This window comes from Nannobrachium achirus (genome assembly GCF_963921795.1).
Source record: "Nannobrachium achirus genome assembly, chromosome: 5".
Taxonomy (NCBI): domain Eukaryota; kingdom Metazoa; phylum Chordata; class Actinopteri; order Myctophiformes; family Myctophidae; genus Nannobrachium; species Nannobrachium achirus.
In genome coordinates this window covers 52,362,121-52,434,209 of record NC_137814.1, presented here as the reverse complement: position 1 = coordinate 52,434,209, position 72,089 = coordinate 52,362,121, and the positions used below count along the sequence as shown (strand labels likewise).

At 42.1% G+C, this 72,089-nt stretch overlaps 1 protein-coding gene across 1 annotated transcript; it reads left to right on the top strand.

The window, feature by feature from the left end:
• Positions 1 to 57,103: 57,103 nt before the first annotated feature.
• LOC308285158 (P2X purinoceptor 5-like) lies at positions 57,104 to 69,922 on the top strand (the record flags this gene model as incomplete). Its single annotated transcript, XM_080725875.1, has 11 exons — positions 57,104 to 57,210; positions 57,684 to 57,834; positions 62,026 to 62,097; positions 65,150 to 65,225; positions 65,529 to 65,625; positions 65,833 to 65,910; positions 66,160 to 66,295; positions 67,339 to 67,478; positions 68,902 to 68,995; positions 69,190 to 69,255; positions 69,917 to 69,922. 11 exons carry the CDS (start codon positions 57,104 to 57,106, stop codon positions 69,920 to 69,922), a joined length of 1,023 nt encoding a protein of 340 aa, XP_080582001.1.
• Positions 69,923 to 72,089: the final 2,167 nt, after the last annotated feature.

Genomic DNA, 72,089 nt, shown 5'->3' with positions numbered 1-72,089 from the left:
AAGCTCGCAGCGCGGCACCGTTAAAGTATAAAATAATGATACACAATAATGTGTACCCGTTTTAAGGTACTGCGGCCGCAATTTTTACACTACAGATATTCTTTTTACACCACCACGTTCGCACAGGTCTGCTTTCCGTTTTACTCCAAAGATCTAAGCTGTGCGATGTATATTGTCACGGGGCAGCAGTGCCCAATACATGCACATTGCACACACACCTCACAGCTGAGTCAACCTGATCAATTGACAACAAGCTGGATTGGAGGTGACTGTTCAATTGTGTTGCATATATTTGTTCAAAGGACATTTTTAAGTAATGAGTTTAAATATGTGTATGTGGGTTCATTGTCACTTAAGTTAAATTACGTATTGGTCACCGGTCTCTCCTCTGCAGTGCTGGCAATCCTGTTGATTGGAATGGGCCAAGCACTGTAGAGGAGGAGGGGTGTCTGTTCCGGTTATTTTTTGTTCATTTATTGTTTGTGTTTGGCGCCTGAAATATTTATTGAAGGATATTTATTGAAAATGTGTTGAAGAAGCACCGGTAATTGTAAATCAAATCATGGGCCGTTGTTTGCCTTGTTTGAGCTAATTGATTCAATTATTTGTGCTTGGTTGGCCCCACCTGTTTAAGAGCAGGCATGCTGCAGGTTAGAGAAGTCCAGTCTGGCTTGAGACTTGTAAGAGACAGCATCAGGGGAAAGCTGCTAGGGGCCTCATGGAGGCATAGTCTTGTAGCAGTATCTTAAGTTCCTGTTTGTTGTTTTTCTTAAGTTTAGTTTCCTAATTTTGGAATATTTACTTTTGGCCAGTGTTATTTATGTTTGTACCTGTCGCTGGCTGTTCACTGTCTGTGTGTTGGAGAGGTAAATAAAATGCCTAAAATGTACTCATGAACCCGCTGCTTTATGGAGCCTCGAACCGTTGACCAGCCTTTCCACATAATACATTTTGAGTTAAGACCACTGAAATCAACCCGTGTCCCTCTGCACTCTAGCAATAATATAATATAGGCCCCATGCCTTGGGGTGTTTTTTTGTCAAAGTACATTTGCACATACGTGAAATGTGTCCTCTGCGTTTTACCCACCCTATAACAACTAGGAGCAGTGAGCGTTCGGGGAGCAATTAGGGCTTAAGAGTCTTGCTCAGGGACACATAGCTGACCTGGCCGGGAATCGTACAAGGGACAACCAGGGGCTCTGGCTCCCCAGGCAGGCTCACTAACCACTCAGCTACAGCTGCCCCAAGCAATTAAATGTACCTGGTGATTCCAAACTTACCACAAGATCTCTGATAAAGCCAACAGCGCCAGGATGCGGAGGACAGCCGTCGCGATGCTCCCGATGGGGACGTGAGTCTGTAACCCGTCCAGTAACCCGGACAGGAAGCCCCAGTCAACCATGATCCTAGAGAAGGCACAAGAACCAGGAGACATGAACCAGTATGAACCAGTATGAAGTGTATCTGTCTGGGTCCCAGAACCTGCTGCAGTGACCTGGAAAACATACACAATGCCTTTGCTTGAGTAAAAGTAAGCAATGTAGAAATACTCTGTTACAAGTAAAAGTCTGAAATTCATGTACTTAAGTACAAAAGTATTGGCATCAAAATGTACTTACAGTATAAAAAGCAGGGGCATAGTCCCGCCGATTTAAAATGATTCCAATGCGGAACTAAAACTTCCTATGATTAGCCGCTAGTTGCGCTGTTTTTTTCCCCCCCGGCCGATCGCAAAAAGAATTGTTCTCCATTGGACCCCATTTATTTCCCCCTTTCCTTTTCTAACCTTAATTAACATTTTCATGAATACTTTATGGTTCCTATCGCTAGTTAAAAATTGCCTTTCAATCACGATGATATGCGTTTTGTGAAAATAAGGTCCCATTTATGTTAAAATTGATGATAAAGTTGCGGAGGGCGTGGCCAACTAAACTGATACCAGCCGGCTGTGTTCTTCTTCGTGTGCTGTATTTCGGGAGGCTCCGACCACATTCTCCCATGTATCTCTGCAGTTGCACGTGACCTCTGGTGCTTTTACAATCTATGATGGCGACACTCATGCCAAGGAAGGACCCAAAATGCGTCATTTGCGCTGCATAGAAACCAATGGCTTCACTTTGTCCATATATTTTACAGCAAGTACTCTTTATGCAGAATGTCCCAATTTTTGTTTTCAAATGTATACAAATATTTTGAAAATAGCAGATCGACAAGCTCACAATGTGTGGCATCGCGACACATTGTGAGCTTGCATAGATGGACCGTGTTTTCGTTTCATACTTTTACTCAAGTACATATTGAATTCCGGACTTTAATTGTAACAGGGTACGTCTACAATACATTGCAGTATTGATACTTTTACTTAAGTAAAACATTTTATGACTTTTTCCACCACTGGTGAAAATAGAGAACATAGCTCCTGCAATTTAACCACTTGAACACACCTATTCAGGGGGGAACATTTGCTAAAAATTGCAGATCTAAAAGCCCACAGTGAGCTGCAATGTGACGTGTTGAGAACCTATAAGTGCTATTTTTAGCAAAGAAAATTGGGGTAGATGGAGGAAAAGCCCACAGTGAGCTGCAATGTGACGTGTTGAGAACCTATAAGTGCTATTTTTAGCAAAGAAAATTGGGGTAGATGGAGGAAAGCGGCCCATGTAGAGAAGTCTAGGGTTTAAGAGGTTAAACCTTTACACATTTCTGCCAGGAAGAGTCACAGAGGGAACTGAATCACTGTTAATTGAGACAGACTGAATCAGCATGGCACTGCTGGTCTAGATACTCACTGATCTCTGAGAATATCCCCATCCTGGTTGGGGTAAAAGGCCAGTTTGAAGATGTGGTTCATAATGCTGTGTTCGATAGCCCATCTGGACATCTTGCAACTGGTCCTCGCTAGTATACTGCCAGATGGCATCAGGGACCATGGCACCATACAGGTAGTGCAGAAAACCCTCCACTGCTGCCTGCAGTCTTGTCATCAGCCGCTGTGCACCCCTGGAAGGCTGTGGCGGGAGGCAGAGAGCAATGCAGTGTGCATTCAGTCTGTCTGTTGATTACCGTTTTAAAAAAGAATATAAAATAGAGAGAAAATAGCCAATCTACAAGCTCACAATGTGCCATATTGTGAGTTTGTAGATCATCTATTTTCACTACTTTTGTGCAACACTTGTATGATGAAGTAAGGGCATTAATTTATGAAAACATAACACGTTGAATACAAGGTTTCTGCCTGAGAGCAAGAATAGTGAGGGTAGTGTGTACAAAAGAGAGAGGTCAGCATCAGATCAGCCTGTGTCGCCTCCACATAAGAATGTGAATGATGGCTGCAGAGATGCTGTGTTATGAATCAATCCACTGTTAGCCATTTGAAATGTGATGTAATTTTTTCTGTTCTGCTTGTCCTGCTTCCAAATGTGTAGGAGAAATCCTTAAAGATGGGGTGCCATGACCCCCCTTCCAGGAAGAAACCCAAATTACTAAGGGAATTGCTCATAACAACCACACCAGGGGTTCTAATGAAGTACTGTCAACCTCCAATAGACACATGAAAACCAGAAAAAGTACAAAACTATGGCACTGGAAAACAGTAAAAGGTTTTCTATACACTATAAAGTACATAATATAGCCAGCATCAGATCAGCCTGTGTCGCCTCCACATAAGAATGTGAATGATGGCTGCAGAGATGCTGTGTTATGAATCAATCCACTGTTAGCCATTTGAAATGTGATGTCATTTTTTCTGTTCTGCTTGTCCTGCTTCCAAATGTGTAGGAGAAATCCTTAAAGATGGGGTGCCATGACCCCCCTTCCAGGAAGAAACCCAAATTACTAAGGGAATTGCTCATAACAACCACACCAGGGGTTCTAATGAAGTACTGTCAACCTCCAATAGACACATGAAAACCAGAAAAAGTACAAAACTATGGCACTGGAAAACAGTAAAAGGTTTTCTATACACTATAAAGTACATAATATAGCCTACCTCCTTTTGGAGTCTTGTTTGATCCAACAGATGTTTTGTATACATCTAAAATACTTTGCAGCACTGCAGATGAGAGAGAGAGAGGTGAACAACAATAAATTCAATATCCTCGCACAGTGATAAATAAACGTCATTAAAACCATCTACGAGTTTTTACCTAAAAATGTTGTCAGATGATGTAGACTACACAAACATGATGCGACACAAACACTAGGCTACTAAACACACACTTCCCCGGCTTGGTGGTGGTGATTGCTGTGTAGCATACGTGCATAGCATGCAAAATCGACTTACAAACTCAATTCACTGAAAGTTTCTTCAGAAAGTCATAGATTACATTCATGGTCTGTTTCCTATTATGTCCTGTGTGTTGTCCACATGGACTGCTCAGTGGACATAAGGTGCTCTTTTCCCCATAGTAGAACAATACAATTGGTAACGGCTAACTAATTAATACGGCTTAAAAAGCCTCTCCTACCCCTAATCCTGAAACAAAACCATCTCAACATAATGTAGGCTATTAATATTAGGCATTTCCGACTAATATCCCAAAGTATTCGCCAAAAGTTATTCCCAACCTACCTGTTGTTATGAAGGAGGAAAGTACCTTATGTAAGTTCCAAAGCATTCACCATTCAAGCTTCTAGCACCCTCTACTGTTGACTTGTGGTCACTACTCTGGAATAAGCAAAATGATTAGCGCAGTCTGCGCTGAATCCTAAAAAAATATATTACCGGTATTCATTATTAATTATAATTATTAATTAGTTATTTTTTTGGAAAATAGTAGATCTACGAGGACATTCGTAAATCCACGCCCCCCCCCGCCCCCCCCCCCCCCCCCCAAATAATAATAATAATAATAATAATATTAATACATTTCTGATTTATTCTTTTTTCTTTTTCTTTTTTTTTTAAATAGTTTTCAATGCGTTTTAATATTCATACTAATAAGTAATCCCACGTTTGGGAAACAGTGGAGCAGTGCGAGGAAAAATTGTTTACCAATGAAAACGCCTCAGCGTCGAGCAGCGCTCCTATTGGTCCACTGCTCAGCAGCGGGCGAGCAGCGCTCCTATTGGTCCGCTGCGCCACTGCGCGGCAGCGGACCAATAGGGACAGCGCGCTCGAGCATCTTTCCGGTTTAAACAGGTGTTCTAACGTTAGTGCTGCTCACTGCTCTTCTGGACTTCATTGAAATCAGATCTGCGTTTTTGCTGCTCTACCAGAGAACCGTTACTGACCAATCACTGCTGACTGCTGCTTTTCATCGACGTCTGTCATACTTCTGTTGCTGTTGTTTCACCGTTTACACTTTTCATTTGATATTTTTTTGACATTTGATAACACTTTTTGGATCCCGACTCCCGAGTCTTCAGGTTAACCAACCGAGGTAAGCTTTTCTCTTAACGGGACACACACACACACACACACACACACACACACACACACACACACACACACACACACACACACACACACACGTTCATTTACACCGCTTGTTTTGTGGGTCATTTTCAACCATATTTAGTTTACAGTTTGTAGTACAGTAGTAGCTAGCAGGTTGTTTGTTTACATTTGATTGAAAGACGGGAAGCGAGCCGTTGTAGTTTAATACCTCACAGCAGAAACCCTTTGGTCAGGTCATCAAGGAGAAGGTCACGGAGATGTATAACGGTATCAACATGTTTGAGAATATGAGATCTACTGCAGTTAGGACCGGAGGATTCTTCTCACAGTTGAAGCCCTTTGGTCAGGTTGTCAAGGGAAAGGACCCTGTGCTTCGTTTTGGTGTCAAAATGTTACCAAAACCATTACCTCCAAAACAATGCCAGCCCCCTCTTGATCCGGTAGGTGTCAATGTGTCAAGTGAGTGGGACGATCTGGTGTATAGATCTGGTGGTATTAAACTGTACAAAAAAGGGTTGTTAGATAAACTTATGTCTGATCTGTAACTTTTGTTTTCAACCATATTTAGTTTACAGTTTGTAGTACAGTAGTAGCTAGCTGGTTGTTTGTTTACATTTGACTGAAAGACGGGAAGCCGTTGTAGTTTAAATCACAGACTCGGTCGCTTGTTAGAATTAACTGATTTAATCTTGGTAGAACAGTTAAGTGCTTTTGGGTGAGTTTTGTTTGTTTTCTAAACGTTAACGCAACACACACGCACACGGACGTGTTTGTAGTTAATTTACACCTCGTGTTTAACCATTGTGGGTAATTTTCAGCCATATTTAGTTTACTGTTTTTAGTACAGTAGCTGCTAGCTGGTTGTTTGTTTACATTTGTTGTGGTGGTTAACGGTTTGACTGAAAGACAGGAAGCCGTTGTCGTTTAAATCAGACTCGGTCATACTGTCGCTTGTTGTTAAAATTAACTGATCTACTATATGAGATACTTAAAGTGTGGTTCCTGTGGAAATAAGCCTCGGCTTTCTAGGATCTCCTTTTAGTTGACCTTGTACCAGTGATTTGTACTGTCATGAAACTGTACTTTTTTCTATTGCAAACTTCTAATAAATTCTTCAATCAATCAATCAAAACTCTTTGTAGAACTGTTAGTTGCTTTTGGGTGAGTTTTTGTTTATTTAAAGTTAACGGAACACACTCTCTAGACTAGAGGTTTCAGAGCATATTCTAGCCATGCTGCCTCTCCAGTATGTTAACTGGCTGTGGCCCAAGAAGGTGGATGATAGTCTGACAAGCCTTAACTGGCTCCAGGACATCTCTGCCCTTGGTGCCAACAGCAGAGTCCCCCAGCCAGGAGGAGGTCTCAGCAGGGAGCCTCTCTCCGTCCCCACCCAGCAGCCATTGGTTTTGTCTGTGGTTGCTTTGTCCCCTCTGGCCGGGGACATTGTCTTTCCCTTGACCCCGGTCATGCCCACACCAGCGGCTTGCAGCCAGGCCCAGCAGAGCTCAGGCGTTGTGACGCACAGCCCCTGCCCCGGTGTAGTGGGCTACAACACCAACGCCCATGAGAAGCCACACTACTCCTGTGCCACGCTGATCTTCATGGCCATACAGGCCAACGAGAAGAGAAAGCTCAGACTGACCTCTATTTACGAGTGGTTCAGAGAGAACTTCTCTTTCTACCGCTGTGCCAAAACAAACTCCTGGCAGAGCACCATCCGGCACACCCTGTCCGTCAACGAGGGCTTCATCCAGCTCTCAAAGGAGAAAGGCGAGTCGGGAAAGGGGCGCTTCTGGACAGTTGACGCGCAGCATGTTGAGCGCCTCAGCAGCGGCGTTTACAAAGTCCAAATCGACCCCAGGCCCGGCTCGCAGCAGCTCCCCGGGCACTGTGAAGAGGTCACTTGCACGGAACAGAACGTGCCGAGCCAGGGGGTTGGCGGGCGTAAGAGGAAGCCCCCAAGCCTCTGTAACTAGCCAGGCCAAAGTCCCCCGCACACTCCCTCCTGTCCAGCACCAGCTTACGGAGCTCTGCAGTGTGGCAAGCTCCGCTGTCTCTGTGCCTCCTCCTCCTCCTAGCTGTGACTTGGATTGGCCCCCAGACAGTCAGTTTACCATCCCCGTACAGGAGGGCCTGGTGGCTGACTATGACTGGGGCGCCTTCCTTGATCAAACCGTGAGCGAGGATTTGAGCCAGGACAGTGGGGAGCCACATAGCTCCGCTGTCTCTGTGCCTCCTCCTCCTCCTAGCTGTGACTTGGATAGGCTCCCAGACAGTCAGTTTACCACCCCTGTACTGGAGGAGCTGGTGGCTGACTATGACTGGGAAGCCTTCCTTGATCAAGCCGTGAGCGAGGATTTGAGCCAGGACCGTGGGGAGCCACATAGCTCCATCCCCGCAGAGGAGGATCAGATGATCGACTTCTACATGACGTTTTTCCTCGATTCTGCCTTCGGCGGGGAGCTGAGTCTGGACAGTGGGAGCTGCTGAGACCTGTTTAGTTGAGGCTTGCTGGAGTTTCCTCCTTGATGTCCATGTAGGGTCAGAGGTCAGTGTGTGGCCATAGGATCAGGTTGTTGTTCACCAGGGCTTGTCCCCACACCGGTGGGCCTGTGCAGTGTGCACCTCAGTTAAAGTTAGTTAGTTAGTTAGTTAATTAATCTGTTTCATACTGTATGTGCAGTAGGTCTAGATGTCATTGTCAATCCATGGTTTGTAGTCTTTAGGGTGGTTGTGTTACTAGCCTTCTTTTGTTGCAACAGTTCACAAATCTTGCTGCTGTGTTCACACATTGTTGTATTTCTCCCAGTTGGGAGTTTTTCCATCAATGGTCAAGTTTTCAAACTCATTCACCTCTACATAAATCCATCAGTGTGTCTGTCCTGTCCTGTCCTGTCCTGTCCTGTCTTGTCAGTCGTGTATCACACAGGAGGTTCCCCAGACTGGAGGTTGAGGTCCCCCCCAGTCAGAGTTGGTCAGTCGAGCCTCTCTCCTGATCACTCCTGGTGCGAGTGGACGCGCTTCCAGAAAGGGGAACGACTGTTGGCATAGATGGGCTGTGTAACCTGAGCTGAGGTAAGGTCATTTACTTTTTTCTTTTACCTTATATGGTTTAAAGTTTAACATGAAGTAGTAATAGTCATATAAGGGAAGATAAGGGGAAAGAATTCAACAAAAATCTGTCTGTTTGTTGTGGACTGTGCTGGAGTTTCCCCGGACTGGAGGTGGAGGTCCCCCCCAGTTGATGTTGGTCAGTCGAGCCTCTCTCCTGATCGCTCCTGGTGCACGTGGGCGTGCTTCCAGAAAGGGGAACGACTCTGAGGTAAGTATATTTACTTTTTGTCTGTTACTTTACATTGTTTAGACTTTAGAGTTTTAACATCAAGTTTTAGGAATAGTTGTTAAGTGGTAAAATTATAAAAAACAACAAAAAAAAGCACAAAATAAAATTCAAAAAAATAAATATGTATTTATCTCTGTCTGTCTATATCTATATTGTGTTTGTATGTACTGTATTATACGGTATATCCCACAAACACACAATCTAAACATTCTGGGGCGTCTGGGTGTGGTAGAGTAGATCAACACTCTTCCAACACCGCAGTTACCTGGGTTCAATATCCAGGTATCTCCAGCTGAGCTGGGCGCTTCAACAAACACAATTGGCCATGTTGGGTGGGAAGCTAGTGAGGAACAAGTGATCATGTCCTTTTTGCTGCACTGCAGGATGTACATCAAGATTATTATAGTTCTGAATACTTCATTAGTTTGTATTTAGTTTATTTTTTTATTTTTTGGGGGGTGGGGGGCTGTTATGCCTTAATTGGATAGGACAGTAGACTGACAGGAAATGGGGGGGGGAGACGGGGAGTGACATGCGGCAAAGGTCATACGGATCGGGAATTGAACCGGTGATGCCGTCAGGATCAATGCCTAAGTGGTACGCTCCTGGACCAGTAGGCCAGCTGGTGCCCCCAGTTTGTATTTAGTCTTGACTCCATATTTTTTACCTCAGTTTAGTTGTAATTCGTTTTTAATGCAGGAATGTTGGTTTATTTATATTTTTTGTTAAAAAGCTGACAGGATAATGCTGCCTTGTTGATGACTAGCTGCCTTTGCTAGTCACCCTTACTGAAGGGCAGAACGTGACGGTAGACACGTTTTTATTGTAATATGGGATCTTTGTCAGGGGTTGAGATATTAAAAGCTTCTAGTTTTTGTTATTTAGCTAATTTAATTTACCTATAATAACCTTGATGTACATAGTAGTTATACCTCCACATGTGAGGGTAGGTTGCAGCAACAGGGACTCCAAGATACTTGGGGAAAAATGGGAATTGGCAATGACTAAATCGGTCTTCTCCCTGGGTTGTCACGTTGCCGTTCGTGGAGAAGCTTCTCACTAAGGACAATCCATAGTCCTCCATATTGGGGGTTGGGCATGAGGTTAACAGCTTCATCCCTTAAAACAAACATGTTACAAAAATCATTACAAAATCAGATCATTCCAGACTTCCAAGCAGATGCCAGCCACAACAACAACACATGTGCACAGTAGTGTGTGTGTGTGTGTGTGTGTGTCCCCTCCTGGGAAGCCTTGAGCATTAAATGGAATCTCCTGGACCCAGAAGAAGCTACCAAAGACTTTAATGTAAGAACTATTATATAAACCCATGGTATGCACATGCATAAAGTGAATGGCAAATCGAGTGGCAAAGTGAGTTTAATGTTGTTTAATGTAATTTAATGCAATCAGATAGGACTTTTCTGTTTGGATTTATCGGCCATCAAGCCCAGAAAGCAGTTCTTTGCCACTCAGTAGGCGTTCCCGCATAACTTCCAGGTATGATGATGATGGCATGCCGCATGCGCATACCCTCCATTGTTGCTGTCGGGCAGAAACCTTGTATCTCCATATTATAACATTTAGTTTTACTTCATCATACACTATTACAAGAGTGTCGCACAAACGTAGTGAAAATATCCTATCAAAGCTTACAACAAGCTGCGTTGCGTTGTGAGCTTGTTGGTAGGATATTTTCACTACATTTGTGCGACACTGTTGTAATATTGTATGATGTTGATAAACTGTTAAGATATTACATTTTGGACATACAAGGTTTCCACCCGACTGCAGCAAAATGTTTCAATACACACATACACTCTTATGCTCAACGAAAGGAGGAAGTCCTGGACTGACGAAGGAATCACTGCACTGAGGGAGGAAGAGTCAGATGATGGAGACGATTGAGGGTCTGAACAGAGACATCAACCCTTTCAAACACAGTCCGAACCATGGTGGAGACCTGAACACATCTCGCAAGCTCAGCCAGGCCAAAGCCCTCAACGGTAAACAATGTTCTTTTCTTTTTTCATGCAATAGAAGTCCCTTGGTAATGCATCCCATAAGCCTGGAATTGTTCGTGCCTTGCTCAACATACTGAGCATGCAGCTACACAGTAGCACTATCCACTTAACCATAGTCTTTCCTAACCATAGTCTTTCCTTCCTCTCTATCTGTTGTGCTACAGGCTCCAGATCCTCTCCGTTCTCTCAAGGCGATGGCTGAAAGTGCAGGTTTCATCTGGATGGAGAGATCCCACGCCTACCACCAGAGATCATCATAACCGGCTACATTCTGTATAGTCCTACTATAGCAGACAGGTCAGCATGCATCATCATCATCGTCACACACTGGGTACATTCTGTAGAGCAGGGATACTCAAACTTCTGAACCAGTGGGCCACATTACAAAAATGTCAAGGGGCCATGGGCCAGTTGATAAAATTACATTACTCGATAACTTCTCTTTTATTTTTGCTTTATTTCCACATAACTTAAGACAAGTGCAATGTGCATTATTTTATGGCTTGGAATTCCATTTATATTTTGTCAATGATACAATTTGTAATGTAATTTGCTAAATGTTCTCTCTTTTTAATAATGGCATATTCCACACAAACACAAAAACTTTGTCTGGGTTGATATCGGTCTGCCTGCTAGGATAACATTAAAGATAGCTGAGCACATCTCTCTTTCAATTGTGTGAAAATGGATAGTTATGACTAAGGAAAATCTAATCAAATCAAACAATCTAATTAAAATAGATTACCCAGACTCTTTAGCTACCATGTGGCTGATGCAATTGTTATTTAGCGCTACAGTAAATCTCTTTAATTTGATTTGTACAGTATTAGGCCTACAATGACGTTATGGGTATGCTAATTAGTCGGGCAGAGCCACTGGTAAAAAAATCAATCTGCAATTTCAATGGCCGCTTTTCAAGATGTTTTCAGATCTTTGGACAGCAAGGTCCAATCTGCTCAGTTTAAAGCTTGTTGGATGTGTGAACTTTCAGGACATTAACCCATTTAGAACGGGTACACAATTTGTGTATCATTATTTTACGCTTTAACTATTGAAAAATAGCAGATATACAAGCTCACAGCGCGCAGATATACAAGCTCACAGCGCGGCACGAGCTTGTAGGTTTTCCATTTTTTTTAAATCGTGAAAATTAGATTTTTGACCCGATTCTATAAGTGTCTTTTGAATCCTAAGATATTTTGAAAAACCTACGTTTCTATGTCAGCAGTCTGGCCAGCCATTGTCAAAGAAAAGGTCCTTATCACTTAACTGGAGCTCAGTTAGTCTGTTCTTGAGAGACTACTATGTCAGTGTTTCTCAAACCTTTTCATGTCTAGGACCCCCAAACTGATATTTATTTGGCCACGGACCCCATTTCAAAATGTTTAGTTCCAGGGACCACCCAGAAGCAAAATTTGAGTTACAAACGTTCGCTTTAAAAATACATATATTCAAAGATTTGCACACATTTTCACGACTGTCAAAAATAGCAGATCTACAAACTTGCAGCGCTGCACTCGTTGCCACGCTGTGAGCTTGTATATCTGCTATTTTTTACTGGTTAAAGCATTCAATAATCCTGGGCCTAAATGGGTTAAGCTGGTGGGCCAGTTAAAATTGCCGTAGTTGGATTATCATGTTAATGTTTAATCTTTGGCCAGGTACAGTACAACACAGTGTGGTCAAAATGTAAACAGTCTATGATATTTTTAATATGCTGCTTTATAAGATATTGTTTTATTCTTAATTTTATGGAGTGATGTGTGATTTGCATTTTTGAGTCCTAATTTGTATTGTGTGTTAAACCCTGGGTACAATGTTTATTATTGATGTAAAAGAAGACTAAATGGGTTCAGATGGTTTTTGCCTTTCTGTCAGAGACATGTTGTCCTGCATTCATTCATCTAACATCACTTTTCTGTGTGACTCTTCTCTTTAAAGTGGACATAGTGAGGAAAGAGGACTGCTCATCATGACTGGAGAACCCACTGCTTAACCTGCCTGTTTCCTTAGGAGAACTCACCACTGCTCCGACTGCACACTTGGGTACTTCTATGCTCCTTTTTACTTTTTGGACTCAGAATGACCCTTTATTTTTTGTGAGGGCTGTTCAGTCTTAATTTTCTTTGCTTTTTTTGGTTCAAAGGCAATAGGCTACATTTCAGGTTGGATCTTTTGAAGGTTGAATAATCTGAAGGTTCATGGGTCAATGTCATTTTGTGTAGACATAGAGTATAAAGTTTCCTTTTCATTTAATGCTTAACAATTCAGTTCTGAATTTGATTGTATGTATGTATCTCTGTCACGCCTGACACTGTTTCTATGGGTTTGTCGCTCTGGCGTCACGCTCTGGCTTCACTGTGATGTCACACTAACAGAATCCCTTTTATGCCCATATATGGAGTTCCCTGGTGTCATCAATATTATGCCCATATCTAACAGGACTTCATATGGGAATGCCCATAGATGGAGGCCACATACCACACTAACGGCTGGTTCTACAGACGGGTCTCCATGTATGTGCATAAAAGGTTATGATGTCAGAAGAATTGGTTACTAGTTCATTAGACTTAATGATATATTATTGGCATAAGTACTTCATACATAGTGGCAGTGAGAAGCATGACCCTAGATCTGATCTCCCATCTCCCAGTTGTGTAAAGTTACTAAGTACATTTACTCAAGTATTGTCCTTAAATATATTTTTTAGGTATTTCTACTTTAGTGGAGTATTTTCAATACTTTTACTTCTACTCCTCTACATCTCTGAGGAAAGTATCATACTTTGACTCCACTACTACTTAACTACTTTAAAACATAAGTTAATAGTTACTTTTTAGATTTGCATTACTAAATAACCATTTAAGCTCTATATTTCAGCTGTTTGAAAACAGCTGATCTACAAGCTCACAATGCTTCACAACACATGCGTTGTGAGCGTATAATAATCTGCTATTTTTATACATTTTGAAAACTTGAAATGGGACATTCTGAGTACTTTTACTTTTGGTACTTTAAGTATGTTTTGATGCCAATACTTTTGCACTTAAATTGAATACTAGACTTACTTGTAACAGTATTTCTACATTGTGATACATCCTAGTTGTGACTTGTCTAGTTGCAATGTTTTTTGACTCTGTATATCAGCTATTGTAGCTATTTTAGAACATTCTTTAAAAGGTTTGCCTACAATGATATGCCCAAAATAGGAAGGCCAAGTTGAAGGCGTTTAGAATAGAATATACTATTGACCACATACTCGTATTGGCTCTAAGATTATCCGACTTCCCACACCCACACTTTCTGATAGTCTTTGGAACAGACTGTAAAGTATTGCTATTAAACTTATGAGCGTTGACCTTTTTGACACTATATATTCCTCTCTTTTTTTGATGTACCCTGCTAATTTTTCTTTTCATACTTCCCTGTAACTTTGTAAATAACTTTAAACTGCTGTGTTGCCTCTAGCTCTGGTCCAGAGCGTCAGCGATTCTCACTGACACTCTGACAGGTGGGTGACTCAAAGACTAGACCAGGATTTCTCAGCCCCTACGAGGTCTCAACTTCAGTCAAAATAAACTAAACTACTTAGCTACTTGCCTAACCAAAGGTAGCTCTGCGTCATTGAAAGTCTATTCTCCACGGTGGGAAATCTCTCAGCACCCCACCCACTCTGTAAAATACATTATTTTTGTCATGAAATAAAATGCACCCACTTAGAGCCACCGCAGACAACCTTGGACACAACCAGGAAATAAGCGGCGGTCGAGTTGGATGCGTCTTATTTTACAGAGTGGGTGGGGTCACTGGGGTGCTGAGATGTTTCCCACCACTGAGAATAGACTTTCAACTACGCAAAACTACCTTTGGTTAGGTGAGTAGCAAAGTAGTTTAATTTATTTTGTCTTAAGTTGAGCCTACGTAGGGGCTGAGAAAATCTGGGTCTAGTCTTAAATGTCAGCCGCCTGTCAGAGTGTCAGTGAGAATGGCTGACACTCTAGACCAGAGCTATGCTGCCTCGGGGCGACTGATTTCCCCCCTTGGGATAATAAAGGTATCTATCTATCTGTGGGACGATAAAGACTTGCTATTAACCAGTAGTTCAAGTCGTTTGCCTTGTATTGATTTGATCATTATTCATGTTACAGTATTACAATCAGACTGTTGACATAATGATCTCAATTGTATTGTGTAAGACAGGGGTCTTCAACAGGGGGTCCGGGACCCCTAGGGGGTCCTCAGAGTTACTACAGGGGGTCCTCTAAATCTTTGTGTGATAGAAACTTTTTTTAATTTTTTATATTAACCACTTGAACCCTAGCATCCATATTCTGAGAACTATAGCCAAAAATAGCCAATCTACAAGCTCACAACGCCTCGCAGCGCGAGGCATTGTGAGCTTGTAGATCGGCTATTTTTGACAAAGAGCTTTGGAGGGGGAAAAGAGCAGATTAAGTACCGAGTGAAAGGTCAAGTTAAGTATTGACTGTTAAATATCTGAACACACATTAACATGAATCCAAAATATACTGATGATCGTGCTGTCAAACAATGAAACTACGGTATATGGAATCTATGAACAGGTTGTGGGGGTCCCTGCTTCATCTCTCAACTAAGGGGTCCCTGGCCTGAAAATGTTGAAGACCCCTGGTGTAAGATATATGTTTATGATATGTGCTCACATATTGTATGAATCATTTTGAAGTGCATGTCTGGAATTGCTTGTTACAATGACATTATGTGACTTTTGTATTTAATGAGTGAATAAACCTGCCTCAGTTAACATTTTTGACTGAGTTCCAACAGCAGCTGAAGCCTTCCTGTGAATTCTTTATTCTACATTATATTCCTCAGTCAGTTTTATATTATTTCACTTTAGTATTTCTGGTCTACACGTATTAACTCTGTCAACAACAGAGACAATAGTACTCTACATGTGTCGTATAATATTCATGCCTTACAGACATCTTTTACAATATATTGTTGTATATTAAAGCAGGGCCCAGAAGGGGTCCTGCTCTTGGAGTTGGGGGAGGTGGTTCTGGGCTGTGATGGCGGCGTTCAGGTCACACATGATCCTCTTCTAACGCTGCTCCAGGCCCTCAGAGGGTGATCAGGGAGGATGATTTTTGCCGCTGGGAAAGATGTTTTGGGCATCGCCACTGCCATTTCCATGGCCTTCTGTGCTGCTGTTGTTGTACGCCGGGAGCGCTCGTTGATTCCGAATGATGGCACGACTGTTTCAACCTGGGGGGTGCAATGCACTATGGGCATTGCACCCCCCAGGTCTGACATTATTTGTTTATGTTGCTATGGGAACCTGTTTGCTCTGGATGCATTATGCCTTTGTTTATACCCATTTCTTTACCATAGCAACCACCGGTGTACCATAGCAACCACCCATTTAGCCTAGCAACCGCCTCTCTGACCCCAGGAACTGTTACTTGGGCCCTATTAATAACTAGCTGTTTTACCCTAACAACCGCCTATTAGACCCTAGAAAACACTGTTTACCCCAGCAACCACCTGGTTTACCTTTTTAACTGCCTATTAAGAAATTAGACAAGATATAAAGCTGTAGCTGTAGAGAGCTGTACAAGATTTGATGGTGAACTAAACTATTTACAAAATAAGCATTTTGTAGAAAATAGCCAATCTATAAGCTCACAACATGTCGCATCGTGACACATTTTGAGCTTGAAGATCTGCTATTTCAAATTATATATATCTTTTGTACATATACATTTGAAAGCTGTGAAACAGCACATTGTGCATAATGGGTACTTTTACTTTTGGTATATTTAATGGCCTGCCAATGTTTACCCTTACTCAGGTAAAGGTAGACTTCTGGACTTCTACTGTAGTAATCTACATTGCAATATTCTAAGTAAAAAGTGAGTACTTTTTACCACCACTTCATCTTATAATAATCATGATAGTAATAATCATTATAATGATTCAAACAGGGCCTAATATGTTAAATGCACAAAAGGTATTTGGTCTGCCTTTGTTTAAGTGCCCAGCCCTTTGATAAGCCACCTTTGTAAAATATACAGTGAGAAATTGAGTCAGAGTTGCAATTAGTGCCTCCTGATGAACACATTCATTTTAAATTGTGGTTTAAACTAAATAACTAGTTATCAATATCAAAGTGATTATGTATAGGCCTACAATAAAACGCTAAAAACCCCAGGACAAAAATCCACTGTCCTACATTGGCCCTCCTGGCCCCCAAACTGTAGAATAAACTCCCTGTCGCACTTAGAACTACAGACTTGCTCCCTAGGTTCCGCCGTGGACTGAAGACTCACCTCTTCAGACTCCACCTAAACCCATAGCACTACTGTAACACTCCCCTTCCCTCGATGACCACACATGAAGCTAGATAGCTTCTTTTTTTTCTGATTAGGTGCGTGGTCTACCATGTTATTGTTTTTCTAGATTGATATTCCAATGCATTTGTTGTTGTTGATTTACTAACATATTATCTTGCTCATTATATTGATGTATTACCTGCTTATTGTAAGTCGCTTTGGATTAAAAGCGTCTGCTAAATGCCTAAATTGTAAATTGTAAAACAAACAGCATAATAGAAATTAAGTATTGCTTTCACAGTAACAGTTAAAATAGCAGTTGCTGCTAATCATGCTATTTCGTTTAGATCATTATAAGATCAATAATTGGGGTTAATGGCGTGTCTTAGTTTAAATGGGCTAGTTTAAGTACAGCAACTTGCAATGGGCCTGGTGTACAAGATACACTACACCACTATGATACCCAAGTACCTGTCAAAATACTTTATAAACGTTAAGGATGTCCATAATTACAACACCAGAGGCAGTGCCACAGATCACGTTCAACCCAGAGTCAACTCAAAGAAAGGGTCGAACTCGTTCTTCTGCTATACCACAAAAATGTGGAATGCCTTACCGAAGGCCATAAAGGAGTGTGGATCACTAGCATCCTTTAAAATTGCCCTGAAAAACCACTTACAGGCAGCAGCCGTTCGCAACTGGTAAAAAACCTAGCCCAACCCTACCCTCCCTGCCCCTTCCTTGTATACTTGTATACTTGTATATTCCTTGTATATACTTACTGTTTGTTTAGATTTACTGTTTTCTTTTCTTTTTTTCCCCCTTTTTCTTTACATATCTACTGCATAGTAGGCTACTGTGTTCTATTTGTCTGTCATTCAATGTTATATGAGATACTTAAATGGTTTCCTGTTGAAATAAGCTTAGTCTTTTCATGGATCTCCTTTTAGTAGACCTTGTACCAGTGAACTGTACCGTCATGAATCTGTACATTTTCCTATGCAAACTTCTAATAAAGCCTTCAATCAATCAATCAATCAAACCGATTGGTGGATGACCTTCTCTGCATCTGCCCCGTGGCGGCGCACGGAACGTTAGGAAAGTGCCCCATCTTGTGGCAAAACAGAGCTATTACACACGCCTCACAGTGTATTAACTGGATATGTTATCAGTTTAATTCAACAAATCAGAGTAACCTCGCCTCAAGTGAGTGTTTAAACCAACAAGACATAATGGTGCATTGTTTAGCATTCTCGATGTTGTTAGTAGAGCTATAAAATATATTGTTTAAAAGAAGAGTTGTAGGCCTAATTTACGTTACGCCAGAGGTTTGTGTATGTTGTTGTTGTCATAGCTACTGCATTGCATTGTGGGATAAGTACTGGTAGTTTCAGAACGTCGTAAATCTTTTTCACGTAGCATTGAGTAAATGTAATGAGTAGCTATGTTTCTGACATACTTTAAAAGTCTCAATATTGTTTGTCAATAACTAGTAGTGTATGTTGTTATGGAATTTCGGGCACCGGTGACGTTTATCGGCCGCCGCTTGGGATTGGCTGAAGGCTGAAGCGGAGGCAGCTGCCACGTCACGTGAAGTTTGTTTACATTTGTGTTGAACTCGGAAACAGCTGTTGCGTCGCGCCGCGCGTTGCTACTACGGTTGCTATGGCTACGCGTGTAACCAAACACCATGTATGGTCATCATCAACAAATCAGAACTTGTCACATTGATTGATTGATTGAAGAATTTATTAGAAGTTTGCAATAGAAAAAAGTACAGTTTCATGACAGTACAAATCACTGGTACAAGGTCAACTAAAAGGAGATCCTAGAAAGCCGAGGCTTATTTCCACAGGAACCACACTTTAAGTATCTCATATAACATTGAAAGACAGACGGATAGAACATAGTACTTTATCTAGGATAATATCAGTTTCAAAAGCATAACATCAAATACAAAAGGCAGAATACAAAGAAAAAGGGGGGGGGAGCATGGGGGCTTAGTCTATTTACAAGTCACGGGTAGCTGCTGTCTGAAGGTGACTTTTCATACCTATTTTGAAGGAGGCTAGGGATTTGCTCTCCTTTAGGGCTTGTGGAAGGGCGTTCCACATGTTGATGGTATAGCAGGAGAACGAGTTAGCGCCTTGTTTAGTGTTAAATCTACGCTGATGATGATTAGTGGAGCTGCCTCTGGTGTTATGATCGTGAACATCCTTGACCTTTAAGAAGTAGTTTGTCAGGTACATGGGAATCTTGGAGGTGTAGTGTATCTTGTACACCAGGCCCATTGCAAGATGCTGTACTCTGTCAGCTACTTTGAGCCACCCCACGCTTTCGTGGTGATGCTCGGTAAGGTGGGTCAGAGGAGGGAGACCAAGCACAACCCTAATTAGTTTGTTTTGGGCTGTTTGGAGCTTTAGCTTTAAGGCAGCTGGGGCGTCGCGATACCAGACAAGGACTCCGTAATCAATGAGGGGCCCAATAAGAGCACCTCCTAGTGTCTTTCGGGATTTAATATTGATCAGTGGGGCAACTCTTTGCAAGAAGCGAATTCGTTGATTGACTTTATTAATTACCTTGGTGGTCATTTTTTCACTGGATAGGTTAGCCTCCAGGATGCAACCCAGGTAGCAGATGTGGTTTTTTCTTTCTATCACAGTGTCACCTACTTTAATTGTGAAGTTCTCAACTAGGCTAAGTTTCTGACTAGATCCAAAGAGGATACATTCAGTTTTGCCTAGGTGAATTGAGAGTCTGTTGTCATTGAGCCAGGTGCAGATTTTGTTAAGTTCACAGTTAAGGGCCTTTTCAACCTGCAAAATGTCTCTGCCTGAGACTAGGAGAGCCGAGTCATCCGCGAACAGAAACAGATTGCAGTCACAAGCAGATGACATGTCGTTTACGTATATTAAGAACAACAGTGGTCCTAGTATACTCCCTTGAGGTACTCCACAGTTTACTGGGAGGGGGGGGGACAGGGTTCCGTTGACTTCCACCATCTGTTCCCTCCCCACCAAGTAAGAGTGCATCCATCTCACTGCTGTGCTATCAAGACCAATAGCTTTGAGTTTTTCGATCAGAATAGAATGATCGACGGTGTCAAATGCCTTCTGGAGGTCCAGCATGACCATGCCACAATATTTGCCATCGTGAATTTCACGTTTGATGTAATCATTCAAATAGATGAGGCATGTATCTGTGGAATGGGACTCTCTGAAGCCAGACTGGAACTCGTAGATCAGTTTATTCTCTTCAAGATATCTAGCCACCTGTTCATAGACAATTTTTTCCATTACCTTAGAGATGGAACTAAGGATTGAGATTAGCCTGTAGTTGCCAGGGTCAAGTTTACTGCCTTTTTTGTGCAGGGGGGTTACCTTGGCTAATTTGAAGTCCTGGGGGACATAACCCTGCTTGATAGATAGATTAATAATATGGGTAATGATTGGGGCAATGGTGGCAGCTGAGTCTATGAGAAATTTGGGGGCAATTTTATCATGGCCAGCGGCCTTGAATTGAGGTAGGGTGCGCAGTTTTTTAAACACTTCATCAGTTGACACCGTGGCAAGTTTAAAGTTGTCTTTGCATACCCCAAGGTTCCTGTAGAATTTCAAGATGTGCCTAACACCAAACAGCCCAGATGGAGCGGGCAGTTTATTGACCAGATTTTTGGCCATGGAGGTGAAGTAGATGTTGAGATTTTTGGCTACATCAAGACTATCCGTGAGGAGGGTTATGGGAGTTTGGATGGATATGTTGCTGGCTATGGATCTGAGTTTAGCACCACAGCCTAGCTGGGTTTTAAATAGCTTCCATAGGTCTCGTGGTTTGTGGATGTTTTCCTCAACTTTCTCATCCAAGTAGTTTTTTTTGGCAGAAAGGATTAAGGAGGTTGTCCGATTTCTCAGTTTATTAGCCTCTAAACTGACTATTTCTAATTTGGCTTTAAGGTGTTTATTGGGGCCTTTTTTGAGTTTGTGATTATATTTGCGTTTCTCAGAGTATTTTTTGTCTCTGAGTTTCATTGATTCACAGATTTCCGAATTCCACCATGGCTGTGAGCGGGCTTTAACCCTGACCCTACGCAAAGGAGCCACTTCGTCTAGGGTAGTGTTGAAAATGGATTTAAAGCCTAGCCAGGCTTCATCGACCTGAGTGCTAGCTAGTACTGGGGACCAGTCAGAATTCTCCAGTTTGTGGTTAAAGGCTTCGCTAGAGTAGGTTTTGAGGTTTCTAGCTTCAACTGTTTTGTGGCCGTCAGCTTTGGACTTATGTATTTTGCGGGTGCAGTAAATGATATCATGGTCGCTTAGACCACCACATTCAATAGTCCCACTCGCGGAGACTTTAGATTTGTCTGTGGTTACAATGAGATCTATGGTGGTTTGAGAGTTATCTGTAACCCTAGTTGGCTTGGTGATGAGCTGAGTGAAACCCTGTTGATTACATAGCTTATTGAACTTTTTGAATAGAGGAGCTTCTTTACGAAGCATGTCTGTGTTCCAATCGCCAATAATGTATTTTTCAACATTGTCCACCGGTGCAAGGCTCTCCTCCAGTAACTCATAGAAATCATTTTGGTCGGGCGGTCTATAGATGGCACCGATTAGTATGTTTTTAGCTTTCTTAAGAATCACTTCCACCCATACAGTTTCTAAAGAGCTGTGTTGTAGGTCAGGGCGGGGGATATACTTAATACAGTTATGAACATACATGCATACACCACCACCAAATCTGTTTCTATCATTTCGGATGACCGAGTAGTTGTCAATTTCGATCTGAGAGTCAGTGATAGAGTCATCAAGTTTGGTCTCTGAGAAGGTTAGAAAATGGACCTTACCTTCGTGAACCATATGCTTGATTTGTTCAAATTTAGCAAACAAACTGTTAATGTTTAAGTGCATAATATGAATACCTCTTTTCACAAAGCGGCTGGCAAAGTCCATGGCGAGGTCTATGGAAGTGTTCGCAACGGCGTCGGTGGGGGAGGGGGGGTTGGTTGCAGTCTCTGGGGGCTTCAGAGGGGGACAAAGGGACAAAGGGGTCTCCATGAAAAGTTGGGGGATGGGGTGGTGAGGGCCCGTGGTCACCGATTTAACCCAGGTAGAAAACAGCGCTCTGGCCTTCTCCGTTAGCCAGCGTGGAGCAGAGTTAATGTAGACTCTGTTCTGGGGTGCTGGGTCCATGAGGGGGTCCACCGGGTCCATGAAGGGGTCCGCCGGGTGCGTCTGCAGGTCGGGTGGGTCGGTGGGGCCGCCGGGGTCCGGTGTTGTGTGACTTGCGTTGATGATGCTGGTCTCGTGCTGAGCTAGTCATGCGGGGGCGATCGCCGAGGGTTCACCGGGGGTCCGTGAGCCAGGGGGTCCTTCGACGATCCGTGAGTCCGCGGAGGCGACTGCCGTGTGATCGTCGGAGGTCGGCTGGTCAGGACATCTGGAGTAGCCCGTTGTTAGTCCCTCAGGATTCATCAGTGAGGAGCTAGCTAAGTTAGCATCGTTAGCTTCGCTGATCACAGACAAAGAAGGATCTGCCGTCGTCAATCCAGCTGCAGTAGCGAGAGCAGCTAGTCTTCGGGTCATCTGTCTGGTAGCTACAGGCCCTGGATTCGATTCTATATCTCCTGATTGCAGTAATAATAAGAAGATCAAAGATCGACTCATACAACCATTCAGGGGTTTGTCCCTTTTGTTCCGGTTAGCAGCCAGCAAAGATTGAATAACATGAGATCCAAAGCTCGGGTGCTTAGCTACCGTTTTGGCAAGAAGATATAACTCACTGTGTTTTTCGTCCGTTTTGTCCATTTCCCATAAAAGATTCTCGTATTCCATTGGTGTTAGGATCTGTGGTGATTTATAGCATAAATCCGTGATCCATAGTAGAAATAGGAGAAAATGTGGGATGAACCAAGCCTTTGGTGTTTTGGTTCCGGAGCGTGAGCGAAAAACACGTCCTGCCATGGTGATGTCCGGAAGCACGTCACAGATTGTGACGTGGCAGAATTCGGCCCTATAAAAGGAGATCCCAGCCACACAGGTAACAGTGATCACTTGTGTCACATTGGTGTGTCTTTGTGCATTTCTTATGAACACAGTCAAGATGTCCAAACTCAGAGATAGACCTTCATGCAGCGAATCAGACAACAAATCCACCTGTACAGCAGATGAATATGACTCCATGGGTTCACCTGGAGACGGCAGCAGCAAGAGGAGGATGAGAGGAGGGGTGAAGAAGCGTGAGGCAGGGCAGAAAAAGACTGTCCCACTGCAAAAACCCAAGGAGAAGAAGTCACGTGGCCGCGTGAAGATAGACATTGAATTCATCAAGGACACGGTGAGGCGACGCCAGACCTTCTGCAAGCGTAGGATCAATATGATGAAAAAGGTCAAGGAGCTCTCCATGCTGACGGGAGCCCAGGTCCTCTTGCTGGTGGCCAGCGAAACGGGATTCGTCTACGAGTTTGCCTCTGACAAGTTCCAGCCCGTGATCTCTGGTGAGGCGGGCAAAGCCCTGATTCAGTCATGTCTCAACACTCAACTGCGACCCCCACGGCAAACTCGTGGCTGTCCACGAGAAAATGATGATGAAGACCTGCCCACAGATGTGAGCGCCTGTCCGCGAGATAATGATGATGAAGACCTGCCCACGGATGTGAGCGCCTGTCCACAAGAAAATGATGATGAAGACCTGCCCACGGATGTGAGCGCCTGTCCACGAGATAATGATGATGAAGACATGCCCACGGATGTGAACGCCTGTCCACGAGATGATGTTGATGATGATGATGATGAAGTCGCACCAACGGATTGGAGCGCCTGTCCTGGCTGTCCAGATGAAGACGAGCCCGCGGATGTGACCACCTGTCCACGAGATGATGATGATGATAAAGTCACACCCACGGATGTGAGCGCCTTTCCCCAAGATAATGATGATGAAGTCGCACCAACGGATTGGAGCGCCTTTCCTGGCTGTCCAGATGAAGACGAGCCCACGGATATGAGCACCTGTCCACGAGATGATGATGATGATGAAATGACGTACAACATGTCCGAGTGGGCGCAGACCTGTTCCCAGTTCGATCACATCAAAGAGGAATTGATGGAATTTGCGCTGAGCATCTGCGCTGCTGACTGAAAAGTTTAAGTTCACAGGTCACAGCCACATGTATCAGTGTACATTGTGCAAGCGACGGAACATCAAGCATCTTGTGTGACAACCTTTGTTGTCATTGGCTTCTCTCAACATGGAGATAACAAAATTAAAAAAAAAATCTGAAAAAAGTAGGTCCTCTTAAACCAACGGCCCTTTTAAGGGCCACTTCCTCTCCTCTTGCTGTGACCTTGCCGTGGTGGAGAGGCTTGAGTGATTCAGTGATCCTGGGTCCTATTATGCCAGTGGGAGTTCAAACTCTGGACATGCAGGGTTGTTGAACTACACCGGATTGGTCACAGGTGAAGAGTCCAGACAAACAGCAGCAAAGTGTCTCTTTCTTTCTTTAATTAACCGAGGGTGTCTTCTTGCTACTGCTACACGTTGCTTGAAAGATTAGAAGCAGTCTCCTGGTCCGAGCCGATGGTTAACCCTAACCCGCAGTGGTTAGTTTAAGGACACAAACCACATGGGCTCAAATGAATGACATTGAACCCAGTTCGATCCCGTTCAGGTTGAACCATTAAGCCTATGTCACTCCCCTTACACACTGTTTATTTATATTTTTATTATTACTTAATTTTATAGGTAATACAAAATATTCTTTTCTCAGTTGCCACAACTTGGATTGTTATTACAAAACATACATTAACCACTTCAGCCCTATTTGGTAACCATATAGAATGTACAGCCCTATTTGGTAACCATATAGAATGTACAGAGACAGTGTACTAGACTAGAGTAAAGTGTAGTGCCCCAATATGTCATACATATTCTGAAGAAAATCGGGAGACTTGTATTGTATTTATAATATCTAATTATTTCTTATAATTAATTAAAACAATTAGTTGGATTATCTGTTGCAGTCCTAGCACAGATCAATGAGTTATTAATGAGTGGTGTTGTGCTCCTGACTCCTCAGACGTTTGGGAATGCTGTGCTGGATCCATTCAAGTGGATCATTCCTGTATCAGTAGCCATGTCCTGCTATGGGTGGACTCAATGCTTCCATCATTGCTGCCTCAAGGTACACACAATACAATCACTATGCAGTAGTAGAAGAAAGTACTCACATTTTGTCCTTAAGTAAAAGCAGCAATACCACAAGGTAGAAATACTCTATTGCAAATAAAAGTCCGGTATTTAAAATGTACTTGAGTAAAAGTACAAAAAGTACCGGTATTCACAAAAGAATATACTTAAAGTAAACGTATTCATTCAACAGAATGTCCCATTTCACAAGTTTCCAAGTGTATCCACCTGTTTCCGCAGGAATTTACTGCAGAATTATGTGTGGAACACATCCGGAGAACAGCTGACATACAAGCTCACGTTGCGTCGCAGTTGCAACGATTGTGAGCTTGTAGATCACGCTTGGCTGCGACGCCGGAACTGCCGCACACCTTGGGTGGGACGTTGGAAACTTGTGGATAAAAATGCTTTGAAAATAACAGATCTAAAAGCTCACTGTGAGCTTGTAGATCGTCTATTTTCGAATGGCCGAAATGTACTGTATATAGCGCTGAAGTGGTGACAATGAACTGATGATCATTGATTCTTCCTAAAATCCATCCTTGATTGTTTGAACCACGTTGTGCTCCCAGACTGTTTTTCGTTGGAGCCAGAGAAGGCCAGCTCCCAAACAGCCTGAGTCTAATCCACTTGGAACGTTACACACCCATTCCAGCTCTGCTGTTCAATGTAAGAACCATCATCACAGTATTACACACCCATAACCATATCATTGCTGTAAGCCAGAAACCTCTTATCTGCATATTTTAACTTTTAGTTTTTTCTTTCTCGTAAATTTACACTGTACTTGATCATACTACAGTGTCACACAAACGCATTAAAAGTGGCAAATCTGCAAGCTCGAAAGCTTATCGATCTGCCACAATCTGGACAATTGAGGTAAACTTTCCATCCAACAGAGACAATATCACTAGTAAGACGCCAATTCTTGGCCATCTGGCCAGTGATGTAGTATATCGGACCAGTTACCCATATATGGAGGCCACATTGGCCACATACCACACTAACATAATCCATATATGGCCAAGACACATGGCCAAGATAGCCCATATCTGTGTGTGGCTGGTTCTACAGACAGGGATCTGTTAGGCTTTAGTCTCTTATTAATACTTTTCATCAGTTCGAAAATTGTGAACTTGTATCCATATATGGGCATAAAAGGGTATGATGTCAGATGTCATAGACGTCATAGGACTTTCACATAACGAATAACTAAGCATGTTCGGGCTCTCACAGCATATCTCTATATACACTACATGGATCTCCATATATGGGTACCAGGGGTCATCATGGGACTTCATTCCCATATGAAGTCCTGTTAGATAAGGCCCTAATATTGATGACATCAGGGAACTCCATATGTGGGCATAAAAGGGATTCTGTGTGACATCATAGTGCAGGGTTTCCTGCAGGAAAAGGTCTTGACCAGGGGGGATCTCCTGGCGCACGCGCAAAGCGTGTGTGATGTCAGAGCGGCAAACCCATTCTGTTAGAGTGGTTCCCCTGAAAACACAGTGACATGAGCATGATGTCAGAACGACAAACCCATAGAACCACAGCGTCGGGTGTGACAGAGATACATACATACGGACAAGCTGTGACCGTTTCCATACTAATTGCGGTCGCAATTATTTTATATGATACAGTATCATCATACATAGCATATGTTATCATAGCCTATATGTCCTGATGTTGCACCATTCTTAAGTTGACAGCGATGACGCAGTAGCCTAACTAGTCTCTAGTCTAGTCTGTCTGACCAATGCACAATGTACAATATGTATCTTGCATATCACCGCATTATCTAGAAATTCCCTAACACAAACAACCAAATAAAAACACAATAATAAATAGTAATATAGACAGTTAAGAACATCATACCTATACTGTAGTCTTGCTTGGATCAGCATTGCGCTCCTTGTGTGTGAATAGATTTGTTTTAACACGTTTGCATATTAATAAGCTCAACACATTTCAACTCTTTTGTGGGCTTTAAGATCAACTACTTTCACTGTTCTTGCACATCACATGTTGTGCAAAGTGTAAAATAATGTGGTTAATTGATTTGTTGAGGTATTAAAAGAAACAATTGTTTTTAACATTGTTGCTATAGGTCAGAAACCGCTGCCACCATCTGTAACTTATTTTTTTTGTAACTTAACGCCCTACTTGATCATACTAGAGCGTCACACAAAAGCTCAAAATGTGTCGCTGCGCATGTCATACTGTAGGTGAAGAATAGAACCACTGTCACTGTGTAGCCAACATTGTGTATTATTTGTGGTATGCTTATCTGGGCTCAAGTAAATAAATTATTACATTAATTTGTCACCACAAATCTTGGACTTTATATACAAATCTAGTGGTGAAATGAGGCAGTAGGCTACAAAATGTATGAAACAGTGAACGTGGTTTATTTAGTAGCAACTCCTCATACAAATATTCATGCAGTCCCCATGTGTCATAATACAATGTCACCACTAGATGTCTCTATACAACAGTTCTATCATACTACAGGAGAACTTGGTTCTGTGTTGAGAATGTGTGACCTACCATGTGCCATCAACAACCAGTTGACCAGGGGCCTTTCACAAGCAGAAAGGACAAGTAGTCCAGAGCTCGCCGGCCCTGCTTTTGTGAGCTTTGCTGAGAAACAGATGAAGCAGGGATCCCCCACAATACACTGTATAAACATGTTCATAGATTTCACAGATAGCTTCATAGACTTGTTTGACACCACTATCAGTGTTGTGTAAACTTTTATTTGTTTGTTTGTTTGTTTACACATTATATTTCTATGACTTTGTTGGATTCATTTTAATGAGTATATTTTGACATTTAACCAATTAACACTCGATACTTTGTTCAGGTACACATTAAAATAAGCTCCACCTTTTGATTTTCCGCCATTTTGAGCAGTTTGTAAAACGCTTAAACACGGTTTTATCCTGGGATTTTCGCGTCACGTGCACTGAACTTTTTTTTACATGAACTTTGGATCTATATCTAAAGATCTGTCTGATAATTGATTTTTTTTTTATAATTCAATGAATATTGCAGTTTTATGCAAATTATTCTTCTGCCTCTAAAACATACACGCAAAGTCACATTTTCATGACGAAATAGTGTAGAGGGTTAGTTCAAATATCACTGAAACCAATCTTACCCCTAATGGCCAAAGGGGGGCGCTATATAATTTTGAGCAGTTTGTAAAACATCTGACAGTGCACAATGTTTTAAATAATATGAATAATAATAAATATAGCTGCAAGCAGCGATAAAGTGGCCAAAAACGCCTCAAATCATGAACACAGCCTGCGATGTGCGTGAAATTTTGCATGCACATTCCCACTAGGTCAAGGAACAGATACCACCCTTCTCACATTGGCCTATAGCGCCACCAGCGGGTCAACTTTTTCATAACACATTTTTGGAACAAAATGCCTCAAATCACGCATGCAGCGTCCAATTGCATCAGTAACGTCAAAGATAGCACTGCCTGCGATCTTGACATTTTGTACTTTTATAGCCATTATTTTTTGGCTTGAAGCGAGCCCACAATTGTTTCGAAGGAACAATATTTTCTAGTTTTGAATATAAGACTGTATGTGCCACGGTGCCAATGTAAGCAGGCATACAATGTGAACATTTGGTATAGTAGGCCTACCATTTTTTTCTCATATTCAATTAATTAACACTGGCTTTTGACCATGTAGATTGATGTCCCAAAGATTAAAATCATATCAAATGACCTAGGCTAATTTATATCAAATTGGGGGTCCTTGAGAAGGAAATGGCAGGGAATCACTGCAGGTTAAACTGTAGATTGTGTAGAATATAATTAATTCACAGAAAACGCAGATTGTGTAGAATAATTAATTCACAGAAAATGCTATAACATAATGGAAACGGTATATTTGTTGCTAAAATGTATATTGAATAACATAGCCTAAATGTAAACATTAGTTGTTTACAAGGCTATAGCTATAGCCTTACAGAGAGGTGGACTATAGAGATAAGATTCTCTCTCTCCTTCATTGCGCGACAGTGAAGCAGCAGTGGTTCTCAAACCTTTTCATGTCAAGGACACTTATCAGCCCACAGACCCCCATTTGAAAAGCTAACCCCAGAGTTAGTGTCGAGAGTCCTTGAGCAAGACTCTGAACCCCTAGTTGCTCCCGGTGAGCACGTTGGTGCCTTGCATGGTTTCCTCCACCATCGGTGTACGAATGTGTGTGTGAATGGAATGTAATAATGCACAATCTCACGTGTTGTGAGCTTGTAGACATGCTGTTTGTTTGGTTTGGCAAGGTAGCTGAAAAAGTATACTTTAATTTGATCAGGTATTCTCTGTTGGTGAGAAAGTCCGAGGCATGCAAATGTCACACAATGCAATAAATCTTCTCAAGGAAATGTCAAGTATAAAAATACATCGAAGGCAACACTGGAGGAAGGAAACTTGAGACACGATGCGTGGTTAATTAAGGCATGCCGGAAACAGTTTGATGTGAAGGTACCTGACATTGAGGTGAGATCACTTTTAGGTTGGAGGAGGTCCAAGGCTGTGGATGGATGGTTTCCATGGTCATTGTAGAGTTTTATTATAGTTGTTGTTATTGATATTATTTGACACTTTGAAACACTTCTCTCAACTAATGACAATCATGTTTACTTACAGTTCTGCCCTCTTTTATCTTGTCTCTCTTATCTCTAGAAAACAGCTCCTTCTGAACAGATGAAATACTTTTTTTCTCCTTTTTTTCCTCCATTCAGTAATGGAGAAACATCCCCATTCATAAATGACTGAGGTTAGGGTGAGGAGGGTTAAGGTTAGGTTTAGGTGACGCCTCCATTTAAAATAATGGAAGTCAACCTTCTGAATGGCAATGTGGAGATGTGTAACCGTCCCTCGCAGGGGGGGGGGTATTAGCACATAAAAAAATTATATATATATATATATATATATATATATATATATATACCGCATATGTATATATACCAGTAAGACTCCCTAATCGGGAGATAAGCGACCGTAGGTGGCTTATCTCCACAAATAGGGCAAAAATTTGTTTTTCCAAAATCTTCCTGATCCATGTTGATGACATGAGTGTAGACATGCTGTGTAGTGATATTTGTGATTTTAGGGCAAAAACTGTAGGAGCAGTGTCCAAAAATGTGTTTTAAAAATCGGCCTGAAGGTGGCGCTACAATAGGGCCATGTGAGAAATGAGGGGTGGGGTCTCCGCGTTACCTTGGCGGACGAATAGGTACCGGCCTCGGCTCTCCCGGACGCTCCTAGCCCGAGTTACGGCATTTTATGTGCGCTGCAGTGGCAGGGGGTCCTCCACTGGGGGCGCCACCACTTTTGCATCCGTTCTGGAGCACCAGGAGTCGGTGGTCCCCGGGAATTCCCCGTTGGGGTGGTCATTTGGTCATTTTTGCACATTTGGTAATTTTTTACATCTGGGGGTCCCCCAGGGACCTGGGGGTCCCTGGGGCTCCGGGGGTCCTTGGAGGTTGTAGTTTGGCAGGCAAGGAGTGTGTGTGTAAAATCTGGCATGGATCGGGTCAACGGGTGCGGAGATATAAGCAGGGAAAAAGTGTGACGTGTGACGTGTGAGCACATTTGGTCATTTTTTACATCTGGGGGTCCCCCAGGGACCTGGGGGTCCCTGGGGCTCCGGGGGTCCTTGGAGGTTGTAGTTTGGCAGTCAAGGAGTGTGTGTGCAAAATTTGGCATGGATGGGGGCAACGGTTGTGGAGATATGAGCAGGGCAAAAGTGTGACTGACTGACTCACTGACTGACTCACCCACGGACAGCCGGTGGAGGTTTCTACAGTAAGTAGCTCCCTACGGTCGCAATAAATGCTAATGCTAATGATAAAATGCTAATGTTAAAAAATGCAAATGCTAAAAATGCTATAAATGCTAATGCTACACAATGCACACACTTAGCGAGCTGCAGGCCACACTCAAAATTCCGTAGACATGTTCTTTTCTTGTTTATTTATTTATTTATTTTTTAATCAAAACCCATGGGTGAGTATCTAAGCACACAAAAGGGTGCATTATCTTTTTTAGGTCTGATTTTGGGTATAAGGCATTCTTCTTGTGCTAGAGACTTAAAACGGATAGCCGCACCATCAACCCACTCCCGTTTATACCCTCTTTCAATGAAACGATTGGTCAAATCAGTAGCCTGTGCGTCATAGGCAGAATCTGAGCTGCAAACCCTCCTAGCCCTGTGGAATTGACTAATGGGCAGGCTGCTTATTAAATGTGTGGGATGAAAGCTATCCCCTCGTAAAATTGTATTTCTATCGGTGGGTTTGCGATACAGATCTGTCTGGGGTGGAGTCCCCTATCTGGTCTCTGTTATGCAGAACTATTACCCAGCATTCCATATAGGCTATATAGACCTGCACTTTTTGTCACTGTTCAGTATACACAGGATGATCGAAGGCCGGATAGGCCCGCCGCCCGAAACATTGTGTTTTTTTCCTGCTGTGTAATCAAATTAATTGGGAGCTGTGAGACAGTGTGCGGATTCATTCTCCTCTTCTTCAGTCTACTTTTTTGATCCAGCACTCGTCACAGTTGTGGGGATGTGCGTGTATCTCCAGACCGCTGTGTGCAAAGTTTGGCATGGATAGGGGAAACGGTGGCGGAGATATGAGTAACGAAAAAGTGTGACGCGGCGTGTGACAGACAGACTGAAAGCAGGTGGAGGTTTTGATAGTAACAGCGGTCAGATCCACATGCCTAACGCCTTTCAAACTTCTGTTTCTGTGACACACGCGGAAGCTGCTTCTGAATTCCGCCCCAGAGCCAGAGGAGGCGTCTACCTTTCTATGCTCTACCCTTTGGCCAATGGTTGTGGGCTTTGTGTCTTGCCGCCTTGACAAATCGCTCCAGCACCATATTGCTGTTGTGAGCTTGTAGACCTGTTTGTTTGGTTTGGCAAGGTAGCTGAAAAAGTTTCCTTTAATTAAATCAGGTATTCTCTGTTGGTGAGAAAGTCTGAGGCATGCAAAGGTTGTAATAATCCTTCTCAAGGAAACGTCAAGTAGAAAACACTAGCTGGTACAATGAAACTTGAGACAAAAAAGTACACAAGTGATTAATGAAGGCATGCCAGGATTTTGATGTCACAATCAAACAACAGTTTGATGCAAAGGTACCTGACATTGATCAGAGGTGAGGGCACCTACAGTAATATTGATCAGAGGTGAGGGTACTGACATTGATCAGAGGTGAGGGTAACTCGCAGATGATTTATATTTTGGAAATAAAATATGAGATCAACTCTATGCCTATTTGTGTGCGATTTATTTAGGCCACTTTGACATTTGTATGTGTGAATGTAAGTTTTAACTTAGTTTGATGTGCAGACTATTCTATTGACAATTATACTGTAGCCTGTTATTTTGAAATGTGTTAATACCATTAGTCGAGGCTAAATGTTGAGTGTTTATTTTGTTTAGTTTTATATTCTATTATATACCACTTTATATACTAGTAGTTACTTGGAAATAGATTCTTCAATGTAAATACATTATGAAAAAGCCAGATAATTGCCATTACATCACGTTGCCTCACAGCCAACTTCAAATTCCAAAGACCATCAAGGATGCTTCTCTCCCATACTCCTGGACTCCTGGCTCCAACAGGTCTGAGGTATGCCAACGGATTCAAAATTGTCCAAAATGTTAAATGAAATATTTGATAAATGGTCTGAAGTAATGTAAAGTAAGCCTGTGGTAGGTAGGCATATGACAAATTATCAATAATGCCATATGAAAGTCTATCCAATGTTAAACAAAGACGAGTTCATAAAAGAATATAGGCTTCCCTTGGCTTATAAGAATATAGGCTATTTGGGCTGTGAGTGGCCAGTGATAATAACCTGTAGACTGGTGTCGATGTGTTTATGTAGCTTAATGGCATGCCATACTTGGTGCACAAATCATGATAAAAAAATAATAATAATGACGCATGTTTCTGGTGGCATTAGGCTATTCTCATAAGTTGTTACACATTCAGGCATATAGCCTTCATAATACATAAATACCAAGTTGTGTATTTCTATGAGGCTTTTCCTGGCTGATAGGCCTATAAGAGTTAATAAAGTATAGGCCTATTTATATAATTATAGAGAATATATGTGTGTTTATTTATGTCCTCACTCATTTTAATAGTTCTGGATTAAGAGCGTCTGCTAAATGCCTATATTGTACATTGTAACCTGGGTTTGTATAATAGTTTTATATTGTAAAAATTAGGGATGTCACCGAATAATCGATTTTCGAATATTCGTTAGATTAATCAATATTCGATTTTAATATTTCAAATCGATTTTTTTTTTTTTTTTTTTAATACTATTTTTTGGCTTAGTTAGTTAGTTTCAACCAAAATATATAATATAGGCTAACAATAGTATTAATGATAATAGTAAATGGCCATTGATTTATTATTCACACCAGCACCAACTGTAAACTGTGTAGAGTGAAGGAGCACAGCAGAGTGGCTGCCTGCTACACACTCCCCTCCCCCGTCTCAGACACAGGTGTGATTGATTCAGGCTTGATTGTTTGGTACTTGGTGGCCATCATCAAAGAAAAGGGAAAACAGCGTCCTCTGTATTGTAAAGCATCACAGAATCTGTTCTTGAGAGATTAGGTGAACAGTACACTGGCACACTAAAAAGAAAGATGAAGAGTAGTAGTTAGGCTACCAATTACCTGAAGAGCCATGTTGTACATATGTAAATGTGCATTGAAATCCAGTAAAAAAAAAAAAAAAAAAAACGAAAAACAGAAGATTTTTTTTTTTTTTTTTAATAAAAAAATAATAATAATTAATTATCGATTTTCGAATAATATTCGAATATTGCTATAGAATAATCGATTTTGATAAAGGTCCATTTTTGACATCCCTAGTAAAAATGTTTATACGCCGTTGTACAAAGAAAACCGATCTACAAGCTAACAGTGCGTCGCATTACGACGAGTTGTTAGCTTGTAGATCTGCTCTGGGCAACTAGTTGTAGTGTGCAGGCTGGCCGCATATCAGTTTCATCAGAAGTTGGCCATGGCCCCCGTAACTTTATCATCAATTTTAACATAAATGGGACCGTATTTTCACAAAACGCACATCATGGTGATTTTTAACTAGCGATAGGAACCATAAAGTATTTATGAAAATGTTAATTAAGGTTAGAAAATGAATGGGGTCCAATGGAGAACAATTCTTTTTGTGACCGGCCGGGGGGGGGGGGGGGGGGGGGGGGACAGCGCAACTAGCGGCCAATCATAGGAAGTTTTAGTTCCGTATTGGATTCATTTTAAATCGACTATGCCGCTGGTCCTGCCCCATGAAGGATCTCACTATCTCCATAGACAACACAAACACCATGGTGATTTCAGTTCCAACAGCAAAGAACCTTGGTGTGGTCCTGGACAGCCAGCTATCATTCAAGGCACACATTGCATCAGTCACCCGATCCTGTCAAGTAGTAACGGCTGCAGCCTGCGGGAAGGCGTCTGCGAGACCTGGGTCTGCAAACAGGTCTGCAGACCCAGGTCAACCTCTCTACTGCTCCCAGTGGCAGCCTTAGCTCCAGGCGGAGCCGCTCGATTGTCCACGACATTGCAAGCGGCACGAAGGAGCGCCGCGCGAGTTACGAAGCCGTGGTGAATGCAATCGTTATATTTATGCCCAGGCCGTAAGGCCTGGGCATTGTGGGCAAGCCCACGATAAACGCCTTGTCCAAGTGACTACAATGTCTGCACAGTGTATTGATTGATTGAATGAAGAAGAAAGCCCCGAATCACTAGGGGGCAGTAAAGTCAAGTAGTATGGGGTCTGCAGACCCGCGTCTGCAGACTTCCCGCAGGCTGCAGCCATTAGTTTCTCGATCCTGTAGGTTCACACTCTATAACATCCGTAGAATCAGACCCTTCCTCACCCTGGAGTCAGCCCAGCTCCTCATCCAGACATATCAAAACTCCACTACTGTAACTCCCTCCCGGCATGTGCACTTAAACTAAAGTAGTTCACCCCCAAAATAAAATATTTTGTTTTCCTATTGATTACTCACATGCCATGGAGACTTGAGTTTATATCAAACATATAATTTTCCGAATGTCTGTCTGTCTGAGTGTGTCAGTCACAGCGTTTCTCCTCAGTGGCTGGAGCAATTGATCTGAAATCGCATCACCATTAGCATATGAACACACCTAACATAACTGTGAAGCCTGTTTGTCACTTTCACAAATCGTATACTGTATATTAGCATTTTTATGGTGTATCTACTATCTATTCTGCATCTAGTATGAGGCTTATCTATTCTGCATCTAGCATGAGGCAACATGTTTAACCAGCTGTGTGTGTGTGTGTGTGTGTGTGTGTGTGTGTGTGTGTGTGTGTGTGTGTGTGTGTGTGTGTGTGCGTGCGTGCGTGCGTGCGTGCGTGCGTGCGTGCGTGCGTGCGTGCGTGCGTGCGTGCGTCCGTGCGTGCGTGCGTGCGTGTGCGCGCAGACGGGGGGGTGGGGTGGGGGCTGGGAGTCTGGCCCTGTTACAGATGTTGTCCAAAAATCATGCAGATCGGTACACAGTATCTCTGTAGCCATTAAACGAAACGGGTATTTCTTACATTGATGCTCCTACATATTATCATGTAAGCACCAGTTAAAGTTACTTTCCATCCCTCATATACTGTGTGCACACCCCATAACCCACACCCACACACTGCACATCATTTCAGAGCTCATATCTTTGAACGGGTAAGGGCTAGTGTTTTGTATTTGTTGCATTCCTAAGACCAAAAAAAAAATTATAGTAAATGTACCCCCATTGATTCCGGATGGGGACCATACATGTAATGTAATCAAATATCTTAGGAATGCGACAAAAAACAAAAAATATCATGTTGGTCCACTGTGTTTTATCAAGCCAGGATTTTAAAGCACTTGGTGCTGAGGTTGACAAGCTTTATAGAGATGCTTATTTCCTTTAGCCAGAAGCACTTGGCACCTGCCCACAGAGCCAAAACTACTAGTAACTGGTGTACTGAGCATGGAGGGATAGATCCCACCCTGACAAACTCACCCAAACTCTAACAAATACAAGGATATGTATATTATCAATATAAATATAATAATAAAAAATAAAAAAAGAATATATATATATATATATATATATATATATATATATATATATATATATATATATATATATATATATATATATAACAGTAGGTATTACAGACGAAGCTGGTTTTGAATGTAGACATTTACAATGTACATTCATAGGCCAATATCATACCAAGCACAGTCAATACAGTATGTACAACTATAGCCACATCCTCCAATATCATTACCACACAATTCCATTTTGCTATCTTTTCAGAACCTCTCATGTTACGTAATGTCCACATATAATAATATCTAAAAAAAGAAACTGTTATTGTTGTCTACTCTAGATAATAAACTAGAATGTAAATATCTGGAGTTGTCCCTTGTTTGCTGCACTATCTTTAATGAGAAGCACACTGAGTTGTGCACCTGCATGAAATGCTTTTTATACAAATAAAACAGAGTTGACTTGACATTTCGATGCAGGTTGGTATGGTTTTCTTTTTGTCCCTGAGGTCAAACAGACTACACCAGACACTGGTCCATGTGGTTACCCCTACTCTATGGTCCGCTGGTACCTTCTATGGTAGATGCTTCTCAAAGTGGACCCTCATGGTTCTTCGAGGGGGTTCCAAATTGGACCCTTACAGGTCTGTAACTCAGATAGAGCACAAATGGAAGTGTTCAACATGACCATTTGACCCAGCAGTGTTCTCCATGATGTTAAACGTAGGACCCAGCAGTGTTGTCCATGATGTTGGTGGCCAGCATGTCTCGGGTCATGTTGTTCTTCTCCTTGAGCTTGGCCTGCAGCAGCGTGTGTTCCACCACGCCCATACGGATGTCCATCTGCACCACCTCCTGCTTCAGCTTGGTCACGTTCTGACGGATCTTCACCACAGGAGCTGGAGAGCACAGACAACACTGTACTATAATATGTTCTGGAGAACTCATCACAACACTGTACTTTGATACGTTCTCATATTTAGGTCTGGGGCGGTATTGACATTTTGTTATCGCGATTACCGCCCTCCCATTTACCGACGGTATTGCGGTAATTACCGCACCCCCGTATCTATTAATTAAGGTTCGGCGATAAGCCAAAATAGTCCTATCATTTGCCCAAAATTCACCGCTCCGCGGTCCTATAAGCCCGAGTTATACGAGTTATACTTCCCCGTACAGCACAGCACAGCGGCTCTGGCTTTGAAAGTAGCAGATCTACAAGCTTACAACGCGTCGCGCCCACAACGCGTTCTGAGCTTGTAGATCTGTGCAGTGTCGGGTTTCTATAGTAACGCACTGTGGCTTCTCACTGATAAGCACAGACACTACATGCTGTGTGTGTGAACAATCAAACGATGAGACGGGTAGATCGTGTGATTCTGTAAACTCACGTCGCAATTCACATTGATTGAGTGGTGATATAAACAAGTAGGCAGGTTTAGTTACCAGACTTAACAGAAAAGGTTGTAAGAACAACGACGGAGCATGCGCGCTGCTGCAATTGCAGTCAAAAGTAGTAGCCTAAGTGACAATCCTTAGCGTCTAACCAGCAGCCCAGCACTAGTTTCGTTTTCGGTTTTAGTCGTCGCGCTCTGCCCGTATGAATGAAAAAGAAACTGACACAAGGAATGTATAAACATACTTGTCATGTGGATTATAGAGAAAGTTTAACGCTGCTGCTAGGCTACGAGGCTACTGCTCCAGCCTCCAGTAAAAGGATTTGTCTCTGACGCAATTTGGAAGCGCACTCTTCCTTTGACGGCCAGAGCTTCCAAACATGTGGTACGCGGCCCAGAACAGAGCGGCATGGAGCGCTTGCGGTCCTCGCTTCTCCCCCGTTTTAAAACTCGCTCGTTCTCATTAAAAAATAGCCTCTTTTTTGTCTTTTTTGACCGCGGTAAGGACCCTGACACCGCGGTAGGCCACGGTATACCGCGGTACGGCGGTTACCAAACCCAACCCTACTCATATTTTCACCACAGGAGAACACATCACAACACTGCACTATATCGCCGTTGTCGGGTGTAAACCTTGTATGTCCAAGACCGCTCGTTTTGTATTTATCATTTTAAAAATGAACTAAACTAGTGAAAACAGCAGATCTACGTTGTGTGCTTGTAGATCTGCTGTTTTCACTACGTTTGTGTGACAGCCTTGATACTCTACCCTCTACCCTCTACCCTCCTCTCTATAGTATTGGCAGTCCGTAGCACAAAGCTGCTAGGAGCTTCGTAGAAAAAGTGAAACCAAAAGCCACTTGTCCAACGGACAACTACATTTTTTATGAACTTGTCTTATTTATTTATTAGTTGTCCCGGACAACAGGACAAGCCTTAATGTCATGCCCTGACTTCTGATCTTCACCACAGGAGCTGGACAACAGAGGAGAACACATCGCATGTGTGTGTATGTGTGTGTGTGTGTGTGTGTGTGTGTGTGTGTGTGTACACGTATACGCACACACGCACGCACCTGTTGGAAGGCAAATTAGTCTCACCTCCGTCAGACATGCTACTGCCCTTCTCCTCCATGTCCTGTTTCACCCTTTCCAACTCCTCGCTGATCTGAACACACACACACACACACACACACAGTTTTTTTGCGCATACTGTAACTGACCGCTGTTCTCAATTTTCTTTTAATTTCGAGGACCCCCCACAGCTCAGTTACCAACCTCTGCTAGGACTCTGGTCCTCTCTGTAACTCCCCCACTGGCCTGTTGGTAGCGCTCTTTAGCCTGGACAGTGGACACACAAGGACAAATCATACATTCATTAAACTTTGAAGTTCTTTGTCTGAATTTGAAGTGTCTTCCTGTGGTACGATAAGGGTATCATTCTAAGGGTAAAGAGTTCCCCAAACTAATCAATTGTGTTATTGCAACCGTAGGTCGCAGTTTAGTATGTGAACGGTCACAGCTTGTCCGTATGTATCTCTATCTGTCACGCCTGACACTGTGGTTCTTTCTATGGGTTTGCCGTTCTGACATCATGCTCTGGCTTTGCTGTGATGTCACACTAACAGAATCCCTTTTATACCCATATATGAAGTTCCCTGAAGTCATCAATATTAAGCCCATAGGCTATCTTCATATGGGAATGCCCATATATGGAGGCCACATCGGCCACATACCACACTAACGGCTGGTTCTACAAACAGGGATCTCCATGTATGGGCATAAATGTCAGATGTCATCATAGACATAACGAATACTGAGTAAGCATGTTTGGGCTCTCCCAGCATATCTCCATATACAGTACATTGCTCTCCATATATGGGAACCAGGGGTCTCCATATATGGGTAACTGGTCCGATATACATCACTGGCCAGATGGCCAAGAATTGGCGCAACCAGTGTCGCCCTGAGGCGTCTTACTTGTAATAAATGCTATATATTACGATAGTAATTGCTATAGACTAGAGTGTTTGTTCAGTAACAGGCGTCTCGTTGTCTCTCCATTAGTAAACAGGATATCCATTTTCACATTTTCAGTTTCATGTACAGGAGAAACGAGGGGAAAATAACTGATGACACAACAAAATGAATTGAAGCTGATTAATGGGTACTGGGATGAAATTGGCAACGCACGTGAAAACAAATGTTCTGTTTACTACAGCGTTGTAGAGACGGGCTGTAAGCAATAACCCCTATTACTGAACAAACACGCTACTGCACTGATTACTATCAGAAAATAGAGGTTTCACTTTTGTTCAATCACTAAATTATGGCTTTACAGCACTTTTAAATACGATAGTGAAATTGTGGACCTACAGTATAAGCTCACAATGTATGGCATCATTAGAATGTTTTAGATTCCAATAATACTATCATCTATTATTAGTGTGGGGCTTGACTGTATCATTATTTTATGCTTTAACTATTGAAAAATAGCAGATATACAAGCTCACAGCTGTGCCGCGCTGCGAGCTTGTAGATCTGCTATTTTTTGAAAAATTGTGAAAATTTGAATTTGGACCCGATTCTATAAGTGTCTTTTGAATCCTTATGTCAGCAATCTGGCCAGCCATCGTCAAAGAAAAGGTCCTTTTCACTTAACTGGAGCTCAGTTAGTCTGTTCTCGAGAGACTACTATGTCAGTGGTTCTCAAACCTTTTCATGTGAAGGACCACCAAAATGATATTTATTTGGCCACGGACCCGCATCTCAAAATATCTAGTTCCAGGGACCACCCAGAAGCAAATTTTGAGTTACAAACATTCGCTTTGAAAATGCACATTTACAAAGATTTGCACACATTTCCACGACTTTTTCAAAAATATCAGATCTACAAGCTCGCAGCGCGGCACTCGGTGCCGCGCTGTGAGCTTGTATATCTGCTATTTTTCAATAGTTAAAGCATTCAATAATTCTAGGACTAAATGGGTTAAAAAATACAAGCCTAGAACAATACACTGGCCTCGATGGAATGCAAATGACTCTAGTGGTGGTGACTGAGAACTTGAATCCATGCATGCCTCACTGAGGTTGGCCTGCAGGATTCTACACAGATGGAGTGATTTACCATTAAGCACACGCTCGTATCCAGAGCGACTGACAATAAGCTAAGGTAAACACACATGACATGCACAGAGACAGTGTAGTGCAGGGGTTCTCAAAGTGGTGTGCCAGGAGTACCACAGAATACTTTCATGAGATATCGATGAATTCCAAATAATCAGTTTAACCACTTTAGAACCTCTATAGTTTGTAAAACGGACCTCAGTTGCACTGTACTTTTTCTATATTATGTGGAATCTGTTTGCCAAAAATAGCATATCTACAAGCTCACAACAGTGCGGTGTGTTGCGATGTGCTGTGAGCTTGTAGATCTGCTACCTTTGGCGAAATGTTCCGCCTAGAATAGGGATGCTGATGTTCAAGTGCTTAAACGTCAAGTATACGTTTTCCTTGTGACATACTGTATCTCAGGGGGAAAGATTTACATATTTCCGTACCGTAATACGACATACAGTGTGTAAGGTGTTATAAAGTAACAATGTCATTCTGGGGTGCCGCGGATGAAAAGTTTATTGACAGGAGTGCCCTGAGCCATAAGAGTTTGAGAAGCCCTGGTGTAGTGCCTCAAGAACCTACTGTATATGAGTCTAAACAAGGGGTTCTCAAACTTTTTTATACCACAACCCCATAATATGAGGGAAATTATTTGGCGACCCGTATCAAAAAACACCCGCTCGCACTCGTATCAAGCATCTATATTGGAGCACTTGGAGGCAATCCTAAACCAGAATGTTTAGCTACATATTCCCACAAACACCTCTCACAAACATAGCCACCACGTCGAACAAACGTGAAAATTTTAAAATGTCCACATTTTAAACATGCCACTCTTTGAACCGCATTTATTTCAATTTAACAAAATTTGCCTCACGCAGAGCAGCCACTCCTCCTGACGGAATGATCCAACGTTGACCGGCGACGCGATTTGCGTCACAAATGGGCGTAAACACAACGCACTCCAACTAAGTAACTGCCTGCAAGCTGCAAGCAACAGAGATGGGGGGAGGATGGGGGGGTGGAGAGTAGAGAGAGTAGAGAGACAGAGCGGAGCTCAGCGACACGACCAAATGCAGCACTCCAATTGGCTAGGACTGATCACGTGGCACACGTGCCGACGTCCCACGTCACACCAGCGCCATACGTGCTGCTGACGTAACGTGCTGCCGACGTAACGTCAACACAAGGCTAACAGTTAGCTAAACAAATGATGTACTCACGTTTGCAGAGTCAATAGCACTACTGTCCACATTCCAGTACAGTCCATCACTTAGGCACGAGTCCCGATCACATTACCATAATCTTCATGTATGTACATCCCATTACAGCCACATAACGTTAGGCATTTTATTTATGCGCAGTTTCTAACAGGGAGTGCGTCCGCCGGTAAAATATGTCCGACCGGAAACGTGCTGCGCCACAATAGTTCCCCCCATAGAGAGGCATCAGATAGATGGATACATCGATCATAGATGTATCTATCTATCTGCAGATAGATAGATAGATAGATAGATAGATAGATAGATAGATAGTACTATAGAGAATCAATTATAAGAAAAACAATCATAATAATTAAAACACATATTATTAACAATAATAATATATGGAATTAATATAGCACATCTATCTATACTGAGAGCCACAGAAAGATAGATTAGATACACACATCTATCAATAGATAGATAGATAGATAGATAGATATTATACTACACTAATAATAATAAGGGTAATAATAATAATAATACAAACTTTAAAGCTATACTGTGTAAGTTCAACTAGTGGTCAGTAGCGGTATTGCTTTTTTCGGCCGGAGTCGTCGCGGACCACCGCCGCGGCGCCGCAAACCACCGCGACCGATAGTAATCCGTGGAGGGGTAGAACGCATGGTAGAACGTAATTTTCTGGCCAGGATTTGTGGATTAAGAGGTTAAAATCCTTCACCATGGTAAACACTGTAGCCAAGCGGAGGCGCTTCCTGGAGACCAGAGCAGATAAGCTGTGATTGGCTGGTAGTGTACCATGTGTGCATGATCGGCGATGTGATTGGGCAACGTATACACAACGTATACAGATGATGCAGATTACGTCATTTTGGCGCGAAATCCGGTCCACGGCCAGGATCATAGAAAACATATAAAGAGAAGGCTTCAGAAGCTGAAAATAACGGAGTGGGTGTTCTAAAACTTTAGCGATTTAACAGTTAGGACAATTTTAAGATTTGTTTTATAAAAAAAGTTACATGGTACAACTTTAATATCTGGATTTTATATAGTACTTTTACACTACAGTACAGTACGGCACAGTACAGTAGTACCATAAACTACAGTACAGTACAGTACAGTACAGTACAGTACAGTACAGTACGGTACAGTATGGTACAGTACAGTACGGTACAGTATGGTACAGTACAGTACAGTACAGTACAGTACGGTACAGTACAGTACAGTACGGTACAGTACAGTACAGTACAGTACAGTACAGTACAGAACAGTATGGTACAGTACAGTACAGTACAGTACAGTACAGTACAGTATGGTACAGTACAGTACAGTATGGTACAGTACGGTACAGTACAGTACACTACAGTACAGTACGGTACGGTACAGTACAGTACAGTACGGTACAGTACAGTACAGTACAGTACAGTACAGTAATATGTCCGACCGGAAACGTGCTGCGGCACAATAGTTCCGCCACAATAGTTCCCCCCCCAAAAAAAATTTTTTTTTAAACTTTTTTTTTTTCACAAAATTTTTTTTTTCTTATTTTTTATTTATTTATTTTTTTTACTTTTTGTGAAAAAAAAAACGTTTTTTAGTAAAGAAGCGGGCGTGGACTCTAGATGTGAGCGGCTCGAAGGGCCGCGAACCTCTAGTTGAACATAATTCCCAAGTAAATGAACAACTGAGCTAAATCAGCTCCTGTGTGCCTCAGCCTACTAGCTGCTGCTTGTGTATGTGTCTCTCTGTGTCGTCTTGTCTCCTGTTGTTGCTACACTCGCTCAGTGTTAGAGGCGGACCTTTGTGTGTGTGCGTGTGAGAGAGAGAGAGAGGAGTAGGGATGGGACGATACGCGATATTATCGTTTATCGTGATAAAGATCACTCACAATAATCGTATCGCGGAGATTTAATTTATCGTGATATCGTCCTCCATCATGCACTGGGATCAATTCACCTTTTATTTGCCGAGCTGCATAACCGGTACCACTTAAACCCTCTAGAATTGGTAATATACATACTTGATAGTCTTTTTTTCACTCTATCAAACGTCTTTGCCAAAAAATAGCAGATGTACAAGCTACAAATGTTCCGCCCCAGGATAAAGGATTTTGATTATCGTGATAATATCGTAAATTGCGATTTCTTTTGTTACAATAATCGTGATATTACATTTTCATATCGTCCCATCCCTAGAGAGGAGTCAAGGCGACCTCTTCGCAACGACGTTCCTTTTTTTTTCTTTTTCTTTACCGTTTCTTGATAAAAAATATGTTGCTTATTTTTTTGGTAGCCAATTGGCGACCCCAATGGCACCTCCCCACGACCCCATTTTGGGTCAGGACAATATGTACATTGAAATTAAAGGATACCAGGTAAACAATGAACCTAGCATTATGTCTAAATAGCATGCATATACTGTAGATACTTCATACTTGGCAAAATTCGATTATTAGGCTATAAAGGCATACATTAACCACTTCAGCCCTATTTTGAAATGACTTGACTATAGGCTACGTTTTCTTTATACAGCCTACATTTTTATACCAAAACGTCATTACTCAAGCCAAGGCCTACATTTTGAACATGGGATTTCTAAAAGAGTATTTCTACTTTTACTTTTTTTTTATAAGTAAAACATGTGAGTAGGCTACATTATTCATCAGTGACGTGCCTCGATCGGCTCGCTCACTCTCATCAGTGCGATGCAGCAGCAGAGCAATTCATTTCTGAGTTCTAACTTCATCTAACTTTCACTATAGGCTACAGTAAGCTGGAATTTTCCTTACTTTATTAACTTAAACTTTTATCATTTATTTTCTCGAAAATACATTGAGCGCAGAGCCCTCATTTACAATGATGCAGAGATTGCAGAAGGAATAATAATAGGCCTATAATTAATATTGAAATAAGAACAGCAGGATAACAAGTTATGTATTGTGAAATTTACATTTGAAAGTTGAATGAAATTCTTTATCCAGAGCTACTTATAGGCCTACAATTGTCATCTAACAACACATTAAAGTGCTTATAGGCTTGTTACTTAACTACAGTCCGAGCTGATGTGTATGTTTGGTTACGGTCATGACGTCACCGGCTGGCCACGCCCACAATATCGCCCCCTCACTATTTTACCTCTGCCAGGCCTAATAACTTTATCTGGCCGTCCCGTTGCCACCTCCTTGTTACATTTTCTTTTCTCCAGGTGGATGGACATTCTTTCATAGGTGAAGTCCAGCCGCCCCGTATCAGATCGGAGGAGGATACCGCACATTGTACCTCATCCACCCTTTCTTCTCTCTCCTTTTGGTATCTTTATCCTCCTCCTCCTTTTTTTCTTTTTTATTCTTCTCTTTTTTTTTCTTTCTTAGTCTTGTGTATCCTTCTCTTTTTTTGTCTTTCTTAGTCTTGTGTAGCCGCCCCGTACAGGAAGTGATGTCACGACTGACTGACATCACTTCCTGTACGGACAGAAGGTCAGACAAGCGACATGGTTTTTCAGGGTAAATGGAACCTTCGGTCGCAAAAATATATATAAAAACACAATTGATTATTTCAACAGCACAAATTAGAGCACATCCAGCACTAAAGAATGAGACAATTGTTTTCTGATTTGGAGCCAAAAAATTGGGGTGCAAGACTCAGCAAACTTTAACTTATAACTATAACTTAAAATATCTCAGAAATTATACCAGCACAAATTATGACATTTACGGCACAGAATGACACAGTTCATGTTTTCATCATATGGGGTAACTTCACAGAGGTATCATAACAAGCTTTTATTTTGAAAAGCTGGAGCGGATTGTCTCTGGTGAGTGTTGTGTGTGTAACTTTCATGTCAGCTGTCAGCTGGACTGTGGTGAAGAGATGGGATTTATGGCTCTTAGCTATATCTAGATCTAGAGCTAGATCTCTGGAGCTAGATCTCTGGCTCCAGAGATCCAGATGAGCTAGATCTCTATGAGCTAGATGAGCATGAGCTATGAGCATGAGCTAGATCTCTGGAATCTGTTCCTTTCAAAGAGCCGTTCAAAAGACTGTCTCGTTTTATTTTGTACTCATATTAATTGGCTAACATTGGATTCCAAAGTTTGCAGGATTGCTCCTTTTTGAACAAAATGCCTCAAATCATGAACACAAATTTTGCACACACATTCCCACTAGTCCAAGGAACAGATGCCAGTGCCACCCTTCTCACATTGGCCTGTTATAGCGCCACCAGCAGGTCAACTTTTGCAAAACACATTTTTGGAACAAAATGTCTCAAATCCTGCATGCAGCGTCTGATTGCCGTGAAAGGCCCAAGAACGCGTGGCACCCTTTTCACTTTGGCCTATTATAGAGCCACCAGGAGGCCAAAAAATGAGGGGCCAAGAGAAATGCTTGCTTAATTGCTTTTTTTTGTAATCCCTAGCACCACATATCGAGACCGACCAAATGCCAATTCCAGCATCCTATCCTAGCACAACCCCATATGCCAGGCAACCGCACATTATGCAGAAATACATAGTGCATGCTATGCTGGAAGCAATAGAGTTAATGTAATCTTTTCAAAATGCATAATTACCGTACAGTTTGTGTTTTTATGCTTATTTCGCAATACCTATTGCGCAATCCTCTGTAGAGCGAAGTGTCATAATTATCACCAAAGTCTCAGGTTACAAGAGTGATGGGGGGAGTCGGATGCACAGGGAGAGAGAGAGAGAGAGAGAGAGAGAGAGAGAGAGAGAGAGAGAGAGGATCTAGAACACTATAGAATCAAAAACATAACAAATAATTCATAGATCTAGAACACATAAAATTCATAGATATAACGAAGTGTCATAATCATCACCAAAGTCTCAGGTTACAAGAGGGAAGGGGGGGGGGGGTCAGATGCACAGAGAGAGAGAGAGAGAGAGAGAGAGAGAGAGAGAGAGAGAGAGAGAGACCTAGAACACTATAGAATCAAAAAACAGATCTAGAACATAGAATTCATAGATCTATAACACATAAAATTCATAGATATAGAACACAGAATATGTACAGTACAGTACAGTAAGTTACAGTACAGTAAGGTACGGTACAGCAAGGTACAGTAGAGTACAGTACAGCAAGGTACAGTAGAGTACAGTACAGTAAGATACAGTAGAGTACAGTACAGTAAGATACAGTACAGCAAGGTACAGTAGAGTACAGCAAAGTACAGTACAATATGGTACAGACAGGTACAGTAGAGTACAGTAAAGTGCAGTATAATACGGTAGTCAGGTACAGTAGAGTACAGTAAAGTACAGTAAGGTACAGTCAGGTACAGTAGAGTACAGTAAAGTACAGTACAGTAAGGTATAGTAAGGTACAGTAGAGTACATTAAATTACAGTACAGTAAGGTACAGTAGAGCACATTAAAGTACAGTACAGTAAGGTACAGTAAGGTACAGTATGGTACAGTAGAGTACAGTACAGTAAGGTACATCAGAGTACAGTAAAGTACAGGACAGTAAGGTACAGTAGAGTACAGTACTACAGTAAAGTACAGTAGAGTACAGTTAAGTACAGTACAGTAAGGTAAAGTACAGTAATAAGGTACAGTAGTGTACAGTCAAGTACAGGACAGTAAGGTACAGTACAGTAAGGTACAGTAAGGTACAGTACAGTACAGCACAGTAAGGTACAGTACAGTAAGGTAAAGTACAGTAAGGTAGGGTACAGTACAGCCCAGTAAGGCACAGTAAGTTACAGTCAGGGGTGAGATGCAGTGGGCTCGGTTGGGCTCGGCGAGCCCACACTTCTTTGTTTCAAGCTGCACGCACGCCCCACATGCACGCACACACGACCCGCGCGTGCACGCACGCCGTCAAGTTGTTTGACGCCGCGGTCAGCACGAACATTTCAGTCCCCCTACCTGGCTAGCTGCTTCGACTTTGCATAACAATACTTTGCATACAATACTTTGCATAACTGCTACTACGTAGCAGTTATCACCTACATCCTCATTTACACTTGTACACGGCCAGCAGCACGTTCGCCTTGCCCCTTGCATTCTTTGCAGACAAAACGTCTCCTTTTGTGAACATCTCATCTGTTAGTTTACTTCAAAAGAGTGGAAGAAAAATGAAGCAGTGTGTTGTTTTGTCAGAGCTGCATGCATAGCGGAGGGAAAGTTCCGAAAGTGTCTATGATTGTAAAGTAAAGTCTATGTAATATGTAAAGTTATTTTATATTTTATATAAAAAAATACATTAATTGAAACACATTAATCGAAACTAATTAACAATGTAGCTAAATAATAAGAAATATAGTTAGGCGACATTAAAAATGTTGTGATGTTGAATACAGTATTTCAACTAGCTAGCACCGTGCAGCAGGCATGCGTCGATGCGTGCACACATGCGCGTGCACGTGACGTGCACGTGACGTCATGAATTTAGAGGGGTACCACTTCTAAAATCCATATCACACCACTGGCAGGGGTGAGATGCCGTGGGCTCTGCGAGCCCACACTTCTTTTTTTCAAGCTGCACGTACGCACGCCCCACATGCACGCACACACGACCCGCGCGTACACGTACGTCGTCAAAGTTGTGTGATGCCGCGGTCAGCACGAACATTTCAGTCCCCCACCTGGCTAGCTGCTTTGCCTTTGCATAACAATACTCGGGTAGACAGTTCTCACCTACGTCCTCATTTACACTTGTACACGGCCAGCAGCACGTTCGCCTTGCATTCTTTGCAGACAAATCGTCTCCTTTTGTGAACATCTCATCTGTTTACTTCACAAGAGTGGAAGAAAAACGAAGCAGTGTGTTGTTTTGTCAGAGCTGCATGCATAGCGGAGGGAGAGTTCCGAAAGTGTTTATGATTGTAAAGTAAAGTCTATGTAATATGTAAAGTATTAAAAATATTATATAAATATAAATAATAATAATAATAATATAAATATTTTATATTAACACATTGACCGCCTCCCCCGATAGTCCCGAGAAAATTCCAATGTCGCTCCCCGCCAGGCCCGATAGTCCCGAGAATTTGCTTTTATATAATGTAATGTTTAATTACATTCTTCTGCAGCCCGTGAAAAAGTTTGAGCTTTCTGTCATATAAGGAACCAAAGATATCACTCATCAAAGTAAGTGTGTTTGAAAACAAGAGTGTAATAACGTATAAATCTCAATAGAAATGAATAAAACTCCCAATAAACCACAGTGAATGCATTTAGCGTGGCAGAGCGCAGCCCGCAGAGTGCAATCAGCGACACACTGGGCACACGCATGTAGAAGGATGTGGGGCAGGGATGTGCAGAGAATATTTAGAGAGGCAGGGGCTGACATTTCTAAAGGGGCCTTTTGGTGGACAATTCTATTGAATGCAGCCCTCAGGGGCAGGGGCTCAAGCCCCCTTTGATGTCTATGTGTGTACATGCCTGGTGAAGGGGCTGGCAGAAGCGACAACGGAGCAGCTGGATCTGAGACCATTTTGCACAAATCAAACAAAATCCAGTAAAATGTTCACTTGGAAAGCCATGACCTGCCTCATTGGCCAACAACACACAGCTTCATCATAACCCCCAAAGTCTCGACAACAAAATATTATGTCCCAGGCAGCCACACAACAACGAAGATCAGAAGATCAGATCAGCAGGAGCGTCACAAGGGAAAAGTGGGACTGAGTCTGATTTACTAGGGCCCAAGGTGGAAGGGGCTTCATTATTTTATACTTTTGCTATTGAAAAATAGCAGATCTACAAGCTTGCAGCGCGACACTCGGTGCCATGCTGTGAGCTTGTATATATCTATTTTTGAAATCCCCCTATGAAGAAAATTCATGGGGGGCCCGCAGTGAATCCTTGTACCCAGTGGGTACAAGGATTCACTGCGGCGAATTGTCTTCATAGGGGGATTTCAAAAATAGATATATACAAGCTCACAGCATGGCAACGAGTGTCGCGCTGCAAGCTTGTAGATCTGCTATTTTTCAATAGCAAAAGTATAAAATAATGAAGCATTTGAACAGATCCTCAGCCTCTGAGCCAAACAACCCACTACAGTACAAACACATAGAATCACCTGATGCAGCGCCGGTCCATTCGACTACCAATCCGATCTTCAAGCCCTGCTCGCGGGAGAGGAGAGGAGAAAATACCCCCCGGCGAAGTCCTCGGTCAGGCTTTTCTGGTCTGAAGAAAAGCGACGCGTCGCGCCCATATAACTCCAACAAAAGTAGTGAAAATAGCAGATTTACAAGCACACAACGCCTCATCCCAAGCGCGATGATCGTTTCACGAGTGTCCTCCAACGAGTAAGAAAAGTAAACGCGACGATCATCATTTGGCAGCTCTGTTTCCATCCTAAACGTACTGTTCTTTTGGTGGATAATATTCCAGTCTGATGAAAGGGTCGCGTCCAAGGTCCATATAACTCCATGTAACAAAAGTACTGAAAATAGCAGATCTACAAGCACACAACGCCTCGTCGCATCAGCCGCATCACAAGCACGATAATCGTTTCAACGAGTAAGAAAAAGCAAACGCGACGATCATCATTTGGCAGCTGTTTCCAAAGTAGGCCTACTGTTTAGCTTCGCTAGGTTTTCCCTGCTGTGCACGCGCGATGCGCGCGCGCATGCAGGCATGTGCATTTGAGGCGCGCCGTGCACGAGCGCGCAGCCTGAGAAGAGAACGTGCAGCGCTCCTGGAACCATCTAGCGTGATCGCACATCGCAGCAGTGTGCTCATAGACTATAATGAGTGTGCTCTGTTCTAAAGCCCGCCTACTGTATCCGGTTATGTAACACTCAGATACATGCAAGACACGTTTCCGCATCTGGTATAGACCCAGAACGGATCAGCAACAAGCAGGGCAAATTGTCCCAATCAGTTCTCTACAGGCCACTGAGGCCATGCAGCCAGCAGTTTGCGCACATCAATCAACAGAGCATGAGAGCGATTCAATTCAAAGGAACGTTATTGGCATGAGAAAACATAGGCTACGTTTACATCGCCAAAGCAAGTGCCACAAATAAATAAAAACAATTGAATATGGGGAACATATTTACAGTTATACACATAGGCCTTGCCTTATATAAATTTATAAGTTATAAGTGTGTGTGTGTGTGTGTGTGTGTGTGTGTGTGTGTGTGTGTGTGTGTGTGTGTGTGTGTGTGTGTGTGTGTGTGTGTGTGCGTGCGTGCGTGCGTGCGTGCGTGCGTGCGTGCGTGCGTGTGTGTGTCAAAATGTGATCTGTGCAAAATAAAACACTTGAATGTTGAATAAAAGGTAAAAAGCTTATTTCTATTTCTGTGAAGTCAGTATGACGCCCTAAGGGCAAGAGGTGACCTATTACAGCCCTATTACACTATTCCAGTTATTGCCCTATTACACAATTACACTTATTACACTAGTACACTTATCTGATAAGTGCCTGACGCCATAAATTCAAATATCAACTGAATTATCCACTTGAAAAGCGATCGATCACAAAAAGGTCAATATCTCCAGTTATTTCAATTATAGCTGGATTTTGGTCAAAAATGGCTATTTTGAGATGGCTGCAACTATAGAAAAAAAGCTTTTTATTTATTTATTTTATTTTTTGGTGAGACTAGAGGTTGTCTTGTTTCATTTCAGGTACTGTAGGACATTGTCAAAAGAATACAGAATTTAGGAAAAATGTCAATATAAAAAAAAATTATAAATTTTTTCATTAAACAAAATGGCAGGAGAGCCAAACAGTCAATGTTAAAATGGCGGCCAATGTGTTAAAAAAATACATTAATTGAAACACATTAATTGAAACTAATTAACAATGTAACTAAATAATAAGAAATATAGTTAGGCTACATTAAAAATGTTGTGATGTTGAATACAGTATTTCAACTAGCACCGAGTGACAGGCATGCGTGCACACATGCGCGTGCATGCGCATGAATTTAGAGGGGTACCACTTTTAAAATCCATATCACACCACTGGTCACAGGAATAAAGCAAGGGTTAGAATGAACTATCAAAGTGAGATTGCATTGTGTCTGACAGGGCCGGACTTACCATTGTAGACGGTGAGCCACTGGGGTTGTTCGGTATCAACTGAGGGGATTAATGCTCATAGTGATTTTTGTCATGGTATACATGTCTAGAGTTAGAAAATATGTGATAGCCTTGCACCAGTGGTAGCTTTATGGGTGCTCTCATGCATTTTATTTTATAACACTAGGCGAAAATGACATGGGTCATTATATGAAAACATACTACTTAACCCCCCTATACAAAAGTTTTTCAACTACTTCTGAGACCTCTAGGCATGCTTCAGAACATACTAAAAATGTAGGAATTCATCATTTTCAAGATGCGTCCAAGATAGCTGACTGGAGCTTAGCGTTATGATACTGTTCAAATATAGAAAGGTGGTATTGGTTATCTAACCCAAGGTTTTAGGGTTCAAGGAATGTGGCTGAATCAGTGAAATTACCATCAGTTATTGCGACCATAGGTCGCAGTTAACTATGAAAACCGGCACATCTTCCGTATCTCTGTCACGCCTGACACTGTGGTTCCCCTGACACATCACTGTAAGTCACAGGTCTATGGGTGTGTCGCTCTGACACCATGCTCTGACATCACTGTGATGTCAGGGGAACCACTAACGTAATCCTTTTTATGCCCATATGGAGATCCCTAATGTCATCAATATTAAGCCCATATCTAACAGGACTTCATATGGGAATGCCCATGTATGGAGGCCACATCGGCCACATACCACACCAACAGAATCCATATATGGCCAAGACAGCCCATATCTGTGTGGCTGGTTCTACAGACAGGGATCTCCATAAAGGGATTGTATGTATGATGTCAGATGTCGAGAATCCAATGACATCCTTGGCATCAAAGGTGTTTTTTGGAGAAAATGGACATCAAAGATGAGAAAGACCGTTGGCTTCCATGTTAATACTTTACTGTATCAGTAAATATCGCGCGTATACTCGGGATTGGCACTATGAATACTCGAGTATATTTCGCGAGTATACTCTGGATCGGCTACAAATGAGTTTTAATTAAGTGAAAGATGAATATTCATCAAGTTGTTTCCATTTGTTATTCTCCCAGAGGTCAAAAGTAACCTTGACCTGACCTTAACATGTGAGACTGACCATTTAAAAATAATGGATTCTACACGTATGAAAACCCAAAAATTAGATTACACAGAGATTGTCTATACTAGGAAAGGCGGATCAAATAGTGGGCATTTTGGATATGTTCTACTTTTAACACACTTGCAATATATTTAGTTTAATGAATTTCTCAATACATTTCTTTAGAATCTATGTATGTAAACATGGTTTAAAATCTTTTGGTTGTTTATAAAGGAACCCTTTGTGTTACACCTTTCATGAAAACAAAAGTACATCTTATGTAATGTAGTCTAGTCACTACAGTATGTTGTCACTGCCTGTAATATGTACCATTTCTAGAGATGATACTTTTAACAACTTTTTGAAAAACATGTAGTCTGAGCTTTATCCTTGCCATTTTTCAATACTAAAGGGAGAATCATCAGTTTGAAGTAGAATGTTCCATTTAGATTTTGAAAACTGTGTTTTGGCATGTGGTTATAAATGAAGTGATAACACAGAAAGCTACCCCAGATGCAAGGCTATCACATATTTCCTAGTACTAGGTATGTATATACCTTCCCAAAAGTCACTATGAGAATCATTCCCCCCAAATGATACTGATGACCCCATATCTGTCTCAGTCTGTGTTTGCTCATGGGCAGCAACACAACAGTCTCCAGGGGAACATTATTTGTGTGGCCTGACCTTTACATTGAGGCTATAATGTCCTAAACAACCTGTAAGAAATGAAGAAGTCATTATTCATGATTAACAGACCTTCCCATTGATGGATGCAAATTCACCAGTGTCATTGTATTGAGTTTCCTCTTACATTTGTTGACGTTACATCAGTTAAGGTTAGGCTGCTTGGCATTCATCAAATGGGAAGTTAAAGCATTAGACTAGTTCACTATTCTTTCAAAGTATTCATCGTTCATCTTCCTCTTTTGCCACTTTAAGTTTTCCAAAAAGCTGTAGAACAGATGCAGTCTGACAATGAACTACAATGACTGAGGACGTGCATGTCAACGTACAATGAAAAACATTTAGTCTGAGCTTTATCCTTGCCATTTTTCAAAGACAGAGGGTCAATACTAAGGGAGAATCATCAGTTTGAAGTAGAATATTCCATTCGGATTTTGAAAACAGTTTTTTGGCATGTTGTTATAAAAGGATAGATAGCACAGAGAAAGCTACCACAGATGCAATGCTATCACATTTTTCCTATCACTAGAGGTGTATACCTACCCAAAAATCACTATGAGAATTAATCCCCCCAAATGATACCGAGGACCCCATATGTGTGGTCCTAGCTCAGCGTCTATTGGGCGAGGGTGGGCACGCGCCCAGGGGCCTCAGGGGGAGGGGGGCCCCCGAAAAAAAAATGTTTTTTTTTTTTTGTTTTTTTGTTTTTTTTTTCAAAAAAATAATTACCCCAAAAAATGTAGTAGGCATGATCGCAATCGCGAAATTCCATGTTTAACCCCCATACAAACCCCATCTTTCAAACATGGCAGTTTGTTTACATTTCAAGAAAACATGCTAGCTAGCTCATGAATGCCTGAATGGATTTCCATTTGGATTTTTTTGTTTGAAAGCTGTGAACAGTGTGCACACACATGATGCATATGATCGTGGGCGTGCATGATCCGTGCACTATGAATTACATGGAAGTCTATGGAGAGGGAGGTGGTGTGGAACTTGGAAGCCATTTGAAAAGACCCAATGAGTTAATTTAATGATGACATTTTAAAATATTGCAATCCAAATAAAGTGATATTTGTGTTTAGTTACAGTACATTTTGTTTTATTATGGTAATAACATTGAGAGCTTCTGCTCTGCTGGCCGCACTGCATGTAGCTGCCCTGAAAGCTTAGTGCAGTCTAAAGCTCGCCCACTCTATGTATCCGGTACTTTCCACTAGGGCTGTCTTCGACTCAGGATTTATCAAGTCGATTCGAGTCGCGGGGGTTAATCCGACGCGTCGACGAATCGTTTATGTGTAAAAAAAAAGAAGAAAAAAAAAAAGTTGTGCTTTAATGACTGGAGAGGAGGCGCGACCGCGACGCATTGATAGAGTACCGGTACAACAGCTGTAAACCACTATGATTGGTGGATTATCTGCTTTGAAAACTGCCTGGTTGTAATGATTGTATGCCTCTCCAAGGCTAAAGGAACAGGGCTAAAGCGCTAGCATGCTAACGATTTAGCCCTGTTCCTTCAGGAGGAAAAACAACACCAAAGTAGGCTAAAGGTAACAATAATGTAACATCACAGAGATGCAGAGCGGCACACGGCTGCATCACAATGCAAGCAAATTGTCATAATCTAAAACTTTTTAATTAGTCCTCTACTCCACCGCAGTCCTCTGCCTTAGACCACCACCACAGAGCCACACTCAGAGAGTCAGCGGCAGTGAGTGAAAGTGAAAGCGCATCGTGCTGCTGCTTCTTGGTCAGCTTTAACAAGTAGAATAACAACAAGTCGACGCATTTCCTTTCAAAGCGGTTAACTTCAAAATAAGAGCACCTTGTTATATGATCAAGGCAACTTTCAAGTCACGTGAACTGGTTTTATTTTTAAGTCTAGTTGCAAGCAGTAGGAAGTATGGACTAAATAGGAAGAACATGACAGTCCAGCACTCTCATACCGCACCGGTGTGATAAAAAATAATATATTTTTGACGGCTCGACTCAAACAATTGGCGTCGATTCCGGGGGCTTAAAACGACGCGTCGATTCGTCGAATTTTTGAAGACACCCCTACTTTCCACACACATAGGCTATGCACACAAACCCCACTTCTGTATCCGCTTCAGACCCTTCCAATGAGCCAATGAGGATACACAGTCTGATTGCGACCGTAGGTCGCACTTACTACAGAAAGCTGCTCGAGGTGTCCGTCCGTCCGTCCGTCCGTCCGTCCGTCCGTCCGTCCGTCCGTCACACACGTCACACGTCACACTTTTGCCCTGCTCATATCTCCGCAACCGTTGCCCCGATCCATGCCAGATTTTGCACACACACTCCTTACCTGCCAAACTACAACCTCCAAGGACCCCCGGAGCTCCAGGGACCCCCAGCTCCCTCGGGGACCCCCAAGTGTAAAAAATGAGCACATGTGCAAAAATTACCAAATGACCACCCCAACGGGGCTGCTCACGGGGCATTCCCGGGGACCACCCACTCCTGGTGCTCCAGAACGGATGCAAAAGTGGTGGCGCCCCCAGTGGAGGACCCCCTGCCACTGCAGCTCACATACAATGCCGTAACTCGGGCTAGGAGCGACCGGGAGAGCCGGGGCCGGTACCTATTCGTCCGCCTTGGCGGCGCGGAGACCCCACCCCTCATTTCTCACATGGCCCTCTAGCGCCACCATGAGGCCGATTCAGATTTTGCCCTAAAATCACGAAAATCACTACACAGTATGTCTACACTCATGTCAACAACATGGATCAGGAAGATTTTGGAAAAACACATTTTTGCTCTATTTGTGGAGATAAGTGACCTACGGTCGCTTATCTCCCGATTAGGGAGTCTTACTGGTTATACACGGGCCGGTCCGGAGGTGAGGTCACGGTGTGGTCAGGTGGACCGGAGGTGCAATTTTTGCGCGCGCACGAGGGCCTCTTTATTTCCCCTTGCCCAGGGGCCTCATGTCTTATAAATCCGGGCCTGGTGTCTGATAACAAAACCATTGAAGGATCTGTAATGTGCTGTTCGACTGGTAATTCCAGCTGCTGTCATCATTGTCTTCATTTGGCGCTGCTGACAGACACTGATCTGCGGCCGGCGACTGCGGCAGTCAGCGTGGGACAGGGGGTGTTGGTGTCTGAGTTCCTAATGTCCGCATATCTGAAATCACTTCGCAAGATGGCTTTTTTTGACTACGAGACAACAAAAACCATTGTCACCAAAAACAAGAAAGTTGGAATCCTGTATTATTGTATACAATTGTTCATTATCGGTTACTATATTGGGTAAGAGATCAATATCATCTTTTAATTTTATTGTATTGTCGTTATTGTGCAGCAGGCTGATAAATATCATGTTGACATTTAGAAAGGTTGTAGCTGCAGGATCATACAGCCACTAAACATTATCTTGTAGGCATTTTGATTCAGAATTGATACATTTCAGCAAATGATAATTATTATTAATTATTATATATTATTATTATGTCATAACCTATGTCTTCTTATACTTTCACAGACTGCACTGCAGCCTCTTCTTAAGAGTTAGACTAATAGACCGTATTTGACGTATCTTAAGAGATGAATTGCATCAACACATTAAAGCCACACACTGTTCTGTTCATTATTAGATTTAATTTAGCTTTTGAGTGTTAAATCGACACATTCTGTTTTTGGTCTAGTCAAGCTGGCCACACACAGTCCTTGTAAGAAGACTCTGGTTGAGAAACACTGTTTTAAAGTTTCCCTTCTTCATGCAGGTGGGTTTTTGTTATCAAGAAAGGTTACCAGGGCGTAGATGAGGCAGTCCAGAGCTCTGTTACAACCAAACTTAAGGGAGTTTCGGTTACAAACACCACCGGGTCTGGCATGGTGGTGTGGGGTCCAGAGGACTATGTCATCCCACCACAGGTAGTAATAATAATAATCATCATCATCATAAAAATAAGAATAATCACAATAATAACAGTAAATTTGTATTCTTATTATTACTATTACCAGTAAGACTCCCTAATCGGGAGATAAGCGACCGTAGGTGGCTTATCTCCACAAATAGGGCTAAAATGTGTTTTTCCAAAATCTTCCTGATCCATGTTGATGACATGAGTGTAGACATGCTGTGTTGTGATATTCGTGATTTTAGGGCAAAAACCGTAGGAGCAGTGTCCAAAAATGTGTTTTAAAAATCGGCCTGAAGGTGGCGCTAGAATAGGGCCATGTGAGAAATGAGGGGTGGGGTCTCCGCGTTGCCTTGGCGGACGAATAGGTACCGGCCCCGGCTCTCCCGGACGCTCCTAGCCCCAGTTACGGCATTTTATGTGCGCTGCAGTGGCAGGGGGTCCTCCACTGGGGGCGCCACCACTTTTGCATCCGTTCTGGAGCACCAGGAGTCGGTGGTCCCCGGGAATTCCCCGTGAGCAGCCCCGTTGGGGTGGTCATTTGGTCATTTTTGCACATTTGGTCATTTTTTACATCTGGGGGTCCCCCAGGGTCCCTGGGGCTCCGGGGGTCCTTGGAGGTTGTAGTTTGGCAGGCAAGGAGTGTGTGTGTAAAATCTGGCATGGATGGGGTCAACGGGTGCGGAGATATAAGCAGGGAAAAAGTGTGACGTGTGACGTGTGAGCACATTTGGTCATTTTTTACATCTGGGGGTCCCCCAGGGACCTGGGGGTCCCTGGGGCTCCGGGGGTCCTTGGAGGTTGTAGTTTGGCAGGCAAGGAGTGTGTGTGCAAAATTTGGCATGGATGGGGGCAACGGTTGTGGAGATATGAGCAGGGCAAAAGTGTGACGGACTCACTGACTGACTGACTGACTCACTCACTCACTCACTCACTCACAGACAGCTACTCCACGAAACAATTGTAATTTTCAGATTTGGTCACTGTAATTGCGATTCAGTCACCTAATTTGCCATGTAGCCTCATTTATTTATTCATTTATTCATTGTCAATCAAGGACATAATTCTTTAGGCTAGTGTGGCATAATGCCTGTTGGCTATTCCTGTCAAGCTCTGACTATACAACAGGCCGATCCCGGGGCCGAGGACCCCCGATCAGATATCGGGATGACCCCCCGGGAAAATCGTTTGGTCGGCCCCGGGATCGGTCTTGGGCTTGAACAGTACCCCGACACGATCGGATTATGTTAATTAGCTTTTTTATGACCTCGGGACTCGTCGGGAGCGCTCACGATAATATCAAAAAAGCTTGATATTCTCGGGTCATCGGGTAGGAATCCTTTACAATTATTGTCGTCTGAATGAGCTCACGGGATTGCATCAGATTATATGAAGCCAGCTCCTCCCTTTTTTAGGCTGCGCAGAGTGTAGGCTATTCTGTCACCTCACAATAGAACAGCCTACACTTTTATTATTATTATTAGCCTACTTACTTTTTACTTTCGCCTACTCTCTCCCTTGTTGTAATCACTTGTTCAAAAACGTTATAGCCTATAGCGTTCTTTTTTCTTCTTCTGCGCAGTCATTTGGCGACAAGGCAGTGCCTATTCTATCGCCTCACGAAAGCCTTTCCCCATATATATAATATATTTTTTATATTTATAAAAGATAATAATATATTGGGCTATCATCTTGGAGTTGGCTGTGAAATCATCTTTTCTCCGACTGCACGGGAGTTGCAATGTAGGCACGTTGGCTGGTAGGTGGGATTCCATGTCGTCTCTCCACTGAAGTAGCGTTCGCAAAGTGAACCCTTTCATCATTATCCATATTACCATATAGTTTGAGAACCGCTGCCCCTTTCAAAATAATATAACAGGCTAATAGGTCTATCTGACTGGCATCACACTGACTCATCCTTCAACAAGTTTCAGTGTATGAAAAATAGCCGATCTGCAAGCTCACAACGGAGGAGAGGGAGAGAGCTAGGAGGAGAAATCACAATAATATATCCCGGGTTAATTTGCGTGTTTCTTCCCCTTTTAATTAATTGTGTTATGTAATCACGATGTAGCGCATCGTTCAAGTTCAAACTCTCTCACGCAACATGTACTCAAAGTCAGAGACATTCCATTGCATTCCTTCTTGTTGCTCAAAGAGGACCGCCAGTCCTTGGGGAGTTCCAGGGGGTCCCTGACCGTCCCCAGCTAAATGATATTGAGGAACCTAGGCCTGTCCCTATTCTATATGCTTGGATGTTGGTGGGACAGTAAAAAAAAAAAGCGAGAGGTTAAACTTTTTTTTTTCTGCGACTGCACGCCCATGCACAACGGCGAGGTTTGGACATTCATAATTTCTATTAGCTGATTAAGCTCATGTCTGTTTAATGTCTGGCTGGTTGCTGTTAAAATGCTGGTTGATGCTATATGCCACATTATTATTCATATAATGTCATCATACTCAAAGTCAGAGAGACATACATTCCTTAGGATTTTTATTTTCTTTTTTTACTACGTGCGGTCTTTTTTCTTGTTTTGTTTGGTGTTGTACGACCACAACTCATTAACACCACGCAATTTAGGCTATTGTTCAAAAAGGTATATCATTCCCACGTAATATTACAGTGCACACAGGATTATTTGGTCATCAAAATGCGCAGCATGGTTATGTTCCCAAAATAACAGATCTGTTCTCAGACGCAGCCATGGCACAGTGCATTGTGAGCTTGTATCTGCTTTTTTGGCTATCAACGAACGCGAATGTGTGTGTGTGTGTGTGTGTGTGTGTGTGTGTGTGTGTGTGTGTGTGTGTGTGTGTGTGTGTGTGTGTGTGTGTGTGTGTGTGTGTGGAAAGGGAGAGGACGCGTCGTTCGCTTCTTCACGCCCATGTTCAAGTTCAAACTCTCTCACGCAACGCAACATGTCGCTTTGATGTCATGCAGAATGCAATGGGCAATTTCCTATTGATCAGATACACACCTGAAAGTATTCACGCTGATTAACAGTTAATTTGAGCATGCAGTGATGGTAAAAGTAGGCCTAATCAGTGAGAATGCTTTCAGGTGAGCCTTTCTCCGTGCTCAAAGGCCAAGTAAAAAAAAAGAGAGAGAGATTAAACTTGATTGAACGCCTCATCCAAGCCTTCAACCAACTGTCCAAAAAGGAAAATGGACATGTAGGGTTCATGTAGTTCCATTACACTGTCAGGGTATTGCATATCACCTAAAACCGGATTAATTCTTCAAAATGTGGACTACATCACATCACAGATGCAGCACTCAAGGTAATTAAATGTCAGACCAAACCTCACCGTTGTGACTCCGACCAAGCCAAATATATTATTAGCCTATCTTATATAAATATAATAACGATATTATATATCCCCACGTGTGGGGAAAGGCTTTTTTGAGAGGTGATAGAATGGTAGAATAGGGTGGTTGGGCCCATTAAATATAAAAAGAAAACTCTTTAATAGGCTGCGCAAACAAAGAAAAGGGAAAAAAAAAGCAAAGGGGCAAATACACGTTATAGCCTACACAGTATATGTAGGCTGGTAACGTGTCCGTTGGCTTCACGCTGGTCGCAACGACTTCACTTTTAGCGTTTCTTGGTTATAGACCTATTCATTCTTTATTTTTTATTCTATTGGTCGGCAATGTGCGAGCCCATGGCACCATCCGCGACCCCACGTTGGGTCGGGACACATAGTTTGAGAACCGCTGCCACTTTCTCAATCCGTGGAGGCTGGCTGGAGCCTTGTTTCTTTATTCAATCAACTGCCAGAAAAAATAAAAGTGAGTGAAGAAAGAGAGAGAGAGAAAAACACTCTTGATTTTATCCCTCTTGAGGGGGCGGAATTTTCATCTACTCGCGTCTCTCATGGCACCACCCCCCCGAGATCGTGGGTGGCTAGAATTGCGAGACGTCGGTCTCATTTGTAATGGTCTGAGATATTTCACTTGGCACAGCGGGATATACCGGGCCCGGTCGCAAAACAGAGGATCGCTGTCGTTTGAAATGAACACAGATAACCCCCGGGCACGAGATCTGATCTGATCCAACATCCTGATCTCGTCTGTGAGGCTCTTAAGGGCTAATGGGACAATTCAGAATCTGCTCTCAGTTCAAAGATCAATCCTGTTATACTGTACCATGATTGTAACATTGTGTTGTTGTTGTTTTTTTATTGTTTTTTTTTTTTACAGGGGGAATCCGTTCTGTTCATTGTCACCAATTTCATAGAGACCCCAAATCAAAAGCAGGGTCACTGTGCTGAGGTAAGGGCATTTTATTACTAGAAAGACGCCCTAAGGGCGAGAAGCGACCTCGCCCTGAGGGTGAGGTAGCGATCTCCATATATGGGCATAAAATCTCCATATATGGGCATATATTGATGACATCAGATCTCCATATATGGGATACAATGGAGCTTGACATGAGGCGTGACACACTGACCTGAGCTGGCTGTTTTCATACTAGCTGTGACCTACTGTAGAGTCAGAACTATTGTACTTTGTACAATGCTTGAGTTGCAAAAAAGTTGTACTGTCTTCTAATGATAATCTGGACCAAGTTATCAGCTCAGGCGAGGCGAGGCGTTCTGCTATTTTCACAATAGAAAGTTACGTTTTTCAACTTCGACTTTCTCTGGTGGGAGTCGACTTGTGTAATGAAGTCGACTGAGTCGACTTGTCGACTTTTTCGTTAATGCCCTACAATGTATAAACATTGCCCTGTCTACTATACGGTAGCTCTGAGTCTGCAATTTATATTTAGATCCTATTGATTGATTCATCAGATCACAGACAGTACAATCTGTGTGTTTGTTGTGATGCTACAGTATAATGCTGGGCAAGACTGAGCAGTATGTCATATTTTCCACACGAAGGATATATTTTGGTGAATAAATGTTGACATTATTGTTTTCTTCAACATACCTGTCAACAATTTAAGGGTAGATTATTTTCTCTGACTTCTGCTACCCCATTCAATCGTGACCTTGTCCCCTTCACTTATGCTAGTGTATAGGCCCTGGCTTTGTTTAAGAAAGGTTGTGAACACAAGACAAATTGCAATTTTCATGACAGTATTGCACCAAAACGTCGCTGATCTACAAACTCACAATGTGTCACGATGCAACACTTTTTCGCTGATTTTAAAAAAAAAGAAAAAAAATCCTATGATGACATGCCCAAAATATAGGCATTCCATGTAGTTAAGTCTGTCTTTGTGAAGGCTCCTGTCAATCACGCAGACCTGTCTTACAATGGGTTTTTTTAAAGGTGGCCTGGGGCGCCCTTAAACCCTTTGTAGTGAAGCTGATCACTATAAGTATAACTATAAAAGTATATAAAAGAATCGATCTAAGTCAAGTGGATGGCAGAGTAGCTAGGCTTAGGCTACACACCTGCTATAAAAATAAGTAATATAGTGAGGGGGAAAAAAGAAACAAAAAAAAGTTATATATATATAACTTAGACCATAACCATAGAGTATATATACCAGTAAGACTCCCTTATCGGGAAATAAGCGACCGTAGGTCACTTATCTCCACAAATAGGGCAAAAATGTGTTTTTCCAAAATCTTCCTGATCCATGTTGATGACATGAGTGTAGACATACTGTGTAGTGATTTTCGTGATTTTAGGGCAAAATCTGTAGGAGCAGTGTCCAAAAATGTGTTTTTAAAAATCGGCCTGAAGGTGGCGCTAGAAGAGGGCCATGTGAGAAATGAGGGGTGGGGACTCCGCGTTGCCTTGGCGGACGAATAGGTACCGGCCCCGGCTCTCCCGGACCCTCCTAGCCCGAGTTACGGCATTTTATGTGAGCTGCAGTGGAGGGGGTCCTCCACTGGGGGCGTCACCACTTTTGCATCCGTTCTGGAGCACCAGGAGTGGGTGGTCCCCAGGAATTCCCCGTGAGCAGCCCCGTTGGGGTGGTCATTTGGTCATTTTTGCACATTTGGTCATTTTTTACACCTGGGGGTCCCCCAGGGACCTGGGGGTCCCTGAAGCTCCGGGGGTCCTTGGAGGTTGTAGTTTGGCAGGTAAGGAGTGTGTGTGCAAAATGTGGCATGGATGGGGGCAACGGTTGTGGAGATATGAGCAGGGCAAAAGTGTGACATGTGACGTGTGACTCACTCACTCACTCACTCAGGGACGGACAGCCGGTGGAGGTTTTGGTAGTAAATGCGACCTACGGTCGCAAAAATAGAGAGCGGACGGGCCCCGCCCCCACTATCATTTCAATGCAAGTGCTCAGTGGCGTTTTGAAGCAACGGCTACGTGCTAGCATGTAGCTAATCCAGGTGCATTCTGGGGGAAATTGGAACCAGCTCTGGTTCCAAAACGTCACGATTGACGTCACGAACGACGTCGACGTCCATTGAACCCTATTGTAGACCCCAGCACCGCGCTCTTATGCTCGTACATGTATGTTTCACCCCGCCTGAAATTCCAGCTTTGGCCAGTAGGGCGGCCGCTTCAATGTTTACAAGCCGTTCTGGGGGCACACAACAGCTGAAATTCATTTGCGAGCGCAGCTGGTTGTGGGGATCAATCAGGACCCAGAGCCATTCAAGGAGAGTCGGTGCAGAGTTGCATCATCTCCGTTCACATGGGGGCAGAACATGGGGGCATGCGTAGCCTGTTTTGAGAGAGGCGCGTTTGGGAAACAGCTTTGTCGTCGTACCGGAGTGTCCTACGACGGGCTTGTACGAAACCTTTGGGAAACCCAGCCGTTGTCGTTATAAGGTGGAGCTTGCATTTCCAGCATAATGGTTGCAAGCTAGTTAACAACCTAAAACCTAGCTAGTAGCTATAGGCTAGGGAACACATTTAAAGCAGCACAACAACACTAGTGTTTGGCCCATATTTGGCAGGTCAATATTTAAAGTGACCTGTGAGACTCATTTGACAATGACTTTCTCGCTGTCAAACACGGGTACTGTAGGCCCACTTTGTAGTTAAGTTTTCATCTGCTGAAAAGGTGTTCACTCTGCACACATGCTGTATCAGTGCTTTAATTATTTTACAAACAAACTACGTTCAAGGGTCTAGATTGTTGGTCAATACTTAAAGTGTGGTTCCTGTGGAAATAAGCCTCAGCTTTATAGGATCTCCTTTTAGTTGACCTTGTACCAGTGATTTGTACTGTCATGAAACTGTACCCTTTTGTATTGCAAACTTCTAATAAATTCTTCAATCAATCAATCAATCAATGGTGCCTGCCACCCACAATAGCCCACCCAATGAACTGAAGCCAATGAAGCTCTGCTCATAAGTGTCAGTTTATTGAACTGCAGCTATATTGTGTTATGTTTGTCTGCAGAGTTTCAGGGTGTTGGATGGCCACTGTACAGGCAACGAGGACTGTAAGGAGGGAGAGACTGTCGAGGCTGGACATGGTGGGATGTACTCCAGTGTTGTTTACTTTTTCCTTTTTTCTCTTTTGCATGCACTGTTATCTATTTGAAATGAGATTGTGTTTTAGTGTTGACAGACTGGATAGCTTGGCTTGGTATTGTTGAAAGACTAATTAGTTCACTGTTCTATTAATACTAATAAGTTAAACCAGAAATACTAACTGAGGATAATGGGGAACGCTGAGGTTTTATTTGAACCGATTTTTTTTTTTTAAATCTTTTTCCCCCTCTGTACTTTATACATCTCTCCCATGGACTAATTCATTTTTATGATGCTCTCTGAAGGAGTTATGACTGGTCGGTGTTTGAAAAAGGATAACAACTCCACTGGTACCTGTGAAATATATGGCTGGTGTCCTGTTGAGGGACATGTCAAACCACAGTAAGGAACAGCACTAGTACATGGAAACACATGTGTTTTTTATTGCAAAGGTTACCCCTCATGAGAATTATTATATTAGAGTTTCAGACACCCTTTTTGAGTGCAAACCGTCACATTCTTTGTGTCCTTCTTTTGCAAATAAGACATAAGTAATCCACACACATTAACAACCTGTGTAATGGAATAACAAACCCTACTCTTTTACAGAGGACATCTGTTGAAGGCAGAAAACTTCACCATCTACATCAAAAACTTCATTAGTTTCCCCAAATTTGACTTTTCAAAGTAAGCAATTTGAAACAATGGCCTGGATTCCTTTAAAAGTTGTATTTACTAAATACCTTCCATCATTATGCAATGTACAGTATGTCTTACTGTACCTACCACTATGCAATGTAAAGTATGTGTGTGTGTGTGTGTGTGTGTGTGTGTGTGTGTGTGTGTGTGTGTGTGTGTGTGTGTGTGTGTGTGTGTGTGTGTGTGCGCGTGCACGTGCGTGTGCGCGTGTGTGCCTATTTGTTCTTCAAAACTCAGGTCCAATGTCGCAGGGAATGAATCTTATCTGAAGAGATGTCGGTATCATGAGGACTTACATCCCTACTGCCCCATCTTTCGCCTTGGATACATTGCTAACAAAGCGGGACACAACTTCCAGGACATGGCCACTTCAGTTAGTTTTACAGATTTGTATCGTTTTTAGTTTCATTTGTCTCAGTATTTTAACATTTATTATATTTGTTAAGTGGGTTAGGGTTAGGGTTAGGGGGTGAAGTTCAACCTTTAATGGTTCTTCATGCACCTTCTGATGTCATGTCACCTAACTTGCTACAGAAAATTGATTCAGAACTCGAAAAAGTGCTTTGGGGCACAGGTCTCTGCCAGGTCAGGAAATGTTTACACCTGCTGTGTGTCTAAACAATTGGCGCCTGGTGCAGTAACATGGCATACATGGCTAATATGAGAACCAGCAGAAATTGGCTTACAGGATCTATAAACTCTGTGCATGGCATAGCCTTTTCAGTTTCATTCTCCCATAGCTCCATTTGGCTCCATTTGAGGTTTTAACTGGAAACAAGTGAAGTCATATGTCTATTTCCGGTTCAAAACTCTGTTATATGCGAGACTAGAGTTAATTGACCTCGTATCAGTACAACTGGAATTGTGTCACTTGACCTATCAAAAGGTGCATGTTGAGATCTTGCTGATGAAAAAACTATTCCAAAAACGTCAAGAAAGAAGATTTAGCTTGAGATTATATATATAATATATATATATATATATATATATATATATATATATATATATATATATATAGCTGAGATTTATATAGCGCTTTTCTTAGTACTCAAAGTCGCTTTACAATACTAATTGTTTGTGTGTGCGTGTGTGTACGGCAGATAAAAACAACAACTTTATTAGGAAAAAGAAACTAGGATAAGATAAGAAGATACAGTAGAAAACAATAAAAACAAAAGTATGGTCCGAGATCAGCTATATATATATGGAAGATTTGAGTTAGCATACTATTAATCTGGGTTCCCAGAAGCTTCTCATTTTCGCCACTATGGGTCGCGGGGGGAGTGCGGAGAGAGCATACTATAAATCATAACACTGGCTTTGAATATACACTGGCTTTGAAAATACAGTATTTGGTATTTCTTCACATTTGTAATGATTGATTGATTGTAAACTGTGCTCTCTTCTTTTTTCAAGGGAGGGTTGATTGCCATTCATATAGAGTGGAACTGTGACCTTGACAAGGGAGATTCTCATTGTCATCCACGTTATCGCTTCACTTGTCTCGACATCAATGCCTCCAACAATATAACGTCGCAGTCAGGTTTTAACTTCAGGTGATTTGCACTTCAGCCAGTTAGACAATACTGTATTTTGATTGTCTTAAGTAACAGCTCTTTCTTATACCTTAACTTAAAGGCCTGTCCATACTGTCTCCGACCACCGAACCTTGAACTTTCCGACGTGCAGCTTTCCAAATTCTAATTCGGGGTAATGCTTTTCAGAGAATGCATTGACGTCATTTTGTAGTTGAACCGGCCCTTTCTGACGAAAAGTTCGGTGGTCGGAGAAAGTATGGACAGGCCTTTAAGTTTAATGCATAACAGCTGGTACTTAAGGCAATCAAAATAGGGCCTTGTCTCACGTCTTCTGGAATCAATTGTAAGGTGTAAGTGATATTCTTTGTTAAAGTAATTGACAAGCTCAGTAACAAAGGTCTAACCATCTCTGCAATTCTTTAATAAACAGAAAATACATTTTCAGGCTGGGATACTAATTTCATCAAATCAGGAGAAAGAACTCATACAAGATACAGAATAAATATGAAATTGGTGATACAAAAATGTTGCAGACATTGAGACCGCTGTATAATAGTGTTTGTTTGTTCACTCTCTCCAGACATTTAAAGGACTAGTTCACCCCCAAAATGACTTATTTTCTTCCTATTGATTACTCATGCCATGGAGACTTGAGTTCAATAATTATTTTTTGTATTTGTTGCATTCCTAAGACAAAAATTTGATTCCAATGAATTTACCCCCATTGATTCCAAATGGGGACCCAAATGCATTTCGGTCCCCCATCTGGAATCAATATATTTACTATAATCACATTTTTGTCTTAAATGCGACAAATCATTTTTTCTAAATTGAACTCAAGTCTCCATAGCGTGAGTAATCAATAGAAAACAAGTCATTTTGGGGGTGAACTATGCTTCTCGTACTCGTTTAATATGTCTGATTCTAGAAATGATTACCATGGGTAATCAGTTTTTTCCTTATATTGTTTAAAACCAGAAGATATCACTTACATCACCTTTGAAGTCCCTCTACTTGTTTATAAAGCTGCTAATGTGTTAGGGCTGGGTTGTTTAAAATGTTCTATTGGGGCATGCTAGATATCCCAGATTATGGAACGCCTAAAGAGATTAGAGAGACAGGCTCGTAGTAATCGATCAAAATATATATATTTTAACCAAACCTTTATCTAGCCCTACTTCTCACCATTTTAACACATTTTATTTCATTTACTGGTTGATTATGTGCTTCTCTTAATAATTTTAGTGTGTGTGTGTGTGTGTGTGTGTGTGTGTGTGTGTGTGTGTGTGTGTGTGTGTGTGTGTGTGTGTGTGTGTGTGTGTGTGTGTGTGTGTGTGTGCGCGCGCACGTGCACACATGTCTGTGTGTGTGTGTGTGTGGATTGATACATATTGTTAAATGGACATAAATACTGAACAGTAATATGTTGTTATTTTAACAGATACGCTCACTATTACAAAAATGCTGCAGGGGAAAGCTACCGAACTTTATTCAAAATCTACGGCGTGCGCTTTGACATCATGGTACATGGAAAGGTATGGGAAATACAACACCAGACAGAAACGTGTCAATTGAAATGTTCAAGAAAACGTGTAACAACTGTCATTTATTCTTGGATATGGAGATTATTTTGGACGATGGCAACCCAGGCTTTTTGTGTGTGCAAGTGACACACTATGTGTGATTATTTTTTAACTAACCTACTTGTAATTTCCACTGTCTTTCTTAGGCTGGAAAGTTCGATATAATCCCAACATGCATCAAAATAGGCTCAGGACTGGGGTTGTTGGGTGCTGTAAGTGTAATTAATTTTGAACACTTTGCTAAGAATTAACTTAAAAATGACAGATCTATAGTTTTTGGATATAATGTTATGCAAAAAATGATGCCATGATGAATATTCTAGACAACACAAATTTGAACATTTATTTTCTTTAATATCTGCTCCATATGAAATGACATGCCTCAATTTGTACAATTTTTAATTTCAACAGGGAGTATTCATCTGTGACATGGTCCTACTCCATCTGATGAAGAAAAGTCCTTTTTATCGGGAAAGCAAATTTGAGAAAATGTATGTCAATATAACAAATGTTGTTTTTGTGCCATTTGGTTTTGTAATGTGACATCAGCTAAACGGACAAACTAACTGAAAGTAGATTTCATGGATTCCTGTGGTATCATTATACTAAGCTAATCAACAGTGATATCATTATACTAAGCTAATCAACATAAAAGTATAACATTTATGAATTGGGTAATTATAGGCCTGCAACAGCCACAATTAACGTTGCAAATTACAAATAGTATTAAAGTTTCTTAAAAACATTTGAGGAAATCAGACTTTGGCAAGTACTGTACAGTATATATGTCATATTACTTACAACCATAATGACAAAGTGGGGGCGATTTTCAAATCTCCCTAAAGTTCTGTCACTCTTGCCTTCTTTCCACAGAAATAAGGATGCATCTCAACACGATGTTACAGAAGACACGAAAGGATTGGAACAGCAGCAGCTGACAGACCTATCACCAGAGAATTAATCACCATGGACACTGATCAGTGGCCTACAACAACCGCCGAATAAGATGCACCATCAGGGGCATCACAAGGGTGGGAAAAGTGGGACTGAGTTACTAGGGCCCAAGGTGGAGGGGCCTTAATTATTATATATGTAGCCCTATGGAAAATAGGAGCTGACTAAATATATAAAACTACCTGACCCAACGCCAGTTGGATTTTAACCAACAAAACCAATTACGGCTTTAACAATAATGAGGCTCTTTTACAGAGCTTTAATACTAGGAGGAGCTTAGTGAAGACACCATGAATTGTCAAAATATAACATTTATTTCACAATATAAGGTAGTAGGGCAACAATTTAGGCCACATAATAGGTTCCGGTCTTCCTCAATCACCATTTCATTTGACTTCATAAACAAGTTAAACACAGCAAACAAGGCACACAACACTACAAAAGGTTTACTGTAATCAAAATAAAAGGTATATAAAAAGGGAGGACCAATACTCTAAATCAGTGGTTTTCAAAGTTACAGGGTAAAAAGTAAAATCATTAACATCTCAACATTACGTGCACGTAATAAACACTTACCGGAGCGAGCAGAGTGCAGTGCACCTGTGCAGAATGCTGCATACTTTAACATCTACATCTTATAAAAGCATTTCATATCATGATCAATAAAACACCCCCATGCCATAAGAACCCTTGCTGGTCACACTGTGTCCCACTCTGCTTGCTCCATGGTATTCCAGTCTGGTGTCTGTGCCAAAACACTCCGCTTTTAAAGGGCACTTGCACCACACCCCCAAACACCTGCAATCAATGACAATACAATTACCCGTAATTGCCGGACTATAAGCCGCGTCTTTTTTCCCATGTTTTGAACCCTGCGGCTTATACAACGGTGCGGCTTATATAAAGATTTTTACAGCTAACGGCCTGTTAGTTAGTTTTATAATGGTCTTTAACAAGGATTTATATATAGATTTATACAGCTAACGGCCACCAGGGGTGCTCTAGCGGGAAGCAGGAGGGACACCTGCGGCTTATAGTCAGGTGCGGCTTATATATGTAAACATTATTTTTTTCTTCTAAATTTAGCTGGTGCGGCTTATAGTCCAGCAATTCACCGTTTGTTAGCCTTCTGATTGGTCCCTGAGACTCCCTGACTGGCCAACCAGAAAAAAACATTCACTTTTTGCTATCGGGGGTGGAGTTTGTGCAGTGGAGAATGTTGAATGTGGCTTTCAACAACTGTCCGCTCTGCGCGACACGGCGTTCGCCCGGTACGGCCGCGGGAGGTGATAGCGATCTCGCTCATCATAATGAATAAGCTTCAACAAACTAGTTCACATGGACCTTATCAATGGTCTAAGAGTCACGATTGGGTACATATATTTTAAATGGGCAGAATTACGAAAAGCCAGCCTATTATGTGAGGAGAACTATAATCTGGCTGTCCTCTTCCTACCCAAGATGCAATGCGCTTTCTCTTTCTATTTCTATTCTCTCTCTGATCCAGAGGATTAAACTAATTAAAACATATATTTTCGGGGGAAAACTACTGTTTTGCTATGTAATTACTGTACCTTTTTCTTCCCTTTTTATTAATATCACGTAGATGTGTTTTTTTTGGTACTTTATATAGCTGTAACGAGGCTATGTGTTACGACCTTAGGGTCATATTAGGCATTTGTTCAGTATGTTGCCCAATGTATATCTTTCCCCCTCAGTGTGTGTGTGCGTGTGTGTGAGACACTGCGAGTGGTACTGATTGAGTGAGTGGTTGCCAGCTAGTGTGAGTGGTGGCTGAGTGTGATTGTGATTGTTAATTAACAGGTGGAGTTACTGAGCTACTGTTGGTGATTGGCTCAGGTGACCAGGCTGGTATCTATAAAGATGGCTGCCAACAGTCCCTGAGATGTCTTCCTCCCAGCCAGCCTCAAAACAGCACCAGTTCTGTGTAGTGGTTTTAGCTTTGTTAGAGTGTTTCTGTGTTACAGGTTTTAACATGGGGATTTTTACAGCCAATTGGTATGGTAGGGGTGGGTGGCCTTTATTTTGGTTTTGAACTCTTGTCTTTCTGTTTGCCATAAGTTAGTATAGG